The following is a 72,089-nucleotide window of genomic DNA, read 5'->3' as shown; positions in this document are numbered from 1 at the left end:
AATGGGGAGGGGAGGAACTTGAATTTCTGGCTCAGGAATCAAAATATCATAGATTAGCACCGTAGGATTTATTTTCAGGGGGGCAGGCATTATGTTGGGGGGGGCGCTAAACCTATGACTAGCACTGCCTATAGCTATACCCCGCCTCCTGAAGCTCCCATCTCACAGCCACCCGTCCCAAATATGTTTGCTTGAAATAGGTTTTTCTCCCAGCTCAGGAAGTATTCTGCCTTGCCCCGAAGCAGCTGCGTTTATTGACAATATTCTATGACCACCCCATCCCTAGGAAGTTTATGAGTACTCCCTAAACATAGCAGCTCAGCCGGTGATTGCCATGATAGCGGCAGGCAGGCAAGATCTCAGAGGGCCTAGACCTAATCTATCATCCCATTTCAGTGAATTAAATCACTATGCAGAAAAAAATGGTGTCTGAAGGTAGTTCTGCTGTAATGGGTTCATGGAAACCTTTTGCGAGGGGGTTGCGCCGGGAGGCAATATCTAGGACAGGGATAATGTATGAAAAATTCTGTGCATTATTCCATATTAGGGCTTTCCACCAAGCATACCAAGTAAATATTCAGCTGCCTGCTGCTCCCATCAGTCTCTGAACTTTGGAGCCTATGGGAGTATGTAAGGTTTTTGGTTTCTTGTCAAAACGACATAAAAGAATTTCATGTCCACAACTCTTAGAATAACATAGGAATATGTAGTACCTTCATGTTATTGCATATTTATTTGACTTGTATCACTACCACCACCTCCATGGCTCTGGGCAGCTAAAATGCATATTAAAACCACAAAACCCCTTTAAAATATTGCAATGAAGCCCTTATCCCTGCCCACCAAAACCAACTGCATTTTTTAAAAGTATAATATACAGATGATACATAAAACCTTTGAAGAAACTCCTGGTGGATGAGTGTGAGAAAAATGTGTCCTTTCCACCCTCCTGTCCTTTAATCCCTGGCCCTCTTGATTTATGATCCTCCTGCTGCTGATAGTGGTCAGTTTCTAAGGGCTACAGTTCCAGAGCTTACAACTACCTGCCAGCCACATTCTCTGGCATGGAAACCCCAGCTTTATCCTTAGATGCAATGTCTCGGTGCAGAGGGAGAAGCAGCCCAAAACCCCGCCACTGGCTCCTCCAGGTTTGAGGGGGCCAAGACAAGGAAACAATATTTCTCAATACAGTTAGCAGTTCAATCATATCTATTCCAGTGGGAGTTATTCCAAAACAACTGCAGCCTTCATTAATAGAACTGAAAAGAAGGGTGGCAATCATTCATTTAATCGAGAGGAGTGCCCAGGATCTGGTGCAAGATGTAAGCATTATCGAACTCCTTGGAAACAGTGGTTACAACACTATCAAATTCAAAATGTATGTGGGTGGAAAATTGCCCCAAAACTCCAGCACCATCATATTTAACTTCAAAGGAGGGGGGGATAAAGGGAGGGGATGGTGGGATTAGTTAAAAGGAAGTTTAAAGGAAGCTGAAAGGTACAATTAAGAGGACAAAATCCCTTTACGACGCTTGAAGGATACTTTATACAAATGCCATAATAGAAACTCAAATAAACGTGTCACATATTTTTAAATGTGCAAATAAGTCCAAAAGGGTGACAACATAGTGAGATGACAAATGAAATAGCAGAGAGAAAAGGAGGCTCTGCCATGCAAGAAATGATCCAAATGAGGGAAATGTAAATGACACCAGTCCCCACCATCCAAATGTGAAATAACAATGAGGCATGCAAAGATGGAATTTGGGAGGAAAACTTTGCTGATTTTTTAAAAAAGATTTAAAAAATAAATAAATACGAGGGTTGTATCCAGTGCTGGTCTTACTCCAAGCAGGCCTACTGAAATTAACTGATCTAAGTTAAAGGCAGCTGGGCTCAGTGGTAGAGCAGAAGGGGCCAGGTTTGATCCCTGACATCTCCAGGGCTCCTGTCTTAAACACTAGAGAGCTGCTGCCAGTCAGTGTAGACAATACAGAGCTATGTGGACCAAAGAGCTGACTTTGGTACAAGGCAGCTTCCTATGCAGTTGGTCATGTCCATTAATTTTAATGGGTCTGCACTGACTAGGACTAGTATTGGTTACCAATCCCGGAGTCCCGGCACTGTCCCCACCCCCACTTCAAGTGTTAGTCAGAACATGGGAAGCTGCCTTATACTGTATCCAATCTGACTATTTGTCTGTCTACCCCAGTATCGTCTACTCTGGCTGGCAGCAGCTATGCAGGATCTTAAGCAGGAAAAGGTATTTCCAATCACCTGCTACCTGATTATCATCATCATCATTAGAAAAAGGTAAAGGACCCCTGGACAGTTAAGTCCAGTCAAAGGCGACTATGGAGTTGCGGCATTCATCTCGCTTTCAAGCCAAGGGAGGCAGCATTTGTCCACAGACAGCTTTCTGGCTCATGTGGTTAGCATGACTAAACCGCTTCTGGCAAAACGGGACACCGTGACGGAAACCAGAGCTCACGGAAATGCTGTTTACCTTCCTGCTGCAGTGGTACCTATTTATCTACTTGCACTGGTGTGCTTACAAACTGCTAGGTTGGCAGGAGCTGGGACAGAGTAACAGGAGTTCACCCCATCATGGGGATTCGAACCACTGACCTTCTGATCGGAAAGCCCAAGAGGCTCAGTGGTTTAGACCACCGCGCCACCCGCGTCCCTTTACCTTTATCATCATTAGTATTTTAATAGGTATTATTTATTAAATTTGTATACCGCCCTAAACCAGTAGATCTCAAGCAGTTCACAACATAAAATCCATACACACACACACACGTATGTATATATATATATCAGAAAATACATAATAAAAACAAAGACAACCTAAAGGTGCATAATGAAGGTGCCAGCTGAACCTCCCTGGGGAGCACATTCCACAAAATGGGAGCCACTGCAGAAAAGGCCCCTTCTTCCAGACCTCACCTAATCTTTCTAACTAGCAATTAAGGGGAATGAACCTGGGATATTCTGCATGCAAAGCATGGCTCCTCCTTCCACAACTCCACTCCCCCCCCCCAAAAAAAACCCACAGGGGGTCCCAACAACCCATCTTGGAAACCTGAATTCTAGTCCAGCTTCCTGTCTCCAACTGTGGCATGTCAGATTATCTTGAAGAGCCCACAAGCAGGGCACGAAGACCACGATCGCTCCCCGTTGCTTCCCTTAGCCTTAAAGGGCTACTTTATTTATTGCTGGTCCACTTCCACATCCAATTTCGCATTTAACAGCATCAACGCATTCCAGGCTAAAAGGTGTTCTGTGCAACATTCTGTGTAAACGCCCCTGGGCATTTTTCAGTCCGGGGGAAGCTTTATGCCATAATAAATAAATAAATAAATAAATAAATAAAAATGGTTTGTTTTGAAGGTGCCGCCAGACTCTTTTGTTGATTTTGCTGCAACAGCGTTAGCCCTCTGGAAACTGAGTGCTGCTAGGAAGGACTGGGGGGGGGGGAGGAATTGCTTTTCCCAGTCGTTGTTAAAGCTCATCCTGGAAAAGAAAGATGAATTTAAATGGTTTCCGGCATAATGTTCTGCAAAAACAAGAAGCTACTTATTAAAACATGTGATCAGTCCACGTGCTCCTTTTTAAAACTGGAAAAGAAGGGAGATTTTATTCAACTCATATTGTACTGCCGCCCATCACTTTGTGTAACCTAAAACTTTCGCTAAGAAGTCGTTTAAGATATCATTTAGATGCTTCTGTCCCTCATTACCTATTTTCAGAAGAGGGAAGGAGGTGGAGTTTTGTTCGATTTAATGAATCCCTTTGTGGCCACAGAGAGAAGCTAAAGGGTGTGTGTGTGTGTGTGTGTGTGTGTGTGTGTGAGAGAGAGAGAGAGAGAGAGAGAGAGAGAGAGAGAGAGAGAGAGAGAAGCATTTTAAAAGCTCTTTAAAATGTCAATTATTCCTTTTTGCATTGAACAAGTCTCGCCCTTGCCTTTGCCCTTCATTCCTGCCCGCTCACCCCCACCAGCTGAAATTATGTTTGCAGAAAACATAGGGAAAGTCAAACCTACAATAATAAAGGGGAAGATTACAAATACAATATCTTCCTTCCTTCCTTCCGTCCTTCCTTTCTCTCTCTCTCTCTCTCTCTCTCTCTCTCTCTCTCTCTCTCTCTCTCTCTCTTTCCTTCTTTCTGGTGTCAAAGTGTGACCAAAACTTAAATTATTAGACCCTAAATTCTTACAGCGCTCTCTCCAAAGATGCGGGTCATATTTCTGCTGCAAATCTATTTCTTGATTATGTTTTCAAGGACTTAAATCGTAAATTCAAACCTTCACACATAACATTTTTCCCCCACCTTTTTCTGGGAGGAGGGGGGTAAGAAATGGAGCGCAGGAGATTTATGTTTCCTGGAATAGTTAAATTCCCTGGAAGTTAACTCTAGAAAATGAAATTTTTCAGTGCATGGATTTGGGTTATTAATGAGGGGGAAATCCTCTAGATCATAAATTCATAATTTCAGGCCGATTTACATCTCTCTCTCTTTTCATTTTTATGCTTTGAAACCTAAGTAGAAGAGATTTCGACTGTAGTTGCACACCATCAGTCTCCCTGCCCCTTGGTACTTCTCGCAATGTCTGCACTTTCTAGTCATTTAAATGCGTGAAAACACTGCATACAAATTGCTTATCTATTATAGAATAGGAAAGAGAAGCTTTTATTCATAGCACCAGACCTTCCCAGAAATCCATGTTATTGTCCGTAATTCAAAAATAATTAAACTACTGGTAACTGGTGCCACTTTTGAATTTACGACGAAAAGAAGCCAGTTGCCGAAAACAGACCAGAAAAACACCTCTAACAACCCTTACCCTTCGGCTTCCCCCTACTCCAGATAGTCATTTAATTACATATACCGGTAGTGCAAACCTATGCATGTCTACTCAGAAGTAAGTCTCATTGTGTTCGGCGTGCACAGGACTGCAGCAGCTTCCCTATCTCCATATGTGCGTGTGTAAAGTTTGAAACAGTGGCGAATCCATCCCACAATCCAGTTAAATCAAAATGTTTGCATTTACGTCGAGTTAAGATGGTGGTTCAATTTATTTTGAGTATAAAATTACACTCCATCCACGTAATTTGGGTTCAATACCATTGAGATCGGGCTGGAAACTGCCCCCCTTTCCCTCTCCTTTTCTCCCCAAGTTTGAAATCCCACTTATTTTCTCTTCTCCCCTTTCCATGCTCCGATTTCTTCCTCTAGAAATGTGAGATTAAGGAACTGTAAATTACTTTACACACACACACACACACAAAGGAAGAAGAAGAAGAAGAAGAAGAAGAGTTTGGATTTGATATCCCGCTTTATCACTACCCGAAGGAGTCTCAAAGCGGCTAACCTTCTCCTTTCCCTTCCTCCTCCACAACAAACACTCTGTGAGGTGAGTGGGGCTGAGAGACTTCAAAGAAGTGTGACTAGCCCAAGGTCACCCAACATCTGCATGTGGAGGAGCGGAGACACGAACCCGGTTCCCCAGATTACGAGTCTACCACTCTTAACCACTACACCACACTGGCTTATATAATTTTGTATTTATTATGTATTTATGAAGAGGCAAGTGAAATGCTTTCCGTTGTTGTAGTTTCGCTATGATATTTTTGCATAGGATTTATGATTAATAATTTAGTGCAATAAAGTGAGAGGGGAAGGGATAGTATATGGGATGGGAGCTTTTTTCTTTTTTTTAAAAAAAAAAGAGTACAGGCTGTGTGTGAGTAAATGTTTCTGGTCTCTACGTGTTCCGAACTCCAGTCTTTGTAACAAGATTAGGTTCTTGATTGTGAATTTATTGATTCTTAAAACATTAAGAGCAGGGGCGTTTCTAGCCCCCTGGCTGCCAGGGGCGGCAAGCCAAGAGGCACCCTTGGGGGCGGGGCATTGCGGCATGTGCGTGCGTCATGACGTCATGACGCACGTGCACAGCGCGATGCCACACCCCTGGGGATGCCCCCGCAGGGGGAAAAAAGGAAAGCAAAGCGGGCGCTTGAACGCGCCAGCTTTGCTTCCTTTTCTCTCCCTTTTGGCGCCCAAAGGGGCGGCCGAAAGGGGGGGGGAGAAGCAAACAGGCGCGTTTAAGCGGCCGTTTGCTCCCCCCCCTTTCCCTTTTGGACGCTTCTTTCGGCGCTGGCTGGGCTGCGGCTCTGCAGCCCAGCCGGCACCGAAAGAAGCGACCGAAAGGGGAGAAAAGCGCCCGTTTGCTTCCCCCCCCTTTTCATTTTCGGACGCTTCTTTCGGTGCTGGCTGGGCTGCGGCTCTGCAGCCCAGCCAGCATTGAAATAAGCGTCCGAAAGGGGAGAAAAGCGCCCGTTTGCTTTCCCCCCCTTTTCACTTTCGGACGAAAGTGAAAGGGGGGGGGGAAAGCAAACGGGCGCTTTTCTCCCCTTTCGGACGCTTCTTTCGGTGCCGGCTGGGCTGCAGAGGCGCAGCCCAGCCAGCGCCGAAAGAAGCGTCCAAAAGGGAAAGGGGGGGGAAGCAAACGGGCGCTTTTCTCCCCTTTCGGCTGCTTAAACGCGCCTGTTTGCTTCTCCCCCCCCTTTCGGCCGCCCCTTTCGGCTCCGCAGCCCAGCCAGCGCTGAAAGGGGCGGCCGAAAGGGGGGGGGGAGAAGCAAAGCTGGCGCGTTTAAGCAGCCGAAAGGGGAGAAAAGCGCCCGTTTGCTCCCCCCTTTCCCTTTTGCCGCCGTTCGTTCCGTCGCCCCAGGAGCAGCAGCACCGCACACACTGTGCGCTGCTGCTCCCACGGCGACGGAGCGAGCGGCGGTGAGCAGGGTGAGCAGCGGCGGGTGGGGGTGTCAAGCGGCGGCCCCTCCCACCACTCCCCACGCACCACCGGTCACCCCGGGAGGAGCAGCGCTGCACGGACGGGGTGCTCGCTCGGCCGAGCGAGCACCCCGTCCGTGCAGCGCTGCTGCTCCCGGGGTGACGGAGGGAGCGGCGGCGCGTGGGAGTGACGGGAGGGGCCGCCGCTTGACACCCCCACCCGCCGCTGCTCACCCTGTCACTGGGGGCGTACCGCCCCTACCGCCCCTCCCCAGCGACGCCCCTGATTAAGAGTTTGTTTGACTAGATATTGGAAGCAAACAGGTCGGTTGATGTTTGAGAGCAATATTAGAGAGAGGGGGTGGGTAGGTAGGTAGGTAGGTAGGTAGGTAGATAGATATTTCTGGGTAGACTAGATGAGATCACAAAAATAATTCATTTTCACTGCGGTACAGAAATTTAATAAGCAATAATAACACTTGCAAAAAAACAACAACAAGAGAGTAAAACTGGCATGGGAACCCTCTCCCCTCAAAAACTGTAAAGTCTGCCTCGTTACTCATATGTTTAATATTCTAAAGCAATTAATTCCTTCTTCGGACATTATTTGAACAAGTTACTTGTTGCCCAAGGCTGGCTTTCCTAAAGATCTCAAAAACATATCCACGCACTTGGAAGTTGTTTTGTATCTTCTGGACCCATTTCCATCTCTTTTTAATGGAGGCGTTAAAAACAAATGCAGGGTAAGATAGCGAAGGTCCTAGCTGGGATGGAAAGGGCATCTATCCCATGGGTATGCCGCGCTCACCTGCACAGAATTACAAGCTCAGTAGTTTTCCTCGATTTTAACAACGTCGAATTTAAGGAGGTGGCGAGATATTTTCCAAATGGCTATTTCGCTTTTGTGGCTCACTTGCATTACCGATTTATGTCCCTTTTCGGGTTTGTTTTTTTCCCCTGAACTCCCCTCTGTTGCATGTTTGCAGAATGCGATAGCGCTACCTTGGTTTTTGCGCAGTAATTCTACTGCATGATGAACTTAAACAAGACTCCGTTGGAGGTTTTTGAACAGAGGTTGGATGGCCATCCGTCAGGGATTCCTTAAGCTGTGATTTCTACATTGCACGGGGTTGGACTACATGGCCCTCGGGTTCCCTTCAAACTTTAAAATTCCATGGTTCTATGAGTTGCATAAAACAATCTTACAAAGCCACGCAGCCACTTTCGTCTATCCATCTGCTTATTTCTCTTGTGCCTGCTCAGGAACCTTCTTCGCATACATTTATTTATTTCTCTCTGCATACACCCCTCTCTCCCCACCTCCCCAACTTCTATAAATTTTAGCTGTGCTAACTGAATTTTTAACATCGGTCTGTATTGCGCGTTTTATTGGTCCTTTTAATCTGCATCCTTAGAACTGCATAAACACCAGTAGCATTTTTAATTGTGCTTTTTTTTTCAGTGTGCAAAGTGTCCCCGCACATTATCAGTACTCATTGCAGCCACTCAGTATGGTAGACTAGCGTTACGCTCCTACCTGGAAGGCGCTGGGGTTTAGGATACGAAGCCATAGCTTGTTTTGTGAGTTCCGGCAAAGGTGAGGGGAAAAGGCACTTCGAAGACCACTGCTCATGCTTAGCTTCTACCCCACATTCCATATACAGATTCTAATATAGTGCACCTATTTTTTCTTTTCTAGTATAGTATTATGTGACTGAAAGCTAAATATTTCACTTAATGGAGTTTATATTGCCTGAAAAGATCATTTTGAAATATTCTTGTACAGATAGGCACTCTGTTGGCATCCCACCGTCTAAAACCATATGCGTGTGTGTTTGTGTATATGTATACAGTATATCTATAGATAGATAGAGATAGATGAATATGAATGAAAAGGGCTATTTTAAAACCACGAACTTATTTTAAACAATTCAGCTAAAGATGGGGCCCCATTCATTCATTGTTCAAACAGGATAATTAACTCTTTTAATTACAGAACTTTTAAAATAAGCTATAGTGCTGATCGGGTTTGCTCTGAGTATAACTAACATTAGATTATGTGACCTTGGCCATATAGTAGCATTTGTCTTTGTAACGTTGTCTATGTGACAAGAGACAAATACATATTATATATCCTCGCTCAGATACAATCTTCCTTTGAGAATCATCCCCACGGTATAACTCAAGTTAGGCGACAGCTTGTTGAAAACCATGCTTTCCCCACTATCAGATCTAAAAAAATACTCAACTCTGGGGCCCATAACCCTTTGTGGGAATGTTAAGGGAAGTCGGAGAGGATAATATCAAAACAATATATCCTCTCCTACCTTCATTAACATTCCTGCAAGATCATTGTGGGGGCAACCTATTATTTGGAGGGTGTCCATTATTAACCTTTACTCAGCGAGTAAAGACCTAAGTAAGTGCCAGCAGAAATATTCAGCTCAGCTCTCTTGGCGCTGAGATTCTGGCGTGTGGGTGGGTGCTGTTAAAATTACAGGTTGAATCATACAACACGGTATTTTCCTGGTGTGTATCTCTCCGAGAGTTATAGGAGTTACAGTCACTGGGAGTTGTAGATGTTTGAGGTTTAATTAAAAAAAATGTAAGTCGAAGAAGCAGCTCTGGATCCATAATGTTTGTGTATTCAGAAACGCTTATTTGGATAAATTATTGTTATTGTTATTGTTATTATTAATCTGAAGGCAGTCCTGTATCGGGAAATTTTTTAATGTTTGACGTTTTATTATGTTTTTATATGTGCTGGAAGCCTCCCAGAGTGGCTGGGGAAACCCAGCCAGATGGGCGGAGTATAAATAATAAAATTATTATTTTAAAAAATGATTAAATAAATAAGGCGAGAAGGGAAAGCGATTCTCATACCCAGGACACAACATACATACACTCGCACCAAGGAATCCATCGTTTCTTTGGAACTTCCGAGCAAGCAACGTTGCTGCGCGTGGTCTTTTTGGGAAACCCTTTGCGAACACGATCCTGAAAAAGCATTTCAACACTGCAGGGCTAGGAAGGGAGATGTGTCTGGTCCTCCTCACTTAGAAAACTGGGTACAGGTATTTTTTAGCTTGGCCATTTTATGCAGCAGTCAGAAAAAACACCTCCACCTATAAACCTTTCCTTAACCGGTTTTCGGTCAACACAGGCCGTGCTGTAGCCTTCTCCTTTTATTTACAGATGTCTTACCTTTTTACGGTGTGAAAGTGTTTCCCTTCGCTTTTTGTTTGTACAACGGGTGGAGGGGTTTGGGGGGGTGGTTTTTTTTGCAAGAAAGCTCTCTCGCTCTCGCTACCTTTCTTTGGCCAAGGTAGTGGGGGGAAAGCTGATGAAACGCACGTAACTTTTGACCGACGGCTCGAACGACCAGGTCATGCTTAGTGCAGACAAAGGGCCTCCGAGCCAAGGTTGCCTCGAGAAGTTCCGAGGGGTGTGGGGAGACAGGGATAACTTTCACCCACGATAAGGGGAGAGGAAGGTAGACTCCAGTTGCCCTTGAGACTGACGATTTCAGGTTGACGCCCTCCCAGTTCATTCGCGGACGCTGCTGGGATGAAAGGGAGGTTTGCAATCCTGGGAATTAACGAGAGATTCCAGATCGATGTTCACTATGTTAATGTGAATTTTATGACCTGGTTCCACACCTTGACTTTGGCCACCAAATTTCTGGGTTGTACTCCAGCTTGATTTGCTTTGGTTTATTAGACGTATATATCGTTTTATACTGTTTTGAAAAGTCTCGACGCGATTTTCAGTGTAAAATAACATGTAATAAAACGTAGGCCTGTGTTCCTAAAACTCTGCAAGAAACCGGTGTTGCTTTGTTCTAAAATCTGCTTATAGCTTATTATGCAACCCCTCAATATATATATATATATATATATATATATATATATATCAGTGGGTTGCACTCAGTGCTAGTCCTACCCAGAGTAAACCTATGTTAAGTTAATGAACAAGACGAACTTATATTCATTCAGTTCAATGGGTAGGACTATCCAATGCTGCTTTATGGCATTTCAGTTCAGCAAATATTCCTTTCCCCTTCCTCTGGTGATGCTGGCCAATAATCTTCCCATGTTGACTTTATTTTTTGCTGTTTGTGTTTTGTTCTGCCTTATATGAATCGGCTCTTCCTTGAATCAACCCTCCATCTGATGGCTGCATGACTTGTAACCCACTAAGGAGAATTAAGCTCACTAGCAGCACCGGATTGAAAGGATCAGCTTGACTCTAAAGACTTGTACACCAAATTAAATTATATGGCTTCTCCGTAGTTTTTCTCCTTCCTGGATCCTCACTCAATTAAGCATGTTTTAAAGATGGGATTCACAGTGTTGCTTTCCAATCTGGACCACGTGCTGTTACCAATAATAAGATGGCCCTTGGTACGCTGTGATCAAATATAAATGTGAGTCTGCGTCCCTTGAAGCTTATCTCTCATCCTCTTATAACAGTTTCACTCAGCTCAGAATGCAGTTTTTTTTAAAAAAATCTTATGATTTGAGATCCTGTGGCAGTGGCCCTGTGGAGGACGCACCAACTTAATTTTACAGCCCACATTGTTTATTTTATCTACTCTGTGTTTCGAACTAAATTTTCAGACCTGCTCTTTGAGGGGAAGCCAACTTGGTCTGAGCTGCAAATACTGTAATCAACTTCTTGTTGCGCTCTTGTAGGGCAACTCTTATGGATGTGGCAGGATTTGCTTCACCAGCTGCCAAGGCGCAAGCCAAATTTGTACTTGTTCATAATGTATTAGGCCAATAAGATTTTAATCTGTTGTTGTTGTTGTTGTTGTTTGCTTTCTGTTTTAATCTAGTGCTGGGGCCATTGATTTCAATAGGTGTAATTTGAGTAAAAATTAGTTGAATGCCACCCTAAGGGAGCAATCCTGTACACAAAAAGGTGGTGTAAAGGAAGCCAGTATAAGTTAAGTTGGCGTAAAGTTAAACCAGATCCAAACCCCATTCAGCAGTGGGGCTGTTGCTGCTGCTCTGCCTTAGCCTGGCAGAGGGTGGGGGGGGGGAGTTTAAAATAGTGTCCTATGCCAGGTTGCCAGGTTATGAAACTGAGCTAAATGGACTTGGAATCCAACCTATGTTTTCCTTCCCTGGTCCCGCCCCGCATCAAGCTCCCAGAACTACCCTTTTGGGGAAATTACATTGGCCTCAGCTCAGCTTGGTGCTTCTTCCCAGGAAAAGGAGCTGTTTCCATCATCTCTTCTTTCCAGAATCAACCACTCACCATACAGTGTTGGCTAGTGTGAGAGAGAGACTGGTGATCGGACACACGATGAGACTGTAGCTCCATCACCACCAGACATATCCTTTGAGTTGAATCAGGAGGCCATGAAATGCCTTCTGAACATGCATCAGATAAATATTGGGGCGTTAACAAGTCCAGTCACCAAGGGCCATAAAGCAAAACTTAGGTATGTTAAGACTTCACCCGCTTGTCACCCTATCAAAGTGTCCAAATAAATCTGGGGTGGGGTACGTTTTTTTCACCTCGAAACCCACATTCTCTTCTGGAGAACCTTCCAGGAGCCACATCTCAGTTCCCCAACATTGTGAGGATGTACTTTCGTGTCTGATAGACATTTGCTATACCATCTTCATCATTATATTGAACATTTATGGCACTTTGTATTTTTGCACTTTGTAAATGCACTTTGTATTAGCACTTTGATGATATATAGGTTTGCCTTTGATGGAATATTTATAAACGCCCTTTGCATTATGATATTGTCAGTTTAGCTTTCATATTTATGCTATTCCTCCAGTGATTTACACGGTTTTGTATATTTTTTTGAGGTACAGATACCGTGACTGTCTGTTGTTGTTTCTACATCTCAGTGGTGGGCAAATCCAGAGACAAAAGTAGGAGGGGCAATGAATGTAAATTTCACCTTTGTACACTAGGGTAGTTTCTACACACACTCACACACCTCTCTCTCTCTCCTACATCAAAGCAAGCAAGAGGCATGGTAAGAGCTAAATAACACATCCCAGTGAGGCAAAAACACTCAAGGAGAGTTTGAAGTAGGGTCTGGAATTGGGTGTGGCTGGGGAGGGTGTGTGGCCTGGGAAGAGCCCTGGGCGCCATAGAGGTAGTCTTGAGGGGCTGCATTCTGCCCCTGGGCCTGACATCCCCCTGTGATCAATCGCCCCCAACCTCCGTATTTAAAACATCTAAAGTAAGTGCCAACATACGCTCCCCAAGTCATCTAGCTGTGCAGTGTAGTATGATGCTTGTGGGATGCTGTGGTGGTTCGTGGGCCAAGCTATTGACAGCTATTGTACAGCCACCTTAAAAACAGAGAGATTCAGAACAAACAACCATTCATTCCTGTTCATGGTTACCTGACAGTAAGCACCACTGGACTTAGTGGTGCTTATTTCTGCTGCCTAGGTTAAACTTGTAAAACACATTTGGTTCCAACAAAAGATATGCAGATAACTGAAATGCAACCTTTCACTTTTAATTAACTGTGTGGAACACAGGGGGGTTTTTTCAGGGGAAACTCACAGGAACTCAGTTCTGACACCTCTCAGATAGGCACCATTGCCATTCTAAGAGAATGAGGGCTATGTTCATGGTGAGTTCCAGCACCTCTTTTTCTAAAACAAAAAACAAAAACAAACATAGCACTGGGTGTTACCTAATGATTAAATAATTTCCCTGCACAGAGAAAAGGGGACTGTTATGGCTGGCAGAAAACCTGCTCTTTCCTCCCTTTATTGGCCACTGCATGCAATACAGGGAAATGTCAAGACTCTACAGCTTCCTTCCCTTGTCAGTCATCCCAGTGCTATTCAGCAGCCAAAAGATCGGAAGGTGGGAACAGGTTATGGAGCAGCTGGGAATCAACACTGCCAGCACTGCATATGTAAGCGCTAGAGATACCGATTTATTTAATTTTTCATGCAGAGGCCCCTTCACTCGACTCATGGCCATTTCTGCATGGATGGCTTTTTTCCAGTTAGACACTGTCTATCTGTGGGATAAGGAGATCTGCAGACCCTGCTTCTTTCCCTGTTTGTTCTCGCCCCAAGTAACTGCTCCTTCTACCCACCTTCTTGCTGATACTCCTTCTGGACCAACAACAACAGGGTTTATGTTACCAATCCTCTTCAAAAGTAGTAGTTGATGGGAATGTTTCACTGTCTCCCCTCCTAAAATAAGCTGCTTCATGCTCACCTTTCTTCAAGGAAATTTTACAGAGGAAGAAGCTTCTCCTGGAAGAAAGACCCTTGATAACTATATATGGGGTCTTTGTGTGCAAAATACAGGCCTCCCCATGACATGGAAGCAAGGAGGACTCTGGAAATTAACCCTAGGCCAGAAGGGGAGAACCTCAGGCCTGGTAGCTGAATGCAAACCTCGAGGCATCTATTAAAACTCTTCCCAGGTCACACTGCTCACTGTCTGTGCTTAACACCCAGAGTGTTTTTACTTGGCTGAGATATATCCTTGAACCCTGATGCTTCTTCCTTGCATGGGTACAAGACAGAAAGGGGTATGTAAATGTGTGTAGAAAGTAGCCAATTGTACAAAGCCTCTGCCTGCTTTTCCCTTTGGATCACTGGCATGTGACCCCCAGAAAGTTGCCCAGAAGGGAATGAGGCCCTTGGGATGGAAAAAGGTTATCCATCCCTGTATGAGAGATAATTCCAGATGTTATTTCTTGGGGTCACCTCTCACCCATCCCCGTCCCCACCATATCAAAGGTGTGCTCATATGACTACCTGAGAGGACAGTGAAGTTACTTACCCCCTCCTCCTCCAGTGCATTTCACAGCCTTCCGCCCCCCCCCCATGGACTGGCTGGACACAGAGGAATGGTGGGAGGCACCAGCTGGGAACAACCAAGGCTCAGATCCCAGGGATTGGTGGTGGGATGACAATGAGTGGCCAAAGGGAGAAGAGGGAGATGACTGGGGGGGGGAGGTGTTGAAAGTTGAAAGAGGTAAATATGTGGAAGAATATTTAAGAAAAGAAGGTTTGAAAACGGAACTAATGATTTGCTTAGATTACCGGTAAGTTACGCACGTCGGAGATTTAAACTATATAATTTTTTTTGTTGCTGTTTTTTTGTTTGTTTGTAAGAATGAGAGTAAATAAATTATTAGTTAGAGTAATGAAATGAGTATTATACTAAGAAAACCATTGTAGAAGCAATATGAAGTCATATTTTAAATTTGATGTATAATTTGAAAGAGACCATTGCAAATTTATGTCTGTTATTATTTGTGTGATGTAAGATTTAATGTTTTGTTTTATGTTTGAAATCCTTTAAAAAAAACAACAACAAATTTAATAAAGGCTTATTTTAAAAAAGAAAGAAAGAAAGAGGTAACAGGGTTTAGTGAGCAGGGAGAGTCTGTGGCAGAAAGAATTCAAGAAGCAGAAACAGAAGCAGAAGAGGAGGGAGGCCAAGAGGCACAGGGGAGTCAGGCTGGTGAAGAAGCCAGGGTGTCTCTCCCTCCTGCTGTGACAAGTCCCACTGGTCTCCCAGGACTAGGAGAGGTATGAAGCAGGAGGAGCAAAGACAGATGTGCCATTGTAGTCTCAGATTGCTTGGGAAAGACTGCCTCATAGGGGTCCTGTTCTTTCCAGAAGATTTGAAAGGGTGCTAGGGGTGCTATCTCCACATACAAGGCAACAATGAAGTCCAAGCCCTAGCACCCTTTGCAGAAAGGGTGCCAATCAATAACTCATATGCCAGTCCTGAAACACACACACACACACCATTGATACATTTCTGAGAGTTCTTAGGAACATAGACAGAAATCAAAATGCTTGAAGCAAGCTTTTTCATTGTGCAGGCAATTGCCCATTGGTGCTAAGAGTGGCTAGGTCCTGAAATTTGATCTAAACTTCCAGATTGTGTATGCTTATTCTACGTGCCGGATCACTAGGCAAATGAGTAAAATATTGTGTGAGGACAAGAGCTTTTTGGCCTTCAGTGCCCAAACTGATGTTTCTTCACCATTCTAAAGAGGGTTTGTAACAGGCATCTGAATTATAAAGGGCATGAAATAGCATGCTCCCTTTGCTGTTTGCTTTCAGCCCTGCCTTCTGACCCACTGCACATAACAGACTCTTCCCTCGATTCACTAAATGCCAGGCCTACTGAGACTTGTACTCCTTGCCCTGCCAGGCCCCACCCCTGAGCTTCTTGCTGTGACTCTGTCCCCGGGTCTGAAATTCAGGAGACTAAGCAATTCCAGTTAGTGTCCTTTGTTTCCCACGAAGGACCAAGGCCAAAACACAACCTAATGAAAATGACACAACACAGAGCAACCTGGAGCACAACAGTATATATGCTAACATTATAAAAGCAGGCCCAACATCAGCAGGTGGCAAACTTGGAACCCACAGCCACACTCTCGGCCATTGAGGCTGGTAGGATGGAAGGTTGGGAGGTCAATAGTAGGGGCAGCCAGAGCCAATGGCTGGTGGAGCTAGAACCTAAGATAGGGGGAGCCAACTACTTCCTGCTTTGTCCCTGTCCTCTTCTCTGTTGCATTCTATAAGGGCTACACTGAGACTAAGGAAGAAGAGGCTGACCACCAGTACCCTGGACTGGTTGTAAATAAGGAGGACTGGTTGACAACAGGCTGGACTTGATGGGGCAGTGCCCCACATGCCCGTATACATTAGCCTCTGTTGTTTCCACTGCTACAAATCTCGTTGTTGCCTGCCATGGCTAGGCAGCAGCCAGCCACTGGCAGCCAGCCTGCTGGGGCTAGGGTGGGTTGACAGCAAAGCGCTGCTGAGCAAAATTCTGGACCCACATCTTAATTACTGGCTTGATGCCATCGTAATGACAACAGTGACTCACCCTTGATGTGTAGTGGTTAGACTGTTGGTACAAGAACCTAGGAAACATGGTTTCAAGTTCCCACTCAGCCTAGCCTACCTCACAGGGTTGTTGAGAGGATAAAATGGGGAGATGTGTGTACATCACCTTTGAGTTTCTTGGATGAAACATGGGATATAAAGGTAACAAATTAATAACAGCATCAGGATCTGGGGTTGATGGTCATGCGTGAGTCTGAAGCTCAACACAAGCAAAAACAACCAACCTCAGAGCCAGGCAATAAAGTTCTTTGCCACCATTTCCACCTTTCTGATTGGCCGCCACTGATGTCCTGGAAATTGCACAATGCGCCAACACACTGCTATCTCTGCTCTAGCTCTAATGCACTCAGAATAAACATGCACATTTTGTGCTTTTTTATTTAAAAAAAACATGATTCAGAAGAGGATATTGCATTACATATATTGCACTATATTTAGGCTATCATAGTAAGATTGGCGTGTGATGGAACTGGAAAATGAAGTAAAAGCAATCTCTCTGTGTGTGTATCTGAAGAAGTGTGCATGCACACGAAAGCTCATACCAGGAACAAACTCAGTTGGTCTCTAAGGTGCTACTAGAAAGAATTTTCGATTTTGTTTTGACTATGGCAGACCAACACGGCTACCCACCTGTAACTCTCTGTGTGTGTTCACCTCCTCCCCACTCTTTCCCATTTTTTAATGTCCGTGTCCTCTACCACAGTAACTTGAGATCTACCTTTGAGCAGCGGATGAGAAAAGAAACAGAGTGCATATTTTCTGCCAAACGCTTTCCACCTACAGATGCAGTAAAATTCAAACGCAATTAGAGAGTGCCCCCTGCTGGAATTGAGAGGTCGTAACACCCCGCGTTCTTTCAATCCACTCATGGTGTTTTCCCTCCTCGATTCTGCTGCACTCTGACGTAGCTCGCCTTTGGGTCTCTTAATGCGTTAATTCTTTTACAACCATTTGGCAAGAGATCGTCCTTTAATAGTGACTCAGGATTTAAATGCCCTCAAGTTTCATTTCTGCTGATTTCGTAAGAATAAAAGTGCGCTCGGAGACTTGGAATGCAGAAGGCAGCACAGGAAGGAACAGTTTCGTGGGGGCACAAGAATTTCAGGAAGGAAGCATGCCCGGAAGTCAACGTGTTTATCTGAGTGTGGGGATCTTGCCTCCTGTGTTCCTTTTAGTCCCCTATGTTTGGAACATTGCTTGCTGGGAGATGTAGTCTCCGCGTACAGAGGGAGAAGTCGGAAGTAAACAGCTCTTTTGGAGGTTCAAAGCATTTCGAATGCGGTATTATTAATAATAATATTTCTCAGGCACCTTTTCAAAAAAAAAAGACTCAAGGCGAATTACAAAACAAATGTATCATATGCAAAAGTGAAAGCAAAAATAGTATTTTTCAAAATGGGAGGCGGGGAACCACTTCCCCATAAAGATTTGCACCCAACATCAATACAATGCACAATCTCTGTATCCCACACATCAACCTTGTAAGGATGGTCACTCAGAATCACCCGCATTTTGCTGATGAAGGGCCAAGACAGAACCGTGTGTCCATTTCTCTTTGTGTGAACTTGATCTTAGTCTGTCACAAGTGGGCTGGACCTGCAGCCAGCCTGTAGCTTTGTGCCCTCCCACTCTAAACAGGAGTGCTCGGCTCCTGCTCAGGGCTCCAATCAGCCATTCTTTCCTGGCAGGGCATCTCCATCTCTTCCCACCCGGTCTTGATGCATCTTTTCCCCAACTGAACAATCTACATTCTGTGCCTGCTGAACATACTATACTCAGTTTTCACTAACCTGCTGCTTATTTGCTTGTTGGTTTGGTTTTGCCCCTTTAAGTTTTCTTAAAGATTATTTTGTACCTCTGCAAACCTTAGGCTTGATTCTTCTTGTCCCTGTTTTGGGTACAATCTTGTTGGCACTCACCACCTGAATTCCCTATTAGAGGGAGTCATTATTGGATGTAACATTATGTGTTAAACTGATAGGTTTTGTTTTGTTTTGTTTTGTTGCTTTATAGTAAAAACACTGACTAGCTCCCAGGCAAGTTGTGCTTTCTGTAATTTTTTACACCCAGAAAGCTGTGTGTAAAACCCACCATCGTTCAGCCCAGACACAGAAATCCAGCTCCAAGGGCCTTCTGGAAGTTCTCTCACTGAGATAAATGAAGCTGCAGGGAACCAGGCAGAGGGCCTTCTCGGTAGTGGCACCCAACTTGTGGAACACCCTCCTATCAGGTGTCAAGCAGATGATATAACCGTTAGAAGACATCTGAAGGCCTTTTTAATGTGCAATGTTTTATTATGTTTTCATATATGTTGGAAGCTACCCAGAGTGGCTGGGGCAACCCAGTCAGATGGACGGGATACTACTACTACTACTACTACTACTGTACTACTACTACTACTACTACTACTACTACTACTACTACTACTATTAAAAATAGACTGGGGGTTGGAACTAGAGTCTGCCCCACATATTGGCCCATTTCTGGTCAGCACATTTTGAGCTATGCAGCATCTGTTTGCTTCAAGTATGTCAACAAATTTTAGAATTTAATTGCCTGGGAATGGAGGGAATCATAGAATTGTAGAGTTGGTGTGGGATGTAGTTCTTGTAGCAGTCAAATACAACATTCTTTGTTTGCCTAGAGTGGACACAGATATTGATCCAGCCAGTTGAACTTTCTGTTACACCTGGTCTGGAGCATCCTCCCCCTGCATGTGACCAGGTAGGTGGGTGTGACCCTTGCAGACCTAACAAAAGGTCCAGTCATGCAGCCATCTCTCTCTCTTGATGCTCCCTCTCCCATTTTGTCCACTGTTCCTGATGCATCTGATGCTGTCTGTTAACTGTCTGCCAGCAGCACATGGGCCCATCCTTACAAGGATGTAAGCCACACTGTATCTGTAACTATAAGCTAAAGCAGGCATAGGCAAGCTCTGGCCCTCCAGATTTTGAGACTACAATTCCCATCATCCCTAGCTAACAGGACCAGTGGTCAGGGATGATGGGGGTTGTAGTCCCAAACATATAGAGGGCCAGAGTTTGCCTATGCCTGAGCTAAAGCCAGCCTTCAGGGATCATACTGTGAACTGAATGTGAGTAAACTTTTCATTACTTATAAGGAAGACTATTGGTGTCTTTAGGCTATTCTTTTAGGGGGGAATCAAATGGGTCTTAACAGCAAAATATAGTGGAACCTTGGGTTATAGCAGGGATTCGTTCTGGAGGCTCCGCCGCAACCCGAAAATGACACAACCCAAAGAGTTGCGTCTGCACACACCCAGTACTTCCGGGTTTGCACCAGTCGCAAGCTGAGGGTGACATAAGCTGGAGGCAACGTAACCTGAGGCTCCACTGTACTCCAATCTGTGCATGTCAGATTGGACTGCTTAACTAAAGAGATTCAAACAAATCTGCAACTAGCTTCCTGTTATGTAAAGGGGAATGAGCTCTCTGCTATATATAACTCGCTAGCGTGAGTTTATATATATATAATCAATATATCCTCTCCTACCATCCACAACATTCCCAAAGGGTCATGTGCTCCAACCTCCCACAAAGTGATAATCACACCTGTTCATTTCAGAACCTTTCAGTTGCTCAGGTTCAAGGACAGCTAAGTACCTTATGTAGGAGACAGGTAGAAGGCCAGAAGTAGCACAGACCTGGTGGCTTCTCTCAGTAACAGATTGTCCAGATGGAAGAAAGATAGCAACGCAGAGAGCTTTATATCAGCCAGTGGTCTCAAAATGGTCCTTTAGTGTCACTGGATTTCCCCCATTATGAGCCATGGTGTGAATGCTGTAGCTTAACACCTGTGTCTCTGAAGAAGTTGTTGGACTCCAGCTCCCATCAGTCACAGCTGGCATGACCAATGGTCAGAAATGATGGAAGTTGGAGTCCAGCAACATCTTGAGGGCCACAAGCTCCCACCCATTTCCTAGCAGGGACTGTCGATAAGTCCCTCCTGTGACCATTGTCTCAGATCGTGAAAGGGATCCCTGTGTCTGATCCACGGTGCCCCTGGATCAACCCCTGTGGTGCCTGACAGTATCCACCTGTGGCCCTGAATGAAGACCCTGATCAAAACTAAGAAACTATCCCCCATCACACAGCATAAATTTCCCCCCACTGTCTCCTCACCTCTATAAGGCATTTCTCTCAGCAGCTATAAGATGAGGTGGCTTCCAGGTGGAGGCATTCATATCCTCTAGCATATCCAGTAAACGATTATGGGAACTGAGTCATTAACTGAGGCCTTAATCAAACTAGGCTAACAAAGGGTATAACTGATGCTGCATTTATAATCCTGCGGGGAACTGACATTTGCTAGTGCAGCAATCTTTCCACACTAGCTATGTGTTCTCTTGAGAGCCCTTGAAACCTTGGCTGCAATATACACAGGGCTGTCTTTACCTGGGAGTGCAAGGGGTGCAGGGCACCTGGGTGATGAATTCTGGGGGGCGCCGGGCACCCTCCGTTGAAACCGCCTAAGGCTAAGCTCTTAACTATCTACCTGTTATGAAATAATAAGTAATTTTGATCAAGCTAGAAAAACAAAATACATATATTACTGAAATGTATACCTACTGTTTCACTAAAGGACTTTCGACTTTGTGTGCTCATTTACCAAAGACGTGCCACGCTAGTGGCGGCGCAGGCGCTTGTCATTCACAACATTGGCGTTTGTCAAACTCAACAGCAGTGCTTGTCATTCACAACAGCGCCATGCACACGAAATTAACTCTTACATCAAAATATTATGGTACATGTTATATTGAGCTGCTATGCGGCAGTAGGGTCAGCGGCACCTTTGACACGCTGATGTTTCTCCTAAGTAGGTGCCTAAACAATACTTATAAGTTTAAGTGTGGTGGTGTTGTATACTTAAGTATAAGTGTATTGTAAAGAAATGAGCAAATAAAAAGTTTGTTTCTTTTTCCTCCCTTCTTTCGTAAACGAGAGAGAAGGCGTAAGTGTGGTGTCTGACATAAGCATAATAAAAGTTAATTTGGGGGCTAAACTAATTTTTTGGGGGGGAATGCGCTGGGCGGATCTTTGCACCCTGGCGGTGCATATGCTAAAGACAGCACTGCATATACATACACCATGTGTTTTTATGCACACACCCACACCAAAGAATCCTGGCAACTATAGTTTGTTGCGGGTGTTGGGAATTATAGCTCTGTGGGGGGTGAACTGCGGTTCCGAGCATTATTTGAGAGACATTGTGGGCTTTTAATGTGTACATGCAGCCCGAGTAAATTTTCAGACACTTTGGTTAGGATGTTTTCACCATCATTAGAGCGCAGTGAAGTTTTTTTTCCCCCACTGGAGCATTACACAGTCCCTAGTTGTTCACATCTGCGTAGCTTCTCTGGTGTCAGATTTGCTTCTGTTTCTATTCATACCGGGGGAACTGATGGGTGGAGGGTCAGTGAAGGCTTAGCCAGAACGCCATCCTTCTTCCTGCTGGATCTCAGTCCTTATTTCACTCTATGATTTGACAACCTAATGTGTATGGGATGACTTATGAGCTATGTCTGTCTTGCTGGGTTAAAACCAGATTCCCCCCCACAGGAGTTTCTTCTCTCTCTCTCTCTCTCTCTCTCTCTCTCTCCAGATGGTACCACTGATTTTTTTCAAGGAAAGCTGTTGTTTTCAAAGCAGAGTGTATTGTTTGAACCAAGGCAAGTAGCTATAACAGAGCCCAAGATTCCAGTAAGTGACATCTTCTGCCATTGAGCATTAGACTGATCTGGATGAGGTCATGCATTTATCTCTACACACACACGCAAACACACAGAGTTACTGCTATAAAGACACCATCAAGAGAAGGAGTTTATTTCTCTCCAGACTTCTCTCAGGCTGCCAAATGGTGCTTCAAAAAACTCCACTGAGCTGAATTAACACCACTAAAGGGGAAGATTAGAAGCCCCTTTAAAATGGCTCCTGGGAAACTTTTCCAGCCTCATCTGTCTGCACCCTTGACAGAATATAAAGTTCCCAAATAATTTGAGTGTTGTAAAGTCATAAACATGGCCAGGCCTGGGTTTTAAATTAACAAGAATGTTATTTACTCCTGGGTTATTGGATTCAGTGCAGTGATTGCCAAGCCATTTCCATTAATTTAAGTGCAGGTTCTTTTTATTAAAAGGGTGGGGAAGTGCTGGCCTTCATCCAGGGAACCACAGGCACCACAGAAAGCTGCAAGGATGTTGCTGCACCTGTGGCTAATCACATGTCCCGTGCGTGGCACAGGTTTCACCAGCGCCGGCCCACCCACAAGGCCAGGTAAGGTGACTGCCTCAGGTGGCAGGATGGCCAGGAGAAGCAGTTCCTGACATCAATCTTCCTTCACCCCTTCTTCCTTGATGGGGTGGGAGTTGCTATTTTGGAGTCCGCCTCAGGTGCTCAAATGTCTTGGGCCTATCCTAGGTTTCACATGCATTACTATGGTTATAGTGCTTACACACAGGCGCTTACACTTCATATATTCTATACCACCCTTCATCCAAGGATCACAGGGCAGTTTACAATATAAAAACACAAAAACTCATAGCATAGCAACAAACAAAAACAACAACCCCGCCACACAGATTAAAAAGCCAGAGATTGCTTCATTAGCCAAAGGCCTGGGAGAACAGGAATGTTCTTACCTGTCTCCTAAAGATATATAACGAAGGAGCAAGTGGGCCTCCTTGGGGAGAGCATTCCACAAACAGGGAGCCACCACAGAAAAGGCCAGTTCTTGTGTTGCCACCCTCTGGACCTCTTGCAGAAGAGGCACACAAAGAAGGGTCTCAGGTGATGACTGCGGGATCCAGGTCAGTTTATTCTTTGAGGGGGAGAATGTATTTCAAATGTGCTATAAAGGTATAGTGCATACACAGCCTGTGTCATGGGAGGGTGCCATCTTTTCTTTCCCTTCGCTTCAGGCATCAAAATGTGTTTGGCTGGTCCAGCATTTCACACTACTTGAGTGAACAAAGTGATGAGTGCGGTGGGCTTTAGACCTTTGGACAGGGTTCAGTCTGGCTCATTTTCTCTTTGTATAAGAACAAGCACGAAGGACGTTTCCCAGCCCGCTCACAGGTCCTTATAATATCAGTGGGAAAAAGTTGGTCCTGGCGAGTATTAACCGCTTTCAATTTTAACCTGAGGATTGTCATTTGTCCAGTTTTAATTTTAATTTTAATTTTATTTGAATTAATTCTGGGGTGCATTTTAATTGATTGACTGCTTGTTTTTACGCATATTGTATTATTTATATGATGTTAGCCGCTCTGAGCTCTGAGCCTGGCTCCGGCCGGGGAGGGTGGGGTACAAATAAAAATTTATTATTATTAGAAAACTTATGCCTCTCTATTTAAAATCTGGGAGTTAAGAACTTTGTCAGAAGGAACAAGTAAATATTTGATTCACTTCACACAGCTGAAAGAAACTAAAATTAACTGAGAAAGTATTCGTTGGCAGCACCGGGGGGGGGGGCAAGGGGAAGCATTAGGAGACATAGAAGGGGCAAAGAGCTTTTCTAGGCTGCCATATACAGTATTCCACATACAGTATTAGATTTCTGAAAGGATCAATGTATATTGTGGGTATGTGGGAGTGTTGGTGCTGACCTTTAAAGCCCTAAACGGCCTTGGTCCAGTACAGTCATACCTCATGTTACGCATGCTTCAGGATGCGTACAGCACGGGTTGCGAACACACCAAACCCGGAAATAACAGAACGCATTACTTCCGGGTTCGGCAGTTCGCACATGTGCAGACGTGTCAAATGACATCACATACATGCGCAGATGTGTCGAATCGTGCCGCGCACATGCGCAGAGACAGCGCTTCAGGTTAAACATGTCACGGGTTACGACCGAATCGCATCGCACACATGCACAGACACAGCACTTCAGGTTAAGCACGTCACGGGTTATGAACAGGCTCCGGAACGGATCCCGTTCGTAACAGAGGTACCACTGTATATCTGAAGGAGCGTCTCCACCTCCATCGTTCTACCTGGACACTAAGGTCTAGCGCCGAGGGCCTTCTGGTGATTCCCTCACTGCGAGAAGCCAAGTTACAGGGAACCAGGCAGAGGGCCTTCTCAGTAGTGGTGCCCGCCCTGTGGAATGCCCTCCCACCAGATGTCAAGGAAATAAACAACTATCTGACTTTTAGAAGACATCTGAAGGCAGTCCTGTTTAGGAGGTTTTTAATGTTTGATGGATAATTGTATTTTAATATTTTGTTGGAAGCTGCCCAGAGTGGCTGGGGAAGCTCAGCCAGATGGGCGGAGTATAAATAAATTATTATTATTATTATTATTATTATTATTATTATTATTATTATTATTATTATTACTTATTGACATGGGTGGGAAGCTTGTTTCTCTATTTCCTGTCACCTGTATAAGTTCTTTTTTCTGCATTTGCTTCTGAACCAGAAGGAACCCTGCCAGAGTTAGGGAATAAAACTGATCTTAGGGCTCCCTCTAGTGTTGGCCTTTTGTGAAATGCGCAAATATTAACACCAACTTGCTTCTGCAGGTCAGCAGGGCGGGAGGAAGAAAGGAACTTTGGGCTCCTCCAAACTGGTGTCTTATTGTGGGGGTGCAACGGCAACAGGTTCATGATGCAATAATAGTGCATTCTGCTTTAGTATGTTCTGCAATGTTTCCCCAACACTATCAAATTATTGTGCCTGGAGAGGCAATAGCACAACAAAGGTGAGGTAAAAAATAAACCCAAACATTTGTGGTATTAAAAATTATGGGATTTCAGCAGGAAGTTATGGGATATGATTGACTGGAAATGAAGCGGTGTGGCCCCCAAAAAACTTTTTCAGGCACGAACTGTATGGAAAGTGAAATCACGCGTGACTGACACAATAGCATCATGAACACAAAAATAATCATGGACGTGCAATAAAAATGGTGTCATCATCCCAGGCATAAATTAAAGGCTTGCTCAAAGGAAAATTAACTGGGCAGGTAACTACCAGCTTTAGACAGTTTGTCACATCCTGATGTGAAGGGTTCCAATAATGTCCTCTTTGCTATGGGCTAGATTTCTAGTATTGGCAGAGGGTTGGACTAGATGATATTTGAGGTCCCTTTTAACTCTATGGCTTTATGATCCCTGACCCCTGAACCTTCTCCTCCACCAACTCAGCTTCTTTAATGGAGATCTCTCTTTCTGCAGACAGCTGGTCATGTTCCACTTCATATGCCCATCAAGTGTGACTTTGCAATGAAGTAAGATGAGGCATTTGCTTCTGGCAGTGGGTTTGGGGGACTGACATTAAGCACAGCTGAGCGTGTGACATAAGCAATATACACTCCATGGGGACATCATGTACTAGGGAGTCCTCAGGAGCCCAACTGGGTCCAAGTAATGAATGAAGCTCTGATCCTCTTCAATGAATCTTATGCAGTATAATTTCTGGGAAAGAGGATTCTGACATCATGTAATGGGAAGAGGCACCACTTGGAATTTTCTCTGTAGGCACCAAAAAACCTTGGGCCAGCCCACTGAAGCCACTGACAAATCCTTCTAGAAACAGCCAAGAAACAATCTCTTTTGTGTACTGTGTTATCTTCGCTTCCTGATTTCCACTGCATTCCAGCAAAACAGCCCACTCCCCTATTCCCACATTGCATATTCAAGGCAATGACATTTGACCTCTAAGGTCAAACAACTTTAATCCAGAGAACAATGTTTTCCTAACCAACAAGGGATGTTGTCCACTCTCTCCTTATCAGGATGGCCACTCGCCACTTTACCCCAAAGGTAAGAAAATCATAAAAATAATATATGATGAAAATTGGACTTTGGGATGAATTGGGGGGGGGTGGAACATCAGATACACAAGCTAGCAGGAGGATGTGAGTGGATTCCTTTGCCTTATAGGAAATGAGATAGGTCCAACAAAGTTCCTACAGATATTAGTCTAGGGGCCCAAGTCCTGTGATGCAGTTCCTCACTAATTAAGGCTGAAACCCTCAACACACTTACTGAGGAATAAGCCCCATTAAACAAAAAAAGGGATTATTTCCAAAGTGAACATGCATAAGCTTTACACTGCACAATTCCCCCCACACCTTGTCTTATCCGATTGTTTTGGAGAAAGGACATCAATCTACATCGCAACAACTTGGTGACGGTGGTGGCGCAAGAGAAATGAAGGAGGGAAACAGATATGGCCAAGTTTAGTTGTTCTTGTGTAGCACAATAGTGAAGTGGGACGGGAGGGGAGGGGGGAGAGAGAAAGAGGCCATTTTCAACAGAGATGTGGGAGACTTTGACACTGCCCAGGAAAACACCATAAAACCTTTTGAGGGGAAAGTCTGGAGACCAAGGAGAGAGGGAACTTCAGATCTCTTGGCTTTAAAGTCTCCTTTATCCTATATTGGGGGTGTGTGTGTGTGTGTTGGGGGTGTGTGTGTGTGTGTGTGTGTGTGTGTTGGGGGGGGGTGCTACTCTCTCTTCCTTTTCTGAATGAGTTTCCGGAGATTGCTCTCCAACCCAGTTTTCTTTTCTTCCTCCTCCCCTGCATCAAACCAACCATTCAAACTTTTTGTTTGTTTGTTTTTTGAGTGCAACATTTTAATGGAGCTTCATCTGTGAATGTTCTCCTGCTGTGGGGGAGGGGGTCGCATTTCCCTTTATTTCCTTTCCTTCGCTACATGAAATGAACCAATTCCATCAACCAGCTCCCCCCTTTTTTCCCTCAGAGACAAAGCTGACTTTTGGAACTTTCACACCGCCGTCCCAAAACTGGTACAGAGGGATGCCCAGTTGTTGAAATCCTTGAGAGCTTGGACGAATTGAGTTATATCCTTTCCCCAGCCCACCTAACCCCGAGGACAAGCATGTTCCACACCCACTGGAGGAGCACAGCGCTGGAAATTGCGGTTTCTCCAGAGATTTCGTCCTTACAAACCTAGGGCGCTGAAATTCGTAACTCTAATTCACACCTTAATTTGTAAAGAATAGCAGCCACATCACTTAAGGTATCAACACAATCCTTAACCTTCACATGTGGGCCTTCCTGAGGGAGAAAAAGAACATTTGCACCTGAAATTGGAAAATACCTGAAATTCCGACTGTAAAAGGTAACGTTGCCTCCACGTGTGAATTGCCACCCTCCTCCGCCAGCACAATGTTGCATTTCTTCGTTTTTCCTTCTTTAAAACAACAACTCTGGATCACTAGTTTCAGAGAGTCTAATTCGGTTCAATAGCAGCAGAGGACACTGAAAAGATCCGGTAGAAATTGGGTGGCGAACTCTATTAAAGGTAAATCTGTGGACCTAGATATAGTAACGCTCATTGTTTAACAGTGCACAATTGTTGATTTTAAGTAAATATATTTTTAAAATGGGTAGTTCCAAGACCTGCGGGTGGGGGTGGGGGTAGGGGTCGAGCAACCACACATGCACAGAAAGGAAAAGCAGTTCTACATCAAAATAAACAGAGTAAATAAATTTCCTCCCCTCCCTCTTCCATTGACGCTTTCCTAATAAGAGCCATAGAAAAGAGTAGACAGATTAAATGGCTATTTATGTCTTGCTCTAGAAATGTAAATTTGTAGACGCAACAATTCAGAGACTTATTGAGGCTTTGTAACAGAGTATCCCAGAACCCTCCTCTCGCCCCTTGAGGTTTTCAAAAATAATAATAAATAAATAAATATGCTTTGCAGACTTGTACGCATCTGCTTATGTCAGTTGATTCTTACAGATCTTAAATATAAAACAACTCGACCCCGCTTCAGTTTAAGAGCCTCCACAGGTGTGGGACCAGAGAGAGATTGGGAACAAATCCAGCGGCCACATTTGCTATGGACTCACAGGACAATAAGGTTGCGGTGCCATCCTACATCCACCTGAGAGTAGAATCACAGGACTGTAGAGTTGGAAGGGAGGGACCCTGAGAAGTGAGGACCCACAAAAACCTCACACGGGGCTTTCTTTGACCTAAACATTTACAGGGTTGTGCTGCGTGTTTACGACCTTCAGAAACACATGACCTCAAGGGGAATGGGTCGCGGCGTCTCCTCACCATTCCCTTATTCCCCTGAAGGTCGCGTTGGTGGCTTTCAGGATGCTTCCTTGCTGAGTCGTCCCTTTCTCTCGCTTCCGACCCCTAGAAAGCCGCCTTTTCCATGTTTTGAACCCTTCCCGGGCAGAAAACAGGCCCAAGTTGAAGTTTGCCGCGTCACAGCTTTGCCACAAGTGGGGAAAGGGGAAAGGCCTCGAATGGAAAGTCTCTTGTTGCTGGCGCCCCCGCACAAATACTGTGGTAAGTTTATCATATCCCCTTGAAACTGCTTAACCGTCCTATACCGTTACGACTTGCTGCTGGGAAAAGGGGATGAGAACATCAGCACGCATTTGCTTTTAATTTGTTGCGCGCATTGCCGCGCTTTGCGGGCAGAGAAATTTGGCCACATCCAGACCCCTTTGCGTATTTACGCGGATTTAAATCTCACTGAGGTTAATGGGCAGCTGTATTGCAAGAAGGGCAGCCTGACATGTCTACTCAGAAGTCAGCCCAACTGAGTTCAGTGGGACTTACTCGCAGGTAAGTGTGTGCGTGCAGGGTAGCATCCATAAGGTACCAAGAGAAAAAGAATAGTCGTCTCCAGAATATCCTCAAAGGACGCGTGCATTGAGGGTTGTGGGGGGAGCAAGATAAGCCTTCATCCGGTGTGGATCGGGGCTTAATGTAAACAGATCAGTGCTCAATCCGGTACTTTTTCATCCCCAAGGTCTTAGTTTGAGAAGTGATTGTAAGAAGGGCCATGCGAAGTAAATAAAGCCCGAGTGAGTGTGGGGCAAAGTAGTCAAAGGCACAAACTGATGGGATGAAGAATAAGGGGGGGAGAAAGAGATTGAAATTTATATGTGGAGGGTGTGTTTCTGAGCACAAAGTATACAGGCAGCAAAATCCTGCGCTTGTTGACTCGGAAGCAGGCCCCCGCTGCGTCGGTAGGTCTCTCCCTTGTAATTGTGTTTAGGATTGCAGACTACATCTCAGTCGGAAACCTGTTTGGAAAAACGCTTGCCTCGAATTCCATTGGATAGTCTTCCAATTTAGGGCCTCAGTTTTTGGTAACCGGTAACCCCTTCCCCACTATGTTTACTAGGAGGTAAATCCTCCTGATTAACTCGGTGTGCGTAATTTCCGAGGCCTCGAGGGCGGACCGAAAGGCTGCACCACCTCTTAGCACCTAGGGTAAGCTAACAAGATCGATTCCGTTGGACTGCCCTAGAATCTAGGGGTACCGCGGACACTGGCTGGGTCACATTTCTGTAATTTCTCCCTTTGGGCACCATCCGCAGAGAAGATCCCCTCCACAAATCCTTTCGAGCAAAACGAGCACGGCAGAGCTCTTGCGCAGCACCCCTTTCATTTCAGCAAGGGTTGCGCAGGAGAACTGCCAGGGGGTTGTGTGTAGTTAGTTACCGTTTCTCTGCTCCAGCTTCTGCGGAAGAATGCTCTTCGAACGCATTCGCTTTCCTCCGCAGCTGGAAGGAACTAAAGGGTCTTTGTCTGAAACGCTTACTGCACAATCCTGTCTACTCAGAGGCAAGCCCCATTGAGTTGTGGTAGCTGTGTAGAGAAACGATCGCAGCCCAGGGTTCCCCCCCCAAAAAAAAAGGTAATCAAGCTTAATTTATATTTGAAAGTAAAGATTATATCCCAAGTACATGTGCCTTGGCAGTAAAGTAGACCCCATTGTAAACTAGGATTGAGGTAGACTGTTGCAAACCCATTTTCCATTCAGATCGATGGGAATTTGGCCACTGCATTTGCGGAGAAATGAGTTACACACCGCTTGGATGTGATAAAATTTATGCGGGAAGGTAGAATTTATAAAGTTAACTTTCCTTCGGGAGAAGTGAGGCTTAAAAGGTTCTTTGTCCCTAAAAATGGTGTAGGGGTTAAAAAAAAGTAGGTGAGATAATAAAGCCCATTCTTAATTAGTCTTCGAAATTTCCATTGAGTTGGTAGTAGCTATATGACTGTGACCTCTAGCAGGATACTTTTCTCGCCATTCGTAAGATCTCTTGTGATTTCAACACGACCACTCTCGAACATGTGCCACGATCACCTTTTAATGGGTTGTGCAGTGGGATTCTACGCTGAGAATCAGATAAAGTCCCTCTGAGCTCTGTGCAACTAGTCAAGTTGCAATCCTCTCTACACACTTTTCAGAGAATGTCCCATTGAACTCAATGAGACTTATTTCTGAGTTGGTGTGTATAGGATTGCAGTGTTAGTGAATTTAGCACTTTGGCCTTCAAAAGCCATGGCCAGAAACACTCAGCGGCCATGCTCAGTCCAGGTCAAGTCAATGGGCACAATCGGGAGAGAAGGTCTGCTGCGAAAAAGTACAGCCCGCTCATTCTTTTCCATTGCAGTTTCGCAGGAGAATTTCCCACAGGCCTGTTCACAGATAGCGGCAAGTCTTGCCCACGGTTTCCTATCCAACTTCAGCCTTGAGTCGAGGTCAAATCAACAACAAACCTCAAGAGAAAATGTCGAGAAGAACGGATTCAGAATTATAGGGCTGGCCCATAGTATTTTGGTGCCTGAAACGAAAATTCAAACGCTGCCGCTACAGAAAAGCACTGTAACAATAAGTTAAATCTTCTACATCCTCACTCTTATCTAATGGTTGGGCTGGGCACTAGAAATCAATGCGTGTCTCCCTCACTCCCGCCCACTTCTTTGGGGTTCTTTTTGGAGGGACTTGTCGCTGTGGAATTCCATCCTCTTTACCCTTAGTCCGCTAGGATAATATTGAAAGCTTCTAAGCATTTCAAGTGCGATTCAATTCATTTCAGTGGTCCTCGGACCTAATACCCTTTGGCCATATTCTACCCGTTTTGGTAAATATAAGTCTCTCTGACCTCCGTGCCATTTGCCTCAGCAGAAAGTTTACTTAGGATTCAGTTGTTATTGTTCCGGATGCGGACGATAGAAAGTCCTGTAGGGAAGTTCGGGCCCGTTTCCAACAGTAACATCTGCAAGATGGGACAGTCGGTTTCTCAAGCCGCAGACAATAAGAAGGGGAAAACCAGTCAGAGCTCCTTAATTGCTGTTGCCCGACTTAGGCCAAAACTTTCCAAAGGCTTTCTTATTCTCGGCGTTCCTAATTGCCTTGTGCATATTTTGGGCATATTTAGTAATAAAGGCTTTATAAAGGTCTCCTCAAACCTCCTGCAGAGCTGTATAGGATACCACTCCAATTCATGATGAAACATGCGCATAGAAAGAGTGTAGATCTCTCCCGAACCCATCAGGAGGGTCTCCTCTCTCAACCCCACTAAACATGAACGAGACCCTTGCGTGCATATTATATACAGTGTGTGTGCAATCACTCACTTATGTACAAATCCTTCTATGTATGTGTTTAAAACGTTGTTTGGATGTTTTACCATGGCTGGTGCGTGTGAGAGACTGCAAAACTTTCCTGCTGCACAGAACTCTTCTGTTAGGTCCTAAAATGAAATAAAGGGTAGTGGTGGTGGAGATATGGTGATTTAGCTGAGACTTTTGCTCAGGAGAAATGGGAGTCTGGAGCAGGCACCGCCTTAATTAAACGGTACATAGCTAAGCCGTGCTGGGAGGATAATTATAAAAGCCCTCTAGAGACAAAACAGTGAGATATATAAATATATATCCACAAATAAACACACATATATCTGTTTCACGGCTTTGTCTCTAGAGGGCAACTCGAATCCTCCCCCATACACCCATTAGGAGTAAGAGGCGGGCTAATTTAAATAGAGCATTAACCAGAAATCAGCTGAAATCAACTGTTGTGTGATGGTTAGAGTGTTGGACTATGACTTGGGAGTCCAGAGTTCGACTCCCCACGCAGCCGTGAAGCTCACTGGGTGACCTTCCTCCAGTCACCATCTCTCAGCCTAACCTACCTCACAGGGTTGTTGTGAGGATGAAACGGGGAGGAGGAGAACCATGTACACCACCTTAGGACAAGGTGTAACGTCATCATTGAAAGTATCAAGTCCTGGTCCAAGGATGTGGGTCTCCTCTTCTCTGAAAGAACAGCTCTGCTTCTCAAGATTGTAGGAGATTTGAGTGATAGAACTGGGCGACTGCCTTTATTTAAAAAAAACACACACACAAAACCATACAACAATATGTAGTCTTTACAATATGGGAGGAATTTAGATCTAATTGCCTGCAAACATACACACTCACATCCACAGTGTTTCACGCCTGATGACCTATTGCATTCGTATGTATTCTCTTGTTTATATATGAATATATAGCCATATGAAGGCGTAGTACATTATAAGAAAGCGGCTCATCTGCCTTCTTCAAATTTCCAGGGAACACGGTTTATTGGAAGCCAATATTTTAGCCGGGGGTGCCAGTTTACCGTTAGTTAAAAGCAGAAATTTTGTGTATTTGGATTTGTGCATGAGCTTGACGTGCCCTAAGTTTTTCAAGTACATGCAGATCGGGCCAAGCGATTCCAGCTAGGCTCTCCTGCCAAATATTGTAAAAGAAATAAATAAATCCGGCCTTTTCTCAGTAGCGAGGCGCAGCAGTGAGTAAGGCACTGCAAAGAGCACAAGCAAGAACTGTAAATCTGCAGATGAGCACAAATCATTGGCATTATTATTATCATTTGCCTTTTCAGGGTTCAAAGGGCTTTCCAATTCTCATCTCCCCTTTGTTCCAGACGGATTTTATTTCGGAGGAGTGGGTGGGGGGAGGAGGGAGTGGCGTGAAGTGAATGGATTGTAGCTACAGATGTCTGCACCGAAGATTTTCTTTCGTTCCTTTAAAAAAAAAATGAGTCCCTCCGCAAACCAGTAAAGTTTGCCATTAAAATTGACACCAGGGGATGTCCGTAGAAGCCATGTCCATCTGGGATTGGCTAGCCCGCCGGAAGTGGCTCGGCGGACGCATTTTCTAACAGATAAGTCCATTGCTCGAGACCTTTTCCCTTAAACATTCTCTTTCTCTTGCACACGCACACACAGTGGCTCGGTATATTCCATCATTTTTTCGCCAAGCTCCTGCCTGGAGGGTGTTCTCTTCGCAACTTTCCTGTAACCCGCACACCCTATAGGATAATAGTTGGGTTTCAGAACCCCATATTTACACTCTAGTCTCTCCTTGCCAAAGCCTCATACTGCAATTTGTGTTGGCTTGAGGTGAGGTGGGGGCAGTGGACAGTAGTTCTATGGGGGAAGAGGCATGAACAGCCACCAGTCCGGACTGCGGTTCCTTCCACCTCCTTCACACCATCCAGGTTGGAGAAGTCACCATCCCCACCATGAGTTCCTCCCTCCGAAGATCAGCTCGTCTTGCTTGTACGCTTCGAGGAGAAAAGACCAGGAATCCTCTTGCTTGGAATTCGAGGCCGAGAAATTTCCTCCGACCCCTCTCCAGCCAGAAGTTCCTCCTCTCCCCGGGCTGGGGATGAAAGAACCGGCTTTCTCCGTCCGCCAATGCGGTCCTCCGCAGACAGCCTTCGCGGCCAATTCCCTTCCACAGCCGTCTTTGGGCATCTTTCCTCCGCCGTCACCTTGCGAAGAATTAACTTCCGCCGCCGCCGCCGCCGCCAACGGGACTCTACACCGCGGGAGTCCTTCACCTTCTCCTCCTGCCTTCGTGGACAAAAGAGAGTACGAGGTGTCTATCCTATTGAAACCTAACTATGGACCAGGGGAGAGCAAAGGAGAAGCAGGGGAGGAAGCGGAGGAGAAAATTTTATTGCAGAAAGCTTCGTCTTTAGATCTATCTAAAAGAGACAAAACTTCACCAGGTGGGTCCAATTGCGCTGAGGCTGGCGGGGAGGAGAAAGCAGAGGGCTATTATTTGGGAGAGGGAAGCATAACAAAATATTGGAAAGTGTTGTCCTAGGCAAACAAACAAACAAATAAATAAATAATAAATGCAGTACTTAAAAATATTCCTCCTATGCCTCGATCCTATTAGAATCAGAATCATTAAATTTAAGAGAACGATGTATTGGGCGGGAGGGAAAATGAAAGGAAACAAATGCGCTGGGGGAAATGTTTTCCTGGTTCGAGTTAAATCTCATCATCGGATTGTAACAAGTGGTTGGAGGGGGAAGGTAGTGTTGTGCACCTGGACCTTAACGTTAGGGAGTTTAAGAATTAACACATAGGTTAACTGGATCCCAAAAAGTTGTGGCGTGATTACGCTGATGATAGGAGTGAAATGAGATTAAGAATTAGTTGCGGGAACTTTAAAGAATTGGGGAGCGGGGGGGGGGTGGAAAGAAGGGTCACGACAGTCAGTTGCGACAGAAAAAAAATAGCAACCGAATTCATGGTGGCATCCCAAGTTTGATTTAAAAACCCAGCGCCGGGTTCCAGGATATGCTTTTAAAAACAACAACAACATATCTGCATTTGCTAATGAGCGAATCACAAAGGCCCTAGCGCGGAAGACGGGGGTGGGGTGGGGAGTTCTCCTGCGCAAGCTCAGCCCTAATGCCTTGGTTAGCAGCATGGTAGTTTTGCACTTGTTGGGGGGTACGAAGCACCTGTGCGTCTTTACGCGTCTGTGCCTCCCCAAACAGATCCTTTCCACTCATGTTGTTCTTTTTAAATCGCCACATTGCTCCTAACTTTAAAGGGAAATTGTGGAGCTGAGATTTCTTTCACTCCCCTCGCTATAAGGGAACAGTCTCTCAGGGAGAAGGAAGGCATGAACAGACACTAAAATATGTTTCAAAATTTCAAAATACGTCAACCCAGCACACCTCTTATTATAATAGTTTTGCTACTTAAGCGAGGACAGTTAAGGAAGAATGACAAAAACCGGAATGATTCTGAAATGTTAAAATGTATAAGCTGCCACTTAACTTGCTTTCCTACCCGTGGCTGAGGTCAAATGGAAAACCAAGCGACCAAGGGAAAGGCATTGATCCTACCCAAGCTCAAGTGAAGGACGACCTTCCCGTGGAGGGGCGCAGCGATCGCCCAAGGCCCAAGTGTACGCCGATGTCGGAATGGAGCAGTTCAACATCAAAGAGAATTCCTAATTGGTGCACGCGCGATTGAGAGGGAGACATTTCTCCCGCTCCTGGGCGCCATTAAATGGAATTTTCCTGCACAAGTAGAGCCAATAAGAAAGCGTTAACTTGAAATTGCATTTGGGACGTACTATCTCTTTCCTTGCAAGGGGTGGGTATATATATATAGAGAGAGAGAGAGTCTGTTTTGAAGTAGTGGGAATGCCAAGCAGTTCCTCTTTTTTTTTCTTTTACATCATCTTTCCTTCAAGCTTCCTTATCTATCCATCTATATAAACCTTACAGACCCAGTTTACTAAGGGCTTTCCATATAAAGAAGTAGTTGCTAAAGATTTACGTGCCTAATTTTTTCCTATTATCCCCTGCCCTATCCGTTGACATGCAAATGCGTCTCTTAGCCTTAAATCCACAGGGATATTGCAACGGAACAGGCCAGTCCATTGCTTATTTAGGTATAGCTGCCTGGGAACCCCGACAGCCCGATTCTAAGCGTATTGGACAGGGTCTATTTATTTATTTTTAACAGCAAGGCCCTATGCCCATGATCTCTAAAGTATGTCTCGCCGAGTTCAATGGCACTAACTCCCAGGTAAGCGTGTATAGGATTGCCGTCTGATTCAGGTCCAGCTTGCTTCCCAGTAGGACGTTACACAGGCAGAAGAAAGGGGGATCGAGAAAGCGGAAATTGTTAATTAAAGCGGATGAATAAGATCCTTTTAGCTTCGAGGCGAGGCACACACTCTCTAGGAAAGAGTTGAGCTGCAATCCTATTCACACTCAACTTGGAAATAGTATCATTGGATTTAGAGGGGGGGGGGGGGGGGTGGGGGGGGGGGGGGGGTGGGGGGGCGATTTGTCTGTTTTTAATCAGAATAAACATGCCTTGAATCGGTCTGCAATGTGCTACTGCACCAAACCTTTCTCTTCTTGGCTCCATAAAGCCAGAGAGTGCAGGCAAAGAGAAAGATAGTGAGATAGGAGCAGGCAAGATAGAAGACGGGGAGTTATTCTAGGGCGAGGGGGAGAAACAAAATTGCATCATACCTACGGTCCGTTTTCTTGGGTTTAGATTTCTCTTTCTGCTCCTTCGCTTAGTCCCTTTCTTCCAGCGGGGTCTGCCTTCTCCACCCGCTTTTTCTCCGTAAAATGACCAAAGAAATAAAGAGAAGTGGTGGGAAAAGAGCAAGATACATTGTAAGCGACTGAAAAGCAACAGCTACTACATCTGAGAATATAAAGGGGAATTTCAGGAGCTGTAAACCTGGAGGACTCACCTGCCGAAGTTAGACACCTGTGAGTTCAGTGAATTACCGCGAGGGCGATTTAAGCTCCAGGCTTAATTCTCCTCTGGAAATCTCTCTCTCTCTTTTAATGCTTAACTTTTTGACCGGATCGTGCTCTTGCATTGTTAAAAAGGAACGCTTCAAATGAAAAGCCTTTCAAGTGACTGGAATGACCCGCGTTTTACAAAACCTCCTGCGCTAGAGACTGTCGTTAATGACGCCAACAATCTTTGATCTTGACTGAATCCAAGAATACCCCCCCTCAACTTACTCCCCATGAGGAGAAACGTGTAAGTTAGCTGTTCATTACTAATGTACATCGCCCAGGTTTGCGTGTCAGCTAAGAGGAATCGTAATGTGTTCCCCGACCTCGAATCTGCAGGAATTAAACTTGTTCGTTTCTTATAATATGTCTTCCCTTGTGGGCGTCAGGCTCTCCAAACAAAGATCTTTACTCACCGGTATTATTGCGAACATTAACAAACCTGAAACAACCTTGGAATGCGCTACGGTTCTGCTCCGTTGGCGAAAAACAAAACAAAAAAAACCCTCGGAAAATAAGTCCTCTTGAGACCTAAACAGACTGGAAATAAGTTCTTCCGTTAAGGCTCCTCGAAGCTATTTGACTCAGCCATCCTTTCTTTTCATATTTTTTTTTTAAATCCAATTTAGAAAAGTTTAAAATGCGCCCGTACATATGGAGAGCTCATTGGCTTCGTCCAACGAGTCTCTAGAAAACGTTTTGCCAATTTATGGCAAATGGAGGGGGGTGGGACATTCAAGGAAGCGATCTTGCTTATTCTCTACCTGCTGTTAAATGACGTTTCTTTTTTAAAGATAAGGTTTTGCCCTTAACCATTTTGCTCAAGAAAAAAATCCAAACAGCCCCACTCGTGCTAATTAAAGAAAGGCTTAATTGCTCGAATCACTAACTCCGAAGCATATGCGGAAACCAATTTAAGAGGGTAGTTTAAACAAAAAACAAAAACCCCAAGAGACACAGCACCGCCGTGAACTTTGGTTGAAGTAGAATTTCCTCTGCTTTAAAGGTTTGGTCTTTGCAAAACCTTGACACGTGTTGAATGAAATGTTTTCTTGGATCGATCGGATGAAAGTTCTGTTTTGAGCATTTATAGCAGCTGACGGGAAAGCATTATTCCCGTTCGAAGAGGAGTACAGTTTATGATCTAGTGTCTAATGACTCCTATAAGCAGGGGTAACAACAGGCTTCAACGTTTGCATAGTTGTAATCTAACTCAATCATGCTTTTTACAATAAATAAATAAATAACTGCATGTTTAAAATACCTTAACTTTAAATGACCTTTTGGTTAGAGTTCTTAATCTTTTCGGAACTGATATCCACATTTGGCCCAAGCAGGTATTTGGAGGCCGCCTTCTTTTCTTTTCTTTTAAAATTTGTATGTTAACAGAGTACAATATTTCTTTTGTGATAATGGTGCTGTTCAAACCCAGTTTAGTAGGTCAAGCTGGGACGCAGCAGTGGTCACCCGCCAAATGAAGACCGGTTGTTGTACTATGAAAATCTAATCCTCTGAATATTTTCCCAATAGTAAGAGTTCAGTTGGATTTACCTGAACACACATATCATGGGACTGCAACTTTCGGGCGTGATCCGGGCAAAACTAAGCACTTCTTACATCCATGGTGCTCAATGGACGAGTTCAATCTCTTTATTTGAGATCAGAATAGTTTTTCAAAGAGCTTGGATGCTCATGGTGCTCACATGGGCGTCGGTGTGGTGGGCTGCGTTTCCTAGCCATGCACAACCACAGCTTCCTGCCCTTGCAGTCTTCTCTGAAATGCTACATTCGTCAGACTTTTCGGGAGGCAAAACCTAGTGGTGTACAGCTCCAGGAGCAACCGCGGCGCATTATCAATCATCGATAAAACATTGTGATAATTCACTTGTCTCCATCACATCTTCCTAAGCAATGCTATCTATTTTCACAGTGCAATGCTATCTATGCGTGTGCACTTACCTGGGAGCCAGCCTCACTGAACTCACCAGGCTTACTTGTAAGTAAGGATCAGATTACCGATTTAGCCAAATTCTGCTTCCTTTCTATTTGGGCACCCTCATCCCAACCTAAAAAAATACATTTACTTTAAAATGGATGTCAGCTGAAATACTTCGTTCCAAGTGAGGTGTGTGTTCAGTGGGGCTTACATAGAATTGCAGCCTCACAGTCCTGTGCATGTTTACTCAGAAGTCAGGCTCCCTTGGAATTGGTCTTTCCTCCATGTAATCGGGCATAGAATTTGAGCCTGCCAGTGCATTCCTATGCGCAGAAGTCAGCTCAGTTTCGGCGGTGGAGCGGGGGTGGCGGCTCTGCAGTAACAATGGGGCAAAGGAAGAGTTAATAAATGGAACCGAACTACAAACTTGCTTAGTTTAAATTTAATGTCTGCCTTGCCATATCTTGTGGCTGGTCGCTGGCGACAGTGTGCCAACTGCCAAATTAGGTCTGAACCAGAAAAACAGTTACATTTGTACTTGGAATCTCCGAGTCTACGCTGACTTCTCAGAGGCTGCTTTTGAAAAGAGCAATTCAGTATTTTTCCTCTTCGTTTTTTATTAAGGAGCTGAATTTGCCTTGCAGTTTTCTGATAAACAATTTTGAAAGCGAGTTCTATTGTCCCATGTCACTCTCCCAAAATATGTTCCTTTTCCCCGCCTCTTTCTCACTCGCGTTTAATTTTGAATCGCGTTTTCTTCTCCTGCACGATCTAGGGGGGGTTAACAGTAATTTTGTAAGTGAAAACGACAGACCCTCTCCCAATTCAGCTCCAAAGAAGCACAAGAAAAAGCTCTAAGCATAAAAACAGGGAGTTCAGATAAAAATGACTAGGTTGCAATCTCAGTTATGCTTTAAGTAAATTCATTTACTCATGAGTAAATGTCACAGGTATAAAATTGTGCTTTCACACCCCGATCCTAGGTACTTGAAATGAAACCCATCACCCACACACACCCCACACACCTCAGTGGTTTGATCCATCCACTCACCCTCCTCTGGTTTTTAAAACAATATTCGTAGCACCGTTTAAAATACCTTATACAGTAATAAAAAGATGGTGCAATCCCAGTACAGTACCACTTTTTCATGCGTAAAGAACATTCACTTTCCTTTTCCTCCCCCTTAAAATAGTTTAATTTCTTATATCCAGTTCATGCGACTGACGGGAATGAAATGATAGAGCAACGTATAACTGAACCACGTCTCTGTAAAAAAATAATAATAATAATCGTTTTAATTCTTAAAAACCCCAGATACTGTATGTATTTGACGAAACAGCTCCGCCTAGAGGCCACCTTAAGGCTTAACCAGGACTCTGGCTTTACAGACAATCGGAAGAAACAACTGGTCGAGGGCTAGAGGTCAGCCTCCTGAATTAACATCTCAGTTATCATTAGGACACGTATGTCAGTATGACATCAAATGATAAGTGGGCAGCGATTATAAACTCGTTGGCTTCCTGGAGACTTACTCGTTTGTTAAATGGCTTCAGTTTGCAAGCTTCGAATATAGCCGGAGAAAAAGGAAATTGAGCTGGAGGTGGCGATAATACTAAGGAAACACTCATTCATTTTTATGCATCTCGTTGCCATGGGTGTTACAATTTTACTCTCCTCCTCCTCCTCCAAAATTATGCTTTATTTCCTTGTTAAGCAATAAGCCCACCTAATTTTTTTAAAATGTTCTGCAGTGGGGTGTATTTTTTAAAAAACAAAGTATAGTGCATTAACTCTGCTATAATTGCCCGCTGAAATCTTCTCTGAAATGGAAGTTGTACAGTAATTTTATTTAACTTTAAAACCTGTAAGTACCACCTATTTGCAGCATATCCCACCCTACCAGCTAAGGAGCGGAGGCAGTCTTAAGGGACCCACATCACATACACAAAACCAGAATCTTTTTTCTCGCTGCATAGTGTGGCCTAAACACAGCTGCTTTATCTGTGCAAGCCTACGCATGTCTGCTCAGAATAAAGTCCAGTTCAGTTCAACAGAGCTTACACCCAGGTTAACAAAAACAGGATCACAGCCTTCATAATATGGTCAGGAAGCAAGCAACTGCTTATAAAAGTATTACCTGTCAATAAAAGGGCAGGTGTAAGCAATTAATCAATATTTTTTAAAGAACACAGGGAAAAAATCCTCCCAAATACATATGTAAATAAGAAGGCAGCCCTGTTTAGGGAGGTTTTTAATCTGTGATATTTTAATGTATTTTAATTTGTTGGAGGATGCCCAGAATGGCTGGGGAGACCCAGCCAGATGGGCAGGGTACAAATAAAATTATTATTATTATTAGTATTATTATTATTATTATTATTATTATCATCATCATCATCATCATCATCATCTTGTGATATGTAGTTCTGTAGATTTCCATAGGTTATACCTGAGAGGTTATGCTTTAAGTAAGTTCATTTACTCATGAGTAGATGTCACTGAATGAGCTGGAGCTTCTGGAAACCTTGACATCTTGGGGCTTAGCTGTAGTATGAGATCATTCCTGACTGTGTGTCAAAGTACCACCCATCCCCATCTATTCAAAAGCTGTGGTTAAATTTTAGAAAGAATAGTGCTAGGTTTGAGGGCCTGCAGATCATGCTCTTTGACCCTGAAGCCCTTCCACTTAATTAAAGATATGTAGGCCATTGTTATAAGATGGCAAGGTGTGATCCCTTTCTCTCTTAATACTTCTTGAAAAATCCCAGAATAACCCATGTCTATAACTTAGTTCTGGCTCCTCCCAAGACTGCCTAGCCCTAAAGTATGTGGCAGCCCTGTTTAGGGAAGTTTCTAAGGATGGATGTTTTTATTATGTTTTTAGATGTATTGTAAGCCAGCCAAAGCAGTTTGAAAGCACATCAAAGTGCAAGTAGATAAATAGGTACCGCTCTGGCGGGAAGGTAAACGGCTGCTCTGGTTCGCCAGAAGCGGCTTAGTCATGCTGGCCACATGACCTGGAAGCTGTACACTGGCTCCCTCGGCCAGTAAAGCGAGATGAGCGCTGCAACCCCAGAGTCGTCCGTGACTGGACCTAATGGTCAGGGGTACCTTTACCTTTAAGCCAGCCAGCCAAAGTGGAAACCCAGCCAGATGGGTGGGGTAATAATAATAATAATAATAATAATAATAATAGGATACCTCTGAAGTCACTTGTATTAGACTCAAGAAAGCTCTCCAGCCCAAACCCTCTTAAAGTATCAAAGTTCTTTAGAGTTTAGATAAGGAAGTAGAAATGGTTCTATTTAATGTGTGAAATCAAAGTTCCATATTATGTTGTTATCCTGCTATAGTACCAGCTTTGTTTATAATGTCATTGCTATGGACTGGTTTCATTGTGCCCTTTTTAGTAAGTTGATATGCAGCCCACTCTTCATACAAACAATAGCTGTCAAATGCTAAACACCATTGCATGGAAACTATTCAAATAATTATATCAATGTTTAATTGTATTTTAAAGACTGAGTCTCGTCAGGGGGAAAGGTGAGGTATAAATAAATAATAGTAACAGGAATCATAATACAGTCCCATACTGTGAAGTATGAATTAATGAAATCAAAGTACGATATATTGTTGGATGTCAAATGCTGACATTGCATATTAAATATTCAGTGACTAACAGCAAATCAGAATTCTCACAAAATAATTTCTAGGAGGAATTAAGAGGGAGGTTAAGTTCAGCTGTTGTGGCTCTAGGGGTTAAGTCCTCATGCACAGGAGAAAAATTTTCAACAAAATTTAGAATGCTGGCAGAGTTGCACTCGTGTTGCTGACTTGTGATTCCTTGCATACACACTAAAAACAACACACATCAACTGTTATTAGCAATAGTTTTAACCACTCTGGTTCATAGGAGGTTTATACCTCCTAGTAGGAGGGTATAATGGAAATTTAAACACAAACATTCTGAACTTGTCCTAGTGTTGGCTCCCAGAAGTGGGTAGAATTGAGAGCCTGCCAGGGGCATAATTACTGGTTATTGCAGTAGCAGCTTCCTATTCTGAAAACCAGTGTGAAGCAGTGGTAAGAGAGTCGGACAAGGACTTAGGCCAGACAGCACCTGCAGCACTCGAACCAGGGTGATGATAGAGAGAAACCATTACCGTAGTTTGGTGGAGAAACTGCTAGACTAAGCCAGCTTCAGGAACCCAGCTTCAGTTCCCTAGTGGATGGATGGCTTGGACCAGTCACTATGTCTCAGACTAATCTACCTCACAGGGTTGCCATGAGGATATAATGGGAGGCAGGAAAAGTATGTAGGCAGCCCTGAACTCTTCAGAGGAAAGGCAGCATGTAAATGAAATAAATAGTAATCATCCTATTTTTATCCATTAAGTGGTACTATAGCATTTGTACAAAAACACTAACAACAACAACAACAACAAGGTACCTGTTTTCGTGATGCCAATACCATTTGCTCAGTTTGCCACTATAATAGGAAGCACTGATTCCTTACATCAGGCATGTCCAACAGGTAGATCGTGATCTACCGGTAGATCACTGGACGTCTGTGGTAGATCACTGGTAGATCAGTGGTGCTCCCCAAAGAAGCTAAAAAACCTTGGCTCCCCTAAAAAAAACTCAACATCTTTGCCCTGCACCCCTAAAATGACCCAAACCACCAAAAACAGGGCTTTCCCTAAAAAAAAGCTCAATGTCGCTTTCCTACTCCCTAAAGAAGCTCAATAACTTTTACGTGAACCCCCAAAAGGGGGTAGATCACTGCCAGTTTTTAACTCTGTGAGTAGATCTCAGTCTCTTGGAAGTTGGCCACCCCTGCCTTACATGAATTCACAAGCAAGATCTGCAACAAAATGTTTGTTGTCTACTCCTGTTCACTTTTCCAGCCAGCCACACCTTTCTCCATTATACTTCATTGTACTTCTCCAGCTTTCTGTTTTGTTCTGCCCAATGGTTGGTCACCATTCTGGGGCTACTGAGCATGCACAGTCTTCATTAGTCTGGTTTAACCATTCCCCTTTAGGTTTCTTTTTCCCTAGCTTTTTTCTGCATTTGCAACCCCTCCCCAAGCCTCCTGACACTTATATCTGAACATCAGAAATAGAGGGAATTATAAAAGAGGTGGAATAAAACTCACTAGCAGCAAAATGCATTGCCGATACCATTTCCCCATAGGATATAGGCAGACGTCCCCATACCTCACAAAAATGCTCTTGAGTCTGTCTACGTATCCAGGTGGAACAAGAGTAAATGAGTTAATGTATGTATTAGGCTGCCCCTGATACTTTATACTACTAATCCTTGACTGTTCCTACATACACAGCCAAATATCTCAAATGTAATTGGGCATCATTGTCTTTTGATTCTGTGAGCGCCCTGGGTTGCTGCAGGTGCAAAACTAGACCACCTCTCCGTTCTGGAGTTCAGAAGCATGTTTATGTGACACTCTTTTCTATAGGGAATGAGTGAGATCATGGATGGAAAATGTCCTGGCTTCACCTGTGACAAGTAACAGCCAAGCTAGCTAACAAGTTCAAATTAAAACAATATAAAACAACAATGAGCATATGAAAAGGAACTGGAATATGAGCAGCTAGCTTAAAAAACAAAGCAACAAAAAGCATCAGCAGAATGCCATCGGCTACATAGTACTCACTTGCCCTGTCTTCCTAAAGACAACTGAAATAGCGAAATTTGCTGGAAGTGATGGAGCCAGGTGCATCTTAAAAACCTACATAAGAGGCTCCACTGCACACTTGCTTATTTCAGAATAACACAATTAGAATCTGGTGGTTCAAATTAAATTTGTGACCAAAGATGAGTGTGCTTTTGACAGGCACTGATATATCCTTGACTACCACTTTTATAGTCATATGGTTTCTTGAAAGAGTAGGACACGAAACAGGGCCTCTAAAAATTACATGAGCCTTCAGGTAAGGTACATGAGACAATTCTTGGGTGTTTTTTCCCCTTCTTCTTCCATCTACTCAGGGAAATATAAAAAAATTAAGATACTCCCAGAACAAACAGAAAAATGAAGTTTGGCATATTCAAAGCACAGCATATCATGATTACTTGCAAGCCGTAACAATGGGAATGTTTATAGCTCCTTAAAAAAAACTCAGGTCATGGAGTCTGGTTCTTAACATAAGCAAGCACTCAAGGAAATAGCATACAACGGTGCAGGTGCAGGAAGTTCTCCATTCCCATAATGGGACAATGCTAAAAGGTAAAGGGACCCCTGACCATTAGGTCTAGTTGTGTCCAACTCTGGGGTTGCGGTGCTCATCTCGTGTTACTGGCCGAGGGAGCCGGCATACAGCTTCCGGGTCATGTGGCCGGGATGAAAAAGCCTTTTCTGGTGAACCAGAGCAGCACACGAAAACGCCGTTTACCTTCCCGCCGGAGCGGTACCTATTTATCTGCTTGCACTTTGACGTGCTTTCAAACTGTTAGGTTGGCAGGAGCAGGAGCAACAGGAGCTCACCCCGTCATGGGGATTCGAACTGCCAACCTTCTGATCAGCAAGTCCTAGGCTCTGTGGTTTAACCCACAGCGCCACCCACGTCCCTTTAGAATATGAGCTATAACTGGGCAAATTATGGTGGCAAGTAGTGACATTCCTTAAAACAGGGGTGGAGGACTTTTTCAACCTAAGGGCTGCATTTGCTCCTGAGGAGCCTTCGAGAGGCTACATACCAGTGGTGCGTAGGGCCAGATCCAAAGTGGGTTGGAGCAATGGGAACCTTAATAATAAATAAATAAATAAATAATTTTTTATTTATATCCCGCCCTTCCCGATCCAGAAACCGGCCTCAGGGTGGCTAACAACAAATATAAGACAATGATTAAAACAGCTAAAAACAGCATAAAAAACAAACATCACTGGGATCTCCAGGGCTAACTGTCCAAGTTAGTCTTGCTAGGCCAGTTGGGAGACCAGGGAGGAATTTTAATGTGGGGACCCAGAAGGGTTTCTTCAGAAAAAAAGGAAGGGGAAAAGGAATAGGGGATCAGGCTAAATTGAAGGCCAGGCGGAATAACTCTTACAGGTCCTGCGGAAGGAGGTCAGGTCCCGCAGGGCCCTAGTCTCGTGGGACAGAGCATTCCACCAGGTCGGAGCCAACACTGAAAAAGCCCTGGCCCTTGTGGAGGATAATCTGGCTTCTTTTGGGCCCGGGACCCTTAAGCTATTGTTATTCGTGGACAGCCATGTAAAAGTCAGAGGTATACGCTTCTCTCCACCCAAGCAAGCAAAGAAACATTATTTCAGTTCAAGGACACATTCCAGCCTGACAAAAGCACTCAAGAAGGATGCAGAGCAGGGTCACAGAGGAGTGTGACCTGGAGAGGTGGTGTGGCCTAGGAAGAGTCCAGGGGACCCAATGGAAGGTTGCATTTGCCCGCTATAAATAATGGTTTGCATAATGTGACATGCGTTCTCATATGAAGGTACCGTAGTTGAGTGTATATAGCAATGCTTGGTATAGTGGTGGGTAGGTTAGGCTAGGTCGAAAGTTTAATATGTTATACTTATTAGAAAACCTGTTATGCTGTTATGAAACTACGTTTAAGCATTTGTAATTTGTAGTTGTAATAGCCATCATGTATTTACATAGGAACACAGGAAGCTACCTTATTCAGAGTCAGACCCTTGGTTCATCTAACTCAGTACTGTCTACAATGGCTGGCAGCAGCTCTTCAGGATTTCAGACAAGGCATCTTTTTCAGCCCCAGCTGGATCTTCTGCATGCAAAGCAGAGCTACAGTCCTTTCTCAAATGCACTTAATGAGTGCATACAGCAGACATTTTGGCACCTGTGGCTGACCACAAAATGCTGTCCCCCTCCCTGTCAGGGAAGAAGGGATGGGTGAAGGTCTACAAAAGGAACAGGGGGGGGGGTAAAGATCTACTACCCCTGTGGATTCTGCCACCTGAGGTGGTCACCTTAGCTTATTTCTATTGTGGGCTGCATTCTCTCAGGGGTAATATGTTGGCAATGGGTGGGTCAGAGCCAAAAGTGGGCAAGGTCATCCCTTTATCCATTCCACTTGCTACTACCCCTTGTCTCTTCCACCCTGGTGTGGGCTGTGGAGTGGAAGGACGTACCATTCTTCCCAGAAGTCTGAACTGATAGCTTATAAAGGGCTTTTGAAATTAGGCAAGGGCCACAGGTTTCCCAGCTCTGGTATACCCACACAGCCATGTGTATTTCAGAATTCTATGATCATGATAAGCACAGGTGTTTGTTTGTTTTTATTGGATTCAGAATCCACCACTCTGAAATCTTTGCTGCCCAAAATTGCATTCAGAATTCACTGTCTCTAGTCCACTTCATGATCAGGCTGGCCTTGCTCCACTGACTCCTCCCCCCACCCCCTTTTACTATACTGTTGCTTTTTATTCCTTCACCAATCAGTCCTACAGGGAGATATATAGTAAGGTCAATGGGCCTATGGGCATTTCCAGATTACCTGTTTATTGAGTCTGATTTGTTTGCAGAGATATTAAATGACACTGGCTATTTAATGAGCATTCATTTTTATTTGCTTGCAGAGAGATTAGATGATGTTGCAAAAACCAAATGTTTATCCCACACATTTCAGTGTTACTTACCCATCACTTTCCCTATAGGGAAAATTCTGATTTTTTTGTGAAGTGGGTTTGTTGTGCAAGCGCCCCCCCCCCAGTCAACTGTAACTGTACAACCTGAATTTGCTGGGATGTAATTGAATCCCACCTGAAAGTAGTGACAGTCTTGCTGCGAAAATTTTAAGGTTGGCCAGCTAGGACTTGTGCAGACAACAAAAGCCCATTATTTAAAAGTGTTATATTTGCCTAGGCCTCATATCTCTTCTGTTTTCTATACTCTAGCCCCCTCCCCATAATTGTGATGTTTATCTCGACATTCCATCATGGGCATTCAATGGGGAACTGACTTAAAATTCTTCAAAGTGGGAACTGCACCATTTCCTTTGTTTACTATTTTGGCTCCAGGGATCTGTTATGCAATGGAATAATGTTTTAAAGAGAGCACCATGATACAGGGGTGAATGCTTCTCCACAGAAGACTCACAAGGACTGAGATGCAATAAATTACAACAACAAATATATAGTCTGTATCAGCATAGACATCTTTAACACAAACCTCTAGTTAGCTTGTAATGAAAATGCTAATATTTTGAATAACTGACTGGTTGTGATCAATTAACAAGCTTGTGTGTTTGACAGAGCACTCTTTTAGGTGAAAAGGTTTGTTTAATCTCCCACTAGAATTTGAATTAATGAAAGATACTTTTTAAATCTTCTCTCTGTGAACACAGAGGCATCTATTGGACTGTTACCAGTAGTTGTACCTGTCAGACAATCCCAAACCCGTTTACTCAGATGTAAGTTCTTCTTAGTTCAATGGAACTTGCTTTCTTGCTAAGTGTATTTAGAACAGCGAATTTTTGAAAACAGTGCAGGCTTGTTGTAGACATTGCTTAATGCCAGGTGTGAACCTCCAGGTGTTACTGGACTACAAATTCCATCATCCCTAGCTATCAGCCATGCTGGCTGGGGCTGATGGGAGCTACAGTCCAGCAACATCTGGCGGGCCACAGGTTAACTAACCCTATCCTTTCTTTAAAAGCATTATTTTGCCTTGGGGAGGGAATGAAATGTTGCGAGGAGAAATTATTAATTTAAATTATTAATTAATGACTATGCAGTTATGCATAAAAAAATCAACCAATATTTCCTCAGCAGTATTTGGAAGCGGTCTATATCTTAATGTGGCTCCTCTATCATAAGCAATTCAATGGGACTGCAATTCCCATAATTTTAAAGTAACTCATTCCCAGTAAGTATACTGAGTTATTTCTCTATCTTACTGTTAAATGTGTCATTTAAACCAATGTGATTAGGGAGGGGGGAGTTCACACATGCATGTAGATGTGTGGATATCTCAACCCTTGATGAGAACTGTTGAATGTAAGAACTGACTCCACTGAGCTTTGTGTAGATGATAACCTGAGGTGACAGGAAATATGTAATGCTTCTGATAAGCATGAATGTGAATTAGCTTTCTGTACCAAGTAATATCCCAGTCTAAAACCCAGGGAAGCCAGTCTGATCAGCATTCACGCCTTCCAAAATAACAGGGCTACAATCATGTTGCTAAACTTGATCCTGTAGCAAAATTGTATGTTTGATGTATTCTACAGGTATAAATATGTCTCTGGCTGCCACTCTTATAATAGTGTTATTGAATTTGTCAACATAACTCAAAAGGTTCGATACAGAAAGAATTACATTTATCATTTTAGGCTGATATAGACTTATGCAAGCTTTTCAATTTCACAGGACTCTTCCTCAGGCTGAAATGAAAGGTATCATAAGAGCACACACATGCACACCCACATTCCACAAGAAATCTTTTTAGCCTGAGGCAGTTAAAAAGGCACCACAGTTCCAGTTGGTGTCATAAATATCCAGATGATATTCAATGAGAAGTTATTACCGGTATGTGTAAAGGTGAGACCATTGAGAAGAATGGGAGCTGTAAATGCTTTTGAAGGAACTTCCATGGGAATTTGAGCAAGAAAAAAATCTGACCTAATGGGTTAATTTACTGTGGCTTGGATTTAATACTCAGTAACCTGCTGTATTATTTAATAATAAAAAACACCCCACTTCTTTTACCCTGGACTAAGTGCTGGAGCTAAACAAGATCTGGGTCTAGACAGGACCTGGATAGGTAGTGTTCTCCTTTCTGCTTTGGGTTCCATAATGGCAGAAATGGGAGATATAAATGTTCTAAATAGATTAAGAATAAATGGGAGAGAGTATGATATCCTCAGACAACAGAAATTCATGATAGGTGGCAATGGCAGGGATTTAATGCATAATCACAATATAATTTGTGTTGTTGGGACATCTAAGCATGAATCCTCATCCCTCTGATAGGGTATGTATGAGAGAGACCTGCACCTAGAATCCTTATTTAACCAAGAGGTAGTTGGGGCTCAAGCCCTGATAACTGCTTTCATTTCAAAACAGAGGGGGCGGGAGTATGAACTAACAATAAAAGGAAAATGCCTCTGAGCAGGTGCAGAGTGTTTTCTCCCCAGCAAGTGACCACCACCTCCCCTCCCAACCTCATGATTAAAGAGCAGGGCCTCTTATATCACAGCAGAACAACATTCAGATAGGGCAAGTTTAAATGCCAGCATCTGCCTCTCTTCCTTCCCTGCTTTCCCTCCCAAGAAATTCAAATAGTGAGCATTTTGTGAGTGAGTCATTGGGCTTCTTCCTGAGCAAGTCCCTTTAAGGAAAGAGGGCAGGATGGGTTGGTTTTTAGTCCGTATTTCAAATACAATCAACACTTTAATACCTGTAACCTTTTAAAAATACTTGTCAGGGAATTGTTCCTAAGAAGAAAAGGCTACAGATGAGTACAGTGTTAAGTTTTCAGAGACTTAAGCCCTATTGAATTAAATGGGGTTTACTCCCAGGTAAGTGAGGTTAGGATAGCAGCCTAAAAAATAGAGCAAAGGCCGAATCCAAGAGTTCTACCATGGGCGCAGCCAGAATGTTTGTTAATGGAGGCATGCCTTTTGTGGGGGTGGGAAGAACCTCAGTTAACTATGTATTTTTATTGATTTTTTTTATGATTAGGGGGAAGCTGCCCCTCCCCTTTGCTACGCCATGGTTCTTACTCGAATCCCCTTCATTTCAATGGAGCTTGTGCAGGAGAACTTTCCTCTGGGTTGTGTTCTGATAGTGCAGTTCGTTCCTTGTGGTTCGAACTGTATTACATGCGCGCTCTAGAAAGGAACCCTATTCCCCCACCCCACCCCCGTTCTTAAACTGCCAAATCCATTCTGCCTGAACTCTGTATAAAAACACTTTTCCCTGACTCTCTCTCCCTCCCCTTCAACTTTAGGACCCGAAAATAGCGTGCTGTCTTTTCCAAGTCAACGGCATTTTTTAGTGTCTTCCCCCTGGTGCGTTTGCCCTCCGCTTTGTAAAGTCCTGAAGGACAGATCCGTTTTAACACACCACGCACAGGAAAGAATTTGAATAGTAGTTTTCGGGAAATGGTGGGGTGTTGTGTTTTGGGTTTTTTTTGTTTTTTAATTTGGCTTTTGAATAGAGCCTTTTGTGGCGTTTTGTTCCCTAGCAACGCTTTCCTATTAAGGCGGGAGAGAGAGAGCGAGTAAGTCAGCGCCCGCGCCTATGTGAGGCCCCAACAAAATGGCCGCTCTGAGGCTTTTCCTGGAGCCTCCGTTAGCCTTTGACACACACAGGAATGAACTAGAACTGCTTGGTGAATTAGGTAGTTTCACGTTGTTGGGAATTCGTTTTTTAACACACAAGAACATAAAACTACCTGATTTACTCCAGTTTATTCGCCTCGACTTTATTTTATTATTATTTGCTTGGTTGCTCTGTGTGTCGGGGGGGGGGAGATAATTCTGATGGTTTCCGGTGACAGCCGTTCTAGGCCTACAAAGCGCTGCGCAAATCGTTCAGTGCCTCCGGGAGGGGGGGAGGCTGCGAGAGAGGCCTAGCGCCGGATTTACGGCGCAGCGGAAGGCCGCGCGGCAAATCTTGGAAGCAAACGAGGCCGCGGCGAAGCTCCACCCCCGGCCTCGCTCTAGATTTACGCCAGATGAAGTTGCAAAGCATTTTACTGTGGTTTGTGAGTGCGCACCAGGGCCTGTTAATTAAAAATGTCTCTCCCACGGCAGTGGATTCGCGGGGGGAGAGAGGGAGAGGCTAAAAAGGAAGTCTCTGCCAATTTCCAGCTCAGCAGCCGTCAAGCAGAAGCGCGGAGGACCCTAGAAACTTGTGCGTCGATGCGCTGAGAGAGAGAGGAAGGTGAATCTATCTAGGAGAAAGTTCTGCGCATAGGAGCCAACTCCTACGAGCCGAGGGGACGCCCCCATAAAATATTGAGGGCAGCCCCCCCCAAAAAAGTTGATGGGCATTGCCATTCAAATAGTGTGCACCATGTCATGTGATCGATTATGCGGGTTTACCTGGCCCCCCCCCCAACTATTCTACTCAAATTGGCACCCCTGCTCCTGCGCAAGCCTCGTTGAAGTGAATGGGGCTCATCACTTCTTCAAGGCGGGGCTTGCGCAGGAGAACGTCCCTCTTGCTCCGGGGAGGAGGAGGAGGAGACCATGCTTTTAACAAGGGCTCTGGTTGAAACCGGATTTAGGGTATAGGTGATTCCAAACTTTTTAGGCTCCCTCTTTTGATTTTCAAAATCTGGGGCATGAAAAAAAAATCACCTGCACATCTGGGATTATGTTTTAAAACCAAAGCAATCTTTCTTCCCCCACCCCGCCTCCCTAGCTTCCTCCTTTCCCACACCGGAGAACATTTCCAAGTTCCTCATTCCCTCCACTCGCCGCCACACAACTCGGATCTCCGCCCCCCCCCCCCTCTTTCTCAGTTACTAAGATAACCGTACATTGGAAACACCCAATTGGCAAAGGTCTGCAATCTGTGTATCTGTCTCGTTCACAGAGATCCCCACCATAAAGACAGGAAGAGCGCTAAAGGGCTTGCTCCTTTATTGTGGCAGGATCTTTGGCAGCAATACAGTCCATTTCCTCGTACGCCGGAAGTGCTCCTTTCAGTATTCCAGTCATTCCCCTTAACTTTATGGGAGTCTTTTGTTAGCTCAGTTTTATCAAGGGATCTCCCACCCCCACCCCGCCATCCCGTGAGTAAAATCTGTCGGGCAGATCTCCTGCGCAAGCATGGCACTACAGCACTCTTTTGCCCGGCTGCCTTCATTTCAGTGAAGTTTGATAAAGGACGATTTCCCGGCGGAATACATAGATAGTTCCGCCTGCTTGTCTGCTTTTTTTTTTAACCTTTTCTCGGCCAGGAAGGGCTGACCTAGAAAAGCTCCCTCTACACTAAATGAGCAATGTCCAAAGCTGTTTCAGGTTTTCCCCTTGCTGCTCCTCAGTAATTACCCCCCCCACTATGGACCCCGTTTCCGTGGAACTTACTTCTGAGTAAGTATATATATGATGCTTCAGATGTCAGCCCTGACTTCTTCCTTCTCCCACCATACGCAGAGCCTTGGGGCAGCCCAGCATCACTACTTAATATTTTCGACTATTTTACAAATGATACAATTTATCTGGAATTTGCCACACTTTGCTTCTTAAAGGAGAGAATTGAATTTCGAACCATTTGTAAGGAAGCACGGGGGTGGGGTTGTTTCGTTTTTTAGGGAATAGGAAGGTCTCCTGCGTAAGACCGCCGCTCCTTCCACAAAAAGTAAAGAGAAGGGCACAGTGGCACTCTGTGTACATTTGTACAGGTTTCGTTCATCGCAGTCAAACTTGTGTGGGAGAATTTCCCGAGCGGATATCGATTTAGTGTTAGCATGCAACGAAAACGAACGTTTTCGTACCTAGGCATTATATATATCTCTTTAAAAGTTCATCAAAGTCGACTCTCAAAACCGTATATATGGTTTTGAAAGTCGACTTTGATGAACTCTTAAAGAGAACAACCATCAAACGTGAAGTATGGTTCTTGAATTTTAAGGCCATAATACGATATAAACCTTCAACGCTTTTACCTCTGTAGTAATCTGCTGAAACCTTAAGTCTTTAAATATTTAAAAGACTCAAATAAGAATAATAAACATCCAGAGTGGCAGACTGAAGGCACCAGTTGAATAAGAAACTCCGACTCCTCCGCATGGAAAAATATCTGCAGTCCTCACCCACCTAATATCACTTAAAATCAGTCAGCCTCTCATAAAACAGTTTTGGGCTGCCAGAAATGTACATTCCTCTTTATTCAGGTGTTTCATCCTTAATTACTTTCCTTTTGTGTAGGATCCTCCGGTATTAACTAGCATTACTGTTCATACAAACAGAAGTTATGCCCCTTACATCAGGCTATCACTTCCTTTTGCCTATCTTAACCCACCCAATCCTAAACCAGGATTAATCTGGATCAGGGAGAGTTTAGCCCTATAATCTATTATTCTAACAAACATTTATTTAGCTACATAAGCATTAACTGGCACTCCATTCACTCACCCAAACCATGAGAGATAGAGGGACTCTGAACATGTGCAGGCTGCTTTTCCCTTCTCTGCTTGTAAACAATGGTATTCCTCACAAAACTACGATTTTAGGGCAGGACTTCCAGTTCAGAGCAAGTATCTAAAATACACATTTGCGCCCCGACACCACTCCACTTGTTACGTAAACATGGAATTAAGTTGAATCCATTGGGTGTACTTCTTAATAAGGGAAGTTTTCCTGCGCTATTGACAAAGTAAGCTCCTAGCCGCTTTGCGTCTCGATTCTGGGAGAAAGGCGGGGTAGTAGTAGTAGTAGTAGTAGTAGTAATTAATAATAACTGTATTCAGGTGGGCTTAGTCTGGGGTAAGTGTGTGTATAGGACTGCAACCTAAATGTGTGCTTCCGCTTCAATGTGGCTTGTAGAATAGGATTCTTAGGAAATTTGATTAATTTCCATTGATACAAATAGCGCTTATTTCCAACAAATCTGTTTACGATTGGCCAGCAATCTACGCAACAGTAGAATATATCGGAGTGGGGGTGAAAATTGTAGGCAGAAGTTTTCCTATTCAAAAAAGTTATCAATGCAGTTAGGCAGAAGTAGGCTACTTATCTTTAAGACAATTTGAACCCTGATGAGACCAGAATGCTTTTATTTAGGGAGTTTCTGATTACCTGGGCTCTGTAGATATTGGGTATGTTGACAGACCTAAATGAAAGTGCAGGGAAACGAATGACACAACGTCGTTCTCACACTTATGTGAGAAATAAGATCCACTGGGACTATTGGCGGTGATGCAGCAGAAGGTCGAAGCTGTGCGGTTTTTTGCACTGTGTTGTAGGGTTTTGCCACGCGTGGCACTAAGGTCTTCTGGAACAGTGTCTTTTGAGGTTCAGTCGAGTTACGCTAGAATTAGTCTAGATAGAATGAGGTTGTAAACTCTAGATACGGACATTCGTTTTTCTTCTTCTTCTGCGCTCAAAACACCCACATGTGGTACGGAGAACTCAAAGGCACTTTTAATTGTCTGGTGTGAAAACACAGGTCATAGAGGATAGGAAGTAGACCTCTGGTGCAAGCAGCATCTGAATCGTGCTCTTGCACAGTTTCTCGAACAGTTCAACCAGATTTCCGAACCAGTTCAACCAGATAATTTCCAGCAGGATTCGTGACCTCTGTGTTAAAACACTTCTCCTGGGAAGAGCATCCCCTCGAAAATCATAGAGCTTACACCCATCTTTAAATGCCTCGCTCCTCTCTTACCTACGTATGCGGGTAATTTTGGTAGTACTTTACCTGTAGAATGCTAAATTGGCACTTGATTGCTAACATTGTTGCTGAGATCGCGTAAGAATGGCTCATAGGAGGAATGTGTCTCGCGACTCACCCTTAGATAACTATGTCACTACCTCAGAGGGGCATCTAGCTGACCACTGTTGGAAACAGGGAGCAGGAAAGGACACCATTTTAGGCTAGTGGAGGCACACTTCAGATGCGGGACAGGAAGCATAGCAAAGTTCAAAGTCCTGCTTTCCTATACGCTCAAGATTAAACTGCAAAAAACCAAGACAAAACAACAACAACCCAAGACTGCATTTGAAGAGTATTTGTTGCGAGAGAGAGATTGTGTGTGTGTGTGTATCTGTCTACCTATCTATCTTCGGAGATATACAGTGCTCCTGAGAAATTATCACACGTAGCCTGAAATTAGGGCCTGGGGAAGGCAAATGCTCCCCGGCCTCTCTAAATGGCACTCTAGAGAGCTGGCCCAGATGGACCTTTGCTCTGATCCACCCTTCCTTGGATTCACAGCACATGTGCTCCGAAGCAAAACCATTAGAGGATCAGAAAGGCTGCCGTCCTCTATCCACTTACCTGGGAGTGTGCCCCCATTGTGTTCAGTGGAACTTCCTTTCCTAGTGAGCCTAGGCTCTCCTTTGCCGCTTTCATGAAACTAAGTTCCATTTTAAAAGGGGGCGGCTTCTTTCCTCCGAAGTCTGTTCCGGATCTGGATCTATGTGTGCCCCTTGGGTGTTCTTCCAAAACAGGGTAGAGCCTCGCTATCATGCTTACATGGTAGGAGTTTCCCCAAAACGTCTTAATTTGTAGTTCTGATTCTGTCGTGTGAATCGAGAGAAAGGGGAAAGTGTCTACTGCTTTATGGCCCCCCTAACATGACTTGATTTGCCTCCCCCCCCCAGCCTGCCCGTTCTGCTTTTCTAAGGCCCTGTAACGGATATTTATACTCAGCAAAAAGGCAACGAACTGTGCCAGAAAGTTTATGCCTTGACATTTGGCAACAGTTCCAGATTGAGAGGAAGAGGTCAGGAAGTTTGGAAGAGGAGAAACGCTGCAAGAAAACCACGTTTACCCTTCCACATTTTGTGTTGGGCAAATTGTGTGTTGTTTCGTTTATTACAGCTGGGTCCTGAGCGTATTACCTATAGAATGATAATACTTTTACTCAGAGTAGACCCATTGAATTGAATGAACATGACTAAGCGGGGTCCATAAATTCCAGTGGGTCTACTTGGAGTAAACTTTCCTTTCTGTAATGGGACTTGCTCCCAAATAATCATGCCAAGCCTTTAAAATCAGGAATGTTATCCCCAGGTTTTAGAAACGAGTGATACCGAAATCAGTGGAGCTTACCTTTGGGGATATTTACTGTAAAAAAAAATTTAATCCCGCCAAAACTTACTTAGGATCGCCGGGCCTACCAGCAGGCTTAACCGGAAGCGAATGACACTGAAATCAATGGGATTTATTTCCAAATCTACATGCTTAATATTGGGGTTGTAAATCTATGAATGGATATTGGCCGCAATTAACAATTCACTCCGGAACAGCCCAATTAGCTAGAGCAGGACTTTAAATAGATTGTGGATTGCAGCGCTGGTATTTGAATAACAACAGTAACGCGTTCGCACAGATTAATTCTAATAAATAAACATATCCATGGTTGACATACAGCGCACAGTGCACAACCCACTTCAGCCGGAGGAGCTGGATTTCGGCAATTGGGGTGAACTCCGGGAACATAACCACATATACACCACTAGTTTCAGTGGGACTTGCTCGCAGATGACTTGGGCAATAAGCACTTCGGCTAAAACTAGGTTTTTGATATTTGTGCGAATTGGGGGAAACTCTTACACTCTTACGTTTCCTTGCTGCCAAAACTGAAACTTTTAAATGTAATTCCAAAGTCAGCGTAGCAGAGAATTGGAGATAAACCAAAATCCTACATGATTGCTGGGGGCGGGGTGTGTGTGAAAAGGTGCTGCTGTGATCTACTCCAAGTTTACTTTTTTTCCTCTCTCCAGTCTGTTGCTTTCTGTTTATGGATGCTTGCTTTTTTTCGGACCATCAGAAAGAAAGAAAGAAAGTTAATATCGGTCTTACCTGGAGCCGAGTCCCGCGTCTTTGCGAAGCGCAACATAAATGCATAAACGCAGGTCTTTGCAAAATGAAAACAAAAACAGCACGCACACCCATGCTGGGCAAACTGAGGGTCATGCCCCCCCCCCCACACACATGCCACATATGAAAGACAACGAATAGAAACTTTGGGCAGATTCAGTCTCTGAAATTCACGGTCCCCCGCCTCACACCTACCCAGCCCCAATCTTCCTTGTTCTCTTTCTTTGGGGACCAGGTTCCTTCGTATTGAGGGATGTTAACATATTTCTACAAATGTAATACAGCGTGAAAAGAGCATTCTGTCTGTGTCTGTGGCTCTGTCTCTTCCCCGCCCCCTTTTAAAAGCAAGGCTTCCTGCTATAGATTCTATGGAAGCAATACTTGAGAAATTTAAGTGCATTACGTGTGTGTGTGTGTGTGTGTGTCCTTTCTGGGGTCACACCCCAACCACCACATCTCACGGTTTGTTAATCCGACTCTTCGCATAATAAAGTTTTAAATAATGTTTGGGCGCTCGGTCACACATACACATCTATGGCGATATTAGAAGGTTTACTCTGGTGCCTTCCTAAGCACCGTTGCCCAAATCATCCAGATACATACACCCAGCTTTTTTAAAAAAAAATGTTATTGGCAGATGCCAATCGGAAGTAAAGTATCACTTTACTTTGAACTTTCGTTTATGTAGGATCGCGGCCCTCCGACAATTCCCAATGCTGTTAAAGGGAGGAGTTGTTCCGCACACAACCAAGTTGAACCAGAGCAGCTGGTTGTTGTGGTTGTTGAATACCAGCCGTCGATGACAACCAATAAGAGCGATATTGCATTAGGCTATTGGCATCCTTACCCTAAGCTCATTTATTTGGGGTGAAAGTCTCTCATCACTGATTTCAGTAAAAGGGATGCTAACTTTATGGACAGATATTATGGGGTATGCGCAGGAGTGTGAACTTGGAAGTTCCATTGGAATAAATAACATTTATTTGCGAGTAGATAGCTTTAAAGTTTGTGTGTGCCCGCGTATGTGTGTAAGGTAGATAACTATTGCCTAATGGAACTGATTAACCTGTCTTAGACACAAAATTAGACACAACATTAGAGTGATACTGCAGAGAACATCCATAATAGATATGACTTCCTTTGTTCCTTAAATTAAGTTCGTTAGTCACTCAAAAGTTTATTCCATACGTATTCCACACTATCACTCTCCCCAAGCTCCCGTGGATTTTCTTGACAGTTAAATGCCACCCGTTTCCACTGAATTTAGTCTTAAGCAAATGAGATGAATCCCCTACAACCTTCAGATCCATTGACTTGCACCTAAGCTAGCCAATGTAGCAACCCTATTGCCAGCAATAATATACTGAAGTTGTTCGGTGCTGGGACTATTTCGATTTGTATCTCAGGGTGGTATTCAACTAAGTATTTGCCCACACAAGACCCACTGAAACGAATGAGCATGACTACGTTAGGTCCATTTATTTCAATGCGTCTACTCTGAGTAAAACCTAGTTGAATACCACCCCCAGTTTCGGATCTAGGTTTTATCTCTCCTCTAATTTCGACTATACTTTCTGGGAATCTTAATCCTAAAGGGTGAACATCTTGGTTCCCAGACAGCTAAAATTATTAAATGTATGATCCCTCCCTCAATTCCCTGGTTTTTCTTTATTGGGGTTCCTTTTTGTAACTCACACAGGCTTCTAACTTTACAAGGGATCTCTAACTGGTTTACTAACTGCTAAGATTATAAATGCCGCTTGGAATTGTGTTTTTAAAGTTAGGTCTAGTTTCTGGTCCGGGAGTATTAGCTACATGTGTAAATTGTTTTGCTTCCCTTCAGAGAAGGAATTTTCTCACTCTCCCCTCCCCTCCCTCCTTTCCTCTACTTACTTAAAAGGGGGGGGGGAGAAACTCTTTTTAAAAAACTCCAAACGGTAGCATTCATAACCCTGGGTTAGCACAGGAAATGGAGAAAGGTAGATTTCTTCTTTCTTCTTTTTCTTTTTTTCTTTTTTGCCCCATAAAGGTTACAAAAACATATTTGATTTAAAACAAAATAAAGTTTTGAAATGCAGGACTCTCCCCGCCCATCTCTCTCTCCCCCCCCCCCCCAGAACTAAAGTTTCTTTCATAACCTGTAACAGGCTGTCCAAGTTTGTTTTCTTTTGTCCAAGTTTGTTTTCTATGCCCTGGTCTTTGGGGTTTCGATGTTTTTTTTATAGAAATAAAAGTGTGTGCGATGTTCTTGAGTTGTAAATTAACAACAGCAAATGTTAGGAGTTGGAGGAATCCTGAGAGGCGTATTTGAGGCTACCACCATTCGCCCTTTGAAACAGTTCGATCCACAACGTGGAATTCACTGGCTTGACCCACGCCTCTCTAACTTAAGCACCTCTGCTTCCGAGTAAAGAAAGAGAAATGAATGAAAGTTTCTACTAAATAAATGCTCTTAGGAGGTCAGTGTTAAACCGACCCCTGTATACACGTTTTCTTGGAAGTAACATTTCAGTGTGTCTTCAAGGACACCCACGCCTTGAACGAAGCTATAGCCTCTGTTCAAAACCTTTTCCACTGGAAATCCACTAGGGCTCGGGATTCAGCTCCCAGCCCATCCAAAGTAGCCCTTGGCTAACCAATCAGACTACTCAGTAGGATTTGGGTGTTGGCTTTAGGATTACGGCCCCTAAACTCACTTACTTGAATGTCACATCCATTGTAATCAGAGAGACTTAACTTGCTATCAAATGCTGTTGGCCAAAGTGTTCGTTTCAATTAAAGTCATTTGGACTTAATCCTGTATCCTATTTCAAAAGGGCTGTCTTTCTAAGGCTTAGAAGTCATCCTGCTCAGCGTCTGTGGTACTGAAATAGCCTTAAAGTAGATGTAACCATTTGTGGGACCCATTCAATAAACCTGAAGGTGGACCTCTCGAACCAAAAGTTTTCCAAAGCTGGATAGCAGCCAATGAGTCTATTCTGTTCGAACTGTTGACCTACTGGCAAAGTGCCTATACAGGGGGACCAGCTTTGCCCCACATACTAGGTCCTTAAACTAGAGAGAGATAGATAGATAGATAGATAGATAGATAGATAGATAGATAGATAGATAGAGGCAGGTGAGGGGCCCCTGCTTATCTGGGTGGGGTGTCCTACCGCCCTAGCTCTCCCTCTGATGCTGCCTGTGGAAGCTTGCAATCTTTTTTAAAAAGAAAATTCTACTTGCTATTTGTCAAACACTCGCTTTCCCCCCTGAAAGCTATAGGGATCCAAGCCTACCCCCGAAACACTTTTCCGGTGAAATAGGAATCTCACACAAAATTTGGACCCTAGAGATTTTACCATTCAGCCAGAAGATAAAATTGTGAGAGGGAAATACAGTACTTTGTTTTAAAGGAGGTACTTCTGCTGCACATTAAATAAATTTACTGGATTTCTCTCTCTCTCTTCAAAAGGATTTGTTTTCAGCATGCAAAACATCAAACCGAAGGTTAGCGTGTGAACGTGCGATTTGGCGATAAATTTCCATAAGAAATGTTCTTTGGACTCCCCCCACCACCACCACCAGTCGAAAACAATGAAGATGTTTTTGAACAGTCCACTGCAGTCTACTTTAATAATAAATATAATAATAGAAGAAGCCCGTTTAACTAGTTGGCTATAGACGTTCCATTTATTTTGTAGATATATCACAGGTCTTTAAAGCCATTTAAGCAATTAATGGAACAGAATCTCATTTTATCTTTGAAATCTACTACCTGAGCTAATGGTATTTGTCTAACGTACTCCATCCAGTCCACAAACCAGAACATATCCGTACTACGACCCCAAACCCAACATTTAGAGCTATAAAGTCCCATTGATATAACTCCAGGTACTCCAGTTTAAATGGGTTGATGACTGGGAACTTTGGAGGTCTATTTGGTGACCGCTACCTCATAGCTGTAATCTTGTTGAAGTCCCTGTTGTGTTCTTAGTAAATTGCCCTTTAGAAATATTGAGGATTGGGGAAAACTCTTTCCCTTTTGCTTAACTGTTTTCCGAGCATAAATGCATCTCCGTTTGGTATTTAATTTTCAACAACAATAATTATTATTTAATTATTGGTATATACTTCCTTTAAGGAAATAATATCCCCAAACCAGGCAAAATAATTGCGTCCCTCCGATATAGAATCATCCAAATGGACCTGGTATTTAGCCTCCCGCAAGAGAACGCAAGGAGTTGACCTGCATGGCAGTGCATATTTTTAAAAGAGGAGAAGAAATGAAAAATAATGCATCCCTGGGTAAAACTCCAGTGGATGAGAAGGCAAATGACTTTTGCAGGTCTTCTTGTGTGGTTTACTTCACTGGGGAATCCCTCAAAGCCCTGGGTTCTACTTCAGGATAACTCTCCTGAAGTCATTTTGGTATGAATTTATATACTCCAGAATATTATATACTCGGCTGCTGACATGCCTCATAATTATTTATAGGAGGTGCCTGAGGATTTCCCAATAATATATTTATTACAGGTAAAACATGGACAATTTATCTTGCAAAACACTGAACAGGTGTTTCCTTTCAATTAATGTTCAGTAAATTTCATCGCTATTTTATTTTTTTAACCCCTTCCCCAAGAACAGCTAAAAAATGTCTGTTTATCCATTGCTTGTCTAAACCGCCCGGTCAGTCAACAAGCTGGCCTTTCCCTTTCCACAATGCCTTTAAATCATCTCTCTTACATTTTTCTTTCGCTCTAAAATCTAGATAGTGGCCCCAAAGCAGTATGATTAAAAAACAACAACCCAGTAATCTGGAATACCATAAAACAGAACGCATACTTGATTTCCAGTTTTAATTACACTGGGGGCCTTTTTCTGTCCCGAAAGGGGGTGGACGTCTCTAAGTCTTGAATACATATATATATGAAATTAGGAAAATTAAACAAGAGGTTGATTTAAGGAATTATTTTTGTGTTGTGACCCCCCCCCCCCACAATATTGCTCAAGAGATTCAAAGTAATTGCACCGAGCAGTGATGCAGTGATACAGGACAAGCCTATAGTTGTAAGTAAAAGCAAGTTGAATTCGGATCTCATTGAAGGCCATAATAATTCTGCAACCGACCACACAACTTACACCAATGCCACCACGATTCATTTGACATACTATGGCTACCAAATCGTGGGAGCATGATCCAGACAACGTTAAACACATTTGAAGGTTCCACCAGTTCCAATGGGAGTGTGAGGCACTAGTTTAACTCTCCGACTGAAACCAATAGGACAAGAAACGTTGTAAGTTTGACTTGGGGTGCTTAAGGCTGCAGAGGTAAATCCCATGGAACTTACTGCTGAATAAACATACATAGCATCCGGCTATAACATTTATTTATTTATTTCGTCCCAGAGGAAAGAGAATCTCGAGGTAGATGGGATGGAGGCAGTGATCTAGATATTGGTTTCAGGTGTTTTTTAAAAAAGGAACTTTAGTCTGTCTAATCCTCTATCTATGCCCCTGAATGCATGTGCCATCCACGAAGTCAACTATATTTTCTGTTTCCTTTTTGACTCCCTGCCTCCAACACAACACTAAACATATTTTACTCTGTTGTAGGTTTCATTGGTCCCAAAGGAACTTACTTCCAAATAAGTATTCTTAATATTGCATTCTCTTTATCTTTCTCTCTCTGGCTTCTTTTAATTATTTTTAAAAACCTGTACCAGTCTATCTATCTGTCTTCCCTTCAATCTCTTCCTATTCATTTTTGTCTCTCGATACGATCCTTCATCCATCTCAGATCTGTTCTGCTACCTACCAACACAGCACCACCTTGTTGTGCAACACACAGACACACATCACCTCCATCCTTTTGAGAAAATTACTTGAGGAAAATGACAGCCTTCTTTTGGACGTGACGTTGTTGCTGATATTTGGCTAATTTTCTTCATCGCCCAGAATTATGCTCTATAAGGATGAGTGGTTTTCTCAAGGAGAGCAACCGCTTAAATCGAAGCCCTTCTGTCCTCGCAGAATGTACCTTTCCCTTGCACCAGCATTGAACAATTATTCCGTGCTGCATTTTGGACCAAGGGTGTTGGACAACCATTGGTGTGAGAACTCGGGGTCTTTTTCACCCTCTCTGTCTCTCTCTAGTGCCGGAAAGGTTATGGGGCTGTGTCCAGTTAAAACCTCTGTCGAGCACTTCCTGCTCTGCTAGAAGGCAAACTGAACCCACCGCGTTGCAAAAGACGAATTTACGATAGGGCATTGTGTGAGATCCTTGACAGAGACAGACAGCTCGATCTGCAAGACTGTTAAGCCGAAACTCATTGGGATATTTTAGTGGTTTTAGGCCCATTGTGCACGCCCTACGGCCCTAAATCTACTTACTTGGAAGTAAATCCCACTGAGATAAGTGGACATAAACTCTCACATGAATATACTTAGGGTCTGGGTTGTCAGCCTACACGCCACAGCGGTTGGCTTGGACATAACTGCTCCGGAGCAAATGCGCTGTGAGATGTTGTAGTGGGACCATTGATTGAAACATACAAGGCTTCGGCTTAACTGGATTGGATCTGGTGCATCAAAAAGGTTGAGAAGGAAGAGGGAATGGAGGAAGACGTGCGCTGATATGTTCAAGACACCCCTTGGGCTCCCCCCCCCGTAAACACCCTCCTTTTCCACAGGCAGTAAATTCAAGGCTATAAAAATCAGAGAAAGCTAATGTAAGTTTTATTCAACTATTTAACCGTCTCAAGTCTAACGCCTTCTGTAAGGAAACAAAGAGGATCAGTACCGGATTGGACATTTTACAAGGGTAGTAAAATTAAAGTGCGTGTATATGGCGGGGAGGGAAGGGGGCGAGAGAGAGAGAGAGAGAGAGAGAAAGAGAAGTGTGTTGATTTCAGCGATGCAACTCAGCTTCTCCCCCCACCCTCCATTGCTTTCAAAACAAACCGAGCTATTGCAGTAGAGATCCTACAGATCATCGATCTGTTTATCTGAATCTTCAAATGCACTCATATAGACGAACAAAACATTTAAACCTATAGCTTCTCTTTCTGTATATGTGTCTATATACATGCATACCACATATATGGAGAGAGAGGAAGAGAGAGAGAGAGAGATCTGCCTATACACATTTGCATATGTGGCGAGACTTTTTTTAAAAAAATATTTATTATAAGCTTATCATATGCTATGGGCTTCACTTACAGGCGATAGATTTCACTCAGGCATGCATATTGCACATGCAGATGCACACCCGTGTACACACCCACACACACACACCCCGAGGCATATATAATTCACACGCGGCAGTGTTTAATATATAATGCACACAGACTCTATACACACCCTTGACAGTTACGTTTAACCAGGGAAAGGAAGGTAACAAGATCAGGAAGTCACCCGATACAAAATAAATAAATAAATGAGTCTACTAATATTTTACTTCCAATCCACAATCCACCCATAAGGATCATCGCCATATCCCGTACATACATTTCAAAGCCCTCCATTGTAACTCTTGCGGAAGATATCACCTCCCTCTTTTATAAAACTTTAGAGGAAAGCCAGCGCAATTTATATTGCCATCCCCCCCCCCCTCAGCTGAACAACACGGGCACTTCGAAGGAGAGTGAGCGCAGTCTAGAATTACACAGTTTATAGATGGTGGGGGGAGACGCGCGGGGGGGGGGCGGTGCATGGAAAGCGAAAATTTCCCCCAGAAGAGTGTTAGTGAAGGCAAAGAGAGGGCAAAACACAGCGTTTTTCTTTCATGTTTCAGAAGGGGATTTTAAAAAAAGAAAAAAAAGGAGAGAGGAGGGGGGGAATCCATTAACCCCCACCCCCACGCCACCTCCTCCCCTCCCCACCCGCGTTTGCACTGTACGTTTCGCGCTTTCTGAACTCCCGACGTTTTGCAACATTGCATCAACATAACACAATCCATCCTTGATATGGAATGCAGAGGGCGGTTTGACAGCCCAGCGCAACCCCCTCCGCTAGGATTGATTTACGCCTGCCCTGACGCTTTATCAGCCTCACGAAAAAAGTTTGACCAATCATTTTGCTGGAAGCTCCCAACCCGGCAGTCCCGACTGTACTTTTTCTTGGCTAGGAAGTTGATGCTGGAGGAGAAAAGGGGGTTAAAGGCAGAGTGTCGCCTGTGGTTTCTTTCTTTTTTCTTTTTCCCCCCTTCTTTTTTTTTTTACAGCTTCCCCTCTATATACCCTAATACCTATAGAGCCTGCTTAACTACAGATCTACTCCTCTCTCTTTTTTATTATTGCTTGCTTGCTTTGCTTGTTTTTTTCCCCCCTTCACTGAACCGTGGGGCTCGTATGATGTCCAAGAATGTCCATTTCTGGAACTCTTAGCAATTATTATGTCGACTCCATTATAAGTCATGACAGCGAAGACTCTCCCGCCGCCAAATTCTCTTCCGGGCAGTATTCAAACTCCAGACAAACTAGCCACAGTGAACACCTCGAGTTCCCCTCTTGTAGTTTCCAGCCCAAATCATCCGTTTTCAGCGCTTCCTGGACGCCACTGACGCCACACACGGCTGCTACCCTTCCTTCGGTCTACCATCCTTACATCCAGCATCAAAACATCCCTACCTCCGAGAGCAGGTATCTACGGAGCTGGCTGGACCCCGTGCCCCGAGCAGAGAGCATAGCAGCCGGGCAGGGACCAGTTAAAACAGAGCCGCTGCTGGGACACCCCGGGGAGATCCGTAAACAGGGGACACAGGAGTACCATTTAGAAACTTCTGCTGGAAGGGAAGGGATCGCTTCCAATCAAAGGCCCAGCTTCGAGGACAATAAAGTTTGCGAAGGAAGCGAGGACAAAAGCAGGCCAGATCAAAGTAAGTTATAAAAAGTGAGGAAGTGAACAGCATAAAAACCTAAGAGGGGGTGTCATAAAACGGCACAATGGGCGAGGGAAGCTTTTAAAAAAAAAGCCAGGTCTTAAAAGAGAAATCTTTCTCTTCCCCCAGCCCTACTACGCCAACCCCCCCCAAAAAAAAAATCTCACTAGGGCTGTTCTAGCATTGGAGGGAGGTGGGGGTGGGGGTGGCAAAGATTTATCTGCTGCTTATTGCGATATGTATTTGTTTTTAAGTCACTAGAATATCATGCAAAAGGGGGAAATGAGATTCGATCTTCCTCTCCCAGTGGTTTGAAGAAGGGCAAGTCACAATGTTTGTCTTGACTATATAGGAAAACGAGCAGCGGGGGAAAGTGAACCGGGAAAGATCGGCGTGTGTGTGTCTGCGGTTTTTTATCCATCTAAGTTATACTCAAAGCAGGGCCATTAAAATGAATGGACGCCCGTCGTTCATGTCCATTGTTTCCAATGGGTCTACTCTGAGTAGGACTATCGTGGATCTGTGGAGGGAGGAGGAGGGCGAGACCTGGGAAAAGATATTTGTTTTGTTTTTAAAAGGGGCCGATAGAAGTTCACGTGGAGGAGTAAGGAGGGGGCTTTGTTACTCTGTGCCCTTGTTTACCTTGAAAGACCCCCGGTTCCCTCCGCCGCGCTTTCTTCTGTCACTCTGTCTCTCTCTTCCTGATTGTTGATTGTTGTTTGTTTATGAAATGCACCCGACATGCGTATGAATATTTCAGAGCCGAAAGCCGCCGCCCTCTTCCCCCCCCCCCCTCAACAAAACAGTAAAATGGGGAACGAGCTTAATTGGGTCTTTTATTTCCTAAAGGGGAACAGACTGGCAAACTCTTAAACTTAATCGTGTGCTTCATTTTGCAACCTGGTGGTGGGTGGTGGCTATTATCTCCCTTTCCTGCTCCACCACCCCACCCCTACGCGAAAATATATATGTGTGTGTGTGTGTAGCGAAAAGGGTTTGGCGAGGGATGGAGGTACAATAAAATATAATAGGAATCATCTTTGCCTCTTACGTATTCTTCAAGGTAAAGAAAAAGGATGCTCTGAAGGCTGTCTCCACCGCCTTTCCCCCTGTGTGAGACGTTTCAAATAGCCGAAGAGCTCGATTCAGTATTTTGGTTGGTGGGGAAAGGATGACTTAGATGGTTTAAAATCTCAGTGCAAGTCATTCATCCGCGGCTATGGCTTCCTGGGATTTTTGCGGGGGGCCGGGGGTGTGTGGAATGCAATCTATCGATTTGTCACTACCTTTTCCCAACTGATTTTTTCTTTTAAAAAGTTTTAATGCTTATTATTATTATTATTATTATTATTATTATTATTATTATGTAAGTTCCCAGTCCGGAACTACAGGCGGAGTGGGGGGGGGGTGAAACAGCGAGAATTTTAAACGGGCATTTGGCTGTTGGTGCAGTTCTGTATGTCTTCGTAGCATTTGACTCAGCCTTGCACAGTGGGAGGGTGGCGAATAAAGGAGTTTTTTGTGTACTGTATTTGTTGGGACGCTGGCAGGATATCTGGATCAGCGGCTGAAGAGAACGGTGGAGAAGAAGTAGAAGGTTGCTTAAAAAAAAAAAAAGCTTATGTGCCCCCCTTTACCCTCCTCCCCACCCCCATCTTTCTCCCCAGCCCCGGGACTGAAGATAGATAAAAATCTTACCCAAGAACCCTGCTCGATTCCAGAGGCCCAGGCTGCCCAAGGGCGTCCTGTGCAATCTAGCTTAGAAGGTATGTTTGGTCTGATATGCAGAGAATGCTATAAAAATAAGAAGAAGATGGAGGGAAGAAAGAAGGAGAAAAAGTCCGTGGCAGAAGCAGAAGTTAATGTCTGACACTTGCCATGCCCTTCTTTCCCATTCGGAAAGCATTGCGCTTTTGAGAATCCACTCTCTTCGAGAAGGTCTAATTTGTATATATATAAATGTGTGCCATTTTGGGTTGTGTGTGGGGTGGTGGGAGAGTAGCGTGCCAAGCGAACATTTCTCTCTTCTTTTGCCTTCTTTTGTTTGTTTGTTTCCTGTTTGGAGAATAGTATGAAATGAAAGATAAACTTGTTTTCCTGTGGCAGCCGTCATGTTTCCTTGAAATGCCAAGAAATCACGCACATACATACGCGCACACACCACTAAAAGGAGGGCCATTGGTGGAGATTTCATCCAAATGCCATTAAAAGATAGGTAGCTGTATTAATTATTAACAGCATGCCTCTTTAATATTTAATTCTGCCTATTAGAGCCAGTCACTTCTGTTGTGGAATCGGCTGCTCGGATTTGTAAGACGGGGGGAGCTAGACCTGGTTTAAAAAACAACTCCGAATGCATTTCATTTTGTAACTTGCAAGGAAGTGGCACCTCATGCACCACTTAAAACGATCCCTAAGTCAGACAGAAGTTTGTCTTTGGTCTATAAAACTCTCCGTTTTATTATCAACAAGAGTTTCAGTACTGACCAGCCGGCGCAGCTCAAATGTATTCTAGGTTTCTTTTGTCAAATATTCCGTCACAACGAGGCTTCTTTAATCCTGAATAGACCTATTACAATATAAATATACTCCTCTCTCTCTCTCTCTCTCTCGCTCTCGCTCTCGCTCTCGCTCTCGCTCTCGCTCTGTGTGTGTGTGTTCCCATCTCTTTACACAGAAATGGCACTCTTGTTTCTGCCTTGACTCGTGCAGAGAGGGATCCTAACCCTCATGAAGAAGTTTCTTGAATTACTATTCGGGCTAAATAAATAAATAAAAACCCCAAAACACCGGGAGCAATGCACAGTCCGCTGGGCAGGTCCTACTATGTGTCTTGCGCAGGATAGCTTCCTGGTGAATTGTGGCCTGTGTTCATTGTCACCCTGTGCTTCTCCAGAGTCTTTTGCGGTGCTTAGGAGGATCGTGATGTAAACACCTCTTTCCGGACAACACATAAAGGCAACAACAAGCAATTGGTTTCCCCCCGTTGGCAGAGTAGCTAGGGTGTCACAGGTCTTTTTTTTTTAAGTAAATTATAAGAAAGCAGAAGAAGAGGAGGGAGTGCTAAATTATGCAGTTTTATATGAATCAATTTGTATATATGACACTTCTCTAGAGAGGCAATCTGCGCGCCAGGATGCTCCAAAGATGCGCAGGAAATAAAGAATATTGTAGAATACTATGACATCTTCCCATAGTGTTAATCTGACAATAGACCCTTCCTTCCTTCCTTCCTTCCTTCCTTCCTTCCTTCCTTCCATCCATCCATAATCTCCCATCTATCTATATATAGAGAAACAGATGGATGGATGGTGTGTGTGTGTGTGTGTGTGTAAATATATTTCATCCTTCCTTCCTTTCCATTCAACCAATAGCTGCATCATTTGCTATACTCTCTATCCACCTTCCAGTGTCAGAAAAAGGCTCCGTTAACTTTCCCTTTTACGATCAGTTGTTGCCCCAGACATATATCCAACCTTGCACATAAATGTTCAAATATTAGTATGCATTCTTTCTACAACTTTTCGCTTGTTGCTTTTCAAAGGTGGCTTTCAGTTATAACCTGTAATGTACTCGATGGGTGCCCCTCTTTACTTGGGTGCTCATCTTCTCCCAGCTCAAAAGTTGACCAAGAGTCCCTTCTTCTGAGGAAGCGGTGTGTGTGTGTGGGTTGTGTGTCTCTGTGGATTCCAGTGGCGCTTGTCTGACGGGGCCTCCTCGCTGTCTTTCTCTTCCAGGTAACCCTGCAGCCAACTGGTTGCACGCTCGCTCTTCCCGGAAGAAACGATGCCCCTACACGAAGTACCAGACCTTGGAACTGGAGAAGGAGTTTCTGTTCAATATGTACCTCACCAGGGACCGTAGACACGAAGTGGCCAGGCTCCTCAACCTGAGCGAGAGACAAGTCAAAATCTGGTTTCAGAACCGAAGGATGAAGATGAAGAAAATGAACAAGGAGCAAGGGAAAGAATGAAGCTTTCCTTCTCCCTTTCCACACCCCTCCCTCTTCTCACCCCCAATTTTGGCCCCGTCTCGAAACTTATATGCTGTATATTTATGGGCACTGACTTCCCAGCGGTGCTTCAGATAGCAACGAAACCACGCCAAACCCGAACAGACCACCGTGGTTTGCATGCAAAGGGTGCCCATAATAGGAATGCACCTGTTTTCATTCCGTTGAGTCTTTCTCACTGTTAAAGATTATTGACGAGGTAACGCCAATTTGGGGCACATGTTTGTTTGTTTTTGTTTGTTTGTTTGTTTGTTTGTTTCCCCTTTGGGTGCATATGTTCCTTCTACCGAGATAACTGAGAGGGTCCCATCTATGCACATAAGTCGTTCTTTTGGATAGTCCTTATGGAGCCCCCCAACTGGTCCCTCCAGTCTACATCTGACAAGTGCTCTGTCCCGAACACAAGGCACCTTCCAGCCTGGGGTTTCTCTGGGCAAATTGCTTAGAAATGAACGGAGGAGCTCCACGGCAACAGTGGAGAGTCCTGGGACCGGGGGAATTGTGCCCCAATACCTTCCCCTATCTTATATTCCTTTTCCTATGGAGGGGAGATGGCCACATCGCTCTCCACGGAGCAAAAAACGAATCCGATAAGGAATATCAAGTGAAAGGAACCAGTTAAACTCACCAACTTTTCGAGGACTTCACCTCCATTTCTTGAGGGTCAGAAGAAGTCCCTTTGCGCAGGGAATCCGCACCCCCCCTTCCTTCACATATATTCAAATGGGGCAGGAGAGAGGTTTATTACTGAGACAAGGATGCCATTTCCACAAATGAAGCCCACCGCCTAATGAAGGATGCAAGGGAACCATCCCGAGGCCAAACAGGGCGCAGGGCTTTTGCGAGGCCTCCCCTTCCTTGCAATGGGCTTGCGCAGGAGAACTTCCCCACAGTCACCACCGCGTTGAGCTTCTCCTTTCCCACGAAGTTTGGTTTAAACTTTTAAAGAGACGAGCCATGTTGAGTTTTGGGGAAGGGGCGCACCCTAGCTCTGCAAAAGTGAAGAGAAGGCTTTTCCCACCAGTGCTGGATTCTTTATCATTTGCAGTGAAAATAAATTTTCGTGCAACCGTTCAAGGGCCAAGTGTGGGATGGGGGTCCCTGGGTCTTCCTTTCGCCCCACTCGCCCACCCACCCTCTCTTTCTCCTTCATCCAGACTTCTGCTGAGAAGTTTTAATACTTGAATGTTTCAAGGGATGTTTCCCCTTATACCCCATTGCTCCTGGAAGACATATATAAATCCATCATTCATGTTCACATGAAAAAATAACTTTTGAGTGGCATAAGAAGGTCGCTATGGCATTTGGGGTGGGAACTGCCCCACAGATAGACATCCTCACTGTTTACAAAAGGGGGCAAAGAAAGAATTCCCATTTCATACTCGGAAAAAGGGGGTGATCATATCTGAAATCTCTGCTGGGGTCCTACCCCACTCCCTTTGAAATCGCCCCACATGGGGTTCTGTTTCCCCATGTGTTTAAAATAGTTTTATCCCCATCCGACTCCTGTCCATCTTTGGTAGGACTTGGGAAAGGGATATATAGGTAGGTGAGTAACTTTAGTACAAGGTGGTTTTACGGCGCGTACGGATTTTCGTTCTTTTGTTTGTTTTCATAGAGGGGGGGAATGTGTTCGTGGTTGTGCTTTTGTGAACGTTCCGCTTGTTTTCTGTGGCTTTTAGGAATATAAAAATGGGGTCTGTATCTGTTAGTTCCAGAG

The 72,089-nt window shown here is 44.1% G+C and overlaps 1 protein-coding gene and 1 long non-coding RNA gene across 5 annotated transcripts; one reads left to right on the top strand and one right to left on the bottom strand.

The window, feature by feature from the left end:
* The first annotated feature begins 33,559 nt into the window (after positions 1–33,559).
* Positions 33,560–70,383, top strand: HOXB9 (homeobox B9). Of its 4 annotated transcripts, none has more exons than XM_033168985.1 (3): positions 33,560–34,490; positions 68,025–68,123; positions 70,095–70,383. In XM_033168985.1, exons 1-3 carry the CDS (start codon positions 33,920–33,922, stop codon positions 70,328–70,330), a joined length of 906 nt encoding a protein of 301 aa, XP_033024876.1. In that variant the 5' UTR covers positions 33,560–33,919; the 3' UTR covers positions 70,331–70,383. The 4 variants fall into 4 exon arrangements, with proteins under 4 accessions (XP_033024876.1, XP_033024879.1, XP_033024880.1 ...); XM_033168986.1 differs by lacking the exon at positions 33,560–34,490 and adding an exon at positions 65,773–66,354; XM_033168988.1 differs by lacking the exon at positions 68,025–68,123 and having other exon boundaries at positions 33,894–34,490.
* LOC117058073 lies at positions 34,251–38,017 on the bottom strand. The gene is made up of 3 exons (XR_004427833.1): positions 36,774–38,017; positions 35,572–35,804; positions 34,251–34,332 (listed from the first exon to the last, which is right to left on the bottom strand). It is a non-coding gene; the product is annotated as an uncharacterized LOC117058073 (long non-coding RNA).
* Positions 70,384–72,089: the final 1,706 nt, after the last annotated feature.

This window comes from Lacerta agilis, chromosome 14 (genome assembly GCF_009819535.1).
Source record: "Lacerta agilis isolate rLacAgi1 chromosome 14, rLacAgi1.pri, whole genome shotgun sequence".
Classification (NCBI taxonomy): Eukaryota; Metazoa; Chordata; class Lepidosauria; order Squamata; family Lacertidae; genus Lacerta; species Lacerta agilis.
Note: the sequence above shows the minus strand (reverse complement) of the source record. Positions and strands in the feature narration are given on the sequence as shown.

Coding starts and splice junctions, on each gene's coding strand:
- HOXB9 (XM_033168985.1), top strand. CDS start 33,920: ATGAACAGCCACCAGTCCGGACTGCGGTTCCTTCCACCTCCTTCACAC. Junction 34,491..68,024: donor AAGAGACAAAACTTCACCAG/GTGGGTCCAATT, acceptor CTTTCTCCCCAG/CCCCGGGACTGAAGATAGAT. Junction 68,124..70,094: donor TGTGCAATCTAGCTTAGAAG/GTATGTTTGGTC, acceptor TTTCTCTTCCAG/GTAACCCTGCAGCCAACTGG.